At 35.5% G+C, this 72,089-nt stretch overlaps 1 protein-coding gene across 1 annotated transcript; it reads right to left on the bottom strand.

The window, feature by feature from the left end:
- Positions 1–27,432: 27,432 nt before the first annotated feature.
- On the bottom strand, positions 27,433–59,154 carry LOC108468450 (uncharacterized). The gene is given in 5 exon segments (XM_053022899.1): positions 27,433–27,678; positions 53,875–54,814; positions 54,816–56,046; positions 56,304–58,171; positions 58,304–59,154. Coding segments are annotated over 5 exon segments (5,136 nt in total).
- Between the last annotated feature and the right edge of the window lie 12,935 nt (positions 59,155–72,089).

Below are 72,089 nucleotides of genomic sequence, written 5' to 3'. Positions count from 1 at the left end.
TCGTTGGAATAGGGTTATAGAGCATTACTGGAATTTATAGAAAAATACAGATAATTTATGTCATTTACTATTCATATTCGAAACCAATTATATTGTCCCGTAATTGGACCCTCGAGGCCCAACTTATGAGTTATAAACAAGTCAAGAGTAAATCTGAACTAAAAGAATTTTTCAGGAGTAAATCGAAACTAAAAGAATTTTTCACAAAATTTCAATTTTTTTTCCTAGATGCAGGGGACACACGCTCGTGTGGGTAGGCTGTGTGGCTCACACGGCTAAATGACACGCCCATGTCCTAAGCAGCATGGGCATTCCATGTAAGGCACACGGCCATGTCCCAGCCCGTATTCATACCCTTAACTCTCTGACTTAGGTCATACAGGCAGCCACACACCCGTGTGCCAGGCCATGTGGAATATTTAATTTTCAAAAATTAAGTGCAGGATTCACACGACCAATACACACACCAATGTGTTAGGCCGTATGTTTCACATGGCTGACACAAATGCCCGTGTCTCTGCCCGTGTGACCAATTTTGAGCATTCTATTTCTCAATTTTTTAAGATGCAGGGGATATACGGCCAAAACACATGCCGTGCACATGATCATATATCACACACGGTTGAGACACACGCCCATGTGTCTACCTGTGTGGACAAAATAAGTCTATTTCCAAGCCTTATTTCTCACTCAAATTTTGCCTTGTACCTATATTAATACTTGCATACATATACCAACCAATTCAAGTCATTTGAATCAAGCCAAATATAAGTGTTGTGTCTAACATATTAGCACATATGTTCAAGTGATTAAACTTGCCAAGTTTGCACTTATGTTTATATGTAAATTTTTTCAATTATACTAATTCAAATCCATTCATCATAAGTTTTATATACCTTTCATCATAAAACCATTTTTAACACACATCAACCATGATAAGGCCTTATATAATTACATCAAAGTATATTTAACACTAGCCATTCCAATGGCTAATTACAACCAAAATATTTTATCATTTAATCTATTTAACCTATACATGCCATTATATAAAAAAATTAGCTTATTTCATATACCGAAAGATCCAAGGGATAGTGTGATGTGTCTCCGACCAATTCCAACCTTTACGAGCTTCTAAGCACTATAAAACAAGGTAAATAATACAAAGTAAGCATTTAATGCTTAGTGAGTTCGCATAATGAGAATTTAACTTACCATTCATTTACATTAAAGGTAACCATACAAAAATGCATCCAATCAATTTAGCTAATGACCTAAAATACACAACCTCACCAAACATGTTAGTCATTATTCCACATAAATTTCAAGAATCAAAGATGAGCTCATCATATAGTAACTTTCATATTAAATGTAAATTTCAATGACAGATCATTTCAAGTTCAATTTAGCCATGTCAAAACTTTACCTGTTGAATTTATTTGAAATATCGATGGATACACTCATGTAGTATACTTAAAGTGTACAAAACTGAAAATTCGTCAGTTCATATCCAGGGATACCCAATTAGGGCACATAATCAGGAAGCACTCTCTCGAGCCATATAACAGGATGCTCATGTGCGCCATGTAATAAGAAGCTTATCCAGGCTATAACAGGAAACTCATAAGAGTTTAAAATAGGAAGCTATTGAGCTTAACAGGTAACTCCGAAGAGTTATTTTCAGGGAGCTTCGATAGCCATATAACAGGAAGCTCAAGCAAGCCATATTAGGAAGCTCAAAAAGAGCCTATATTAGGACACTCATAAAGAGCTGCGTTTGTGTCCGCAATTTATGCATGATCACTACCGATCAGGATGCTCGCAGGAACCATGTAACGGGAAACTTGAGAGGGCTTATAAAATGATGCTCTTTCAAGTTATGGTGTGTTTGCAACATATACATGACCATAACCAATCAGGAAATCCTGTATCCATCAGATTCCATCTATTCAAACAGGACTTATACTTATCAAGCAATATCAGACATGTAATTAATTTTATACATTAAACATTTATACTATTCACACATATTCAACATTCAATTCCAAACATATTAATATACATAATCTAGTTACACGAACTTACCTCGATAAATGTTCGTATACAAAGACCTACTAATTCGATACTTTTTGTTTTCCTCAATCCAACTCCGTACTAGGTCTATTCGGGTCTATATAAATGAATTTAATGTCAATTTAATCCATTTTATACTCAATTTAATTAAATTCACATCCTAGGCAAAATTATTATTTTGTCCCTATACTTTTCATAAATGACGATTTCGTCCCTAGGCTGGCAAAATGAAATTTGTGTAATTTAATCTTTATTCCAAGCCTAACTGATTTTTACATATAACATTTACAGCATATATATTTCATAAAAATTAGAAATTTTCCATGAATTTTACATCATTACAATTTAGTCCCTAAATCACAATTTCATGAAAATTCACTTACAAAAGTTGTTTATCTATTAAAAACCTTCCAATTTCTACCATAAATTTCAAAATTTCAGCATATTCATCCATGGAAAAATTTTAATACTTTGATAACTTTACAATTGTTCCCAAAAATAGCTAGGTTAGATTATTTCGATCTCAAAAATATAAAAATTACTAAAAACGAGACAAGATTACTTACCCAATTAGGCTTGCTTGATTTTCTTTCTCTTTCTTACGGTTTCCATAGAATTTGGGAAAGAATATGATATAAAATGATGATATTAGATATTTATTTTATTTATCATCTTTTATTTATTTCAATTTCCAATTTAGTTCTTTTCTTTTTCTAATTTTTCATGGATGAATCATCAAAAATATCTACTAACTTCTCTTAATGGTCTAATTGCCATAAGGACCTCAAATTTTGAATTTCATAGCTATTTGATACTTATAGCTACTAGAACTCAACTTTTGCATTTTGGTCCTTTCTATAATTAAACATGAATTCAGAAAAATTTTCTTATTGAAATTTTCATACGTCTTTCTTATCATGATGCAGACCATGCAAAATAAATTTAAAATAAATTTTCTTTCTGACTCAGATTTGTGATCTCAAAACTACTATTCTGATTTCACTAAAAACGGGTTGTTACAATGTATTTTAGTGGATCCATTTTCAAGATGAGCCAAGTACAACATATATTGTCTCAACCTCCGGGTAGTCTAGATTAAGGCGCAGCACAACTTCTTGATTGATGAATATCTTGTCTCGCATTCAGTAAACTTCTTGTTGAGGTAATAGATTGCTATTTCTTTCCTCCTGACTCATCAGGTTGACCTAGTATGCATCCTATAGAATTTCCAAATACTGGCAAGTACAGTATTAGTAATTTATCTTGGCTAGGTGGCATCACCACTGGGGCTTGGACAAGTAATGTTTGACCTTGTCAAAGGTCTTCTGGCATTTCTCATCCCGTACACCTAGATCATGTTTCTTAAGGAGACGAAATATGGGATCACATTTCTCGATTAGTTGTGAAATGAACAGGGCAATGTAATTTAATCTTCTTGAGAAACCCCAAACCTCCTTTTGGGTACGTGGTGGTGGTAACTCCTGTATAGCCTTGACTTTATCTGGGTCAATCTTGATCCCTCTCGCTGACTATAAATCCTAGAAATTTACTCGATGTGGCCCCAAAAGTGCATTTTGCTAGATTCAGCTTTAGTTGGAACTTTTTTCAACCTCACAAATAGTTTCCTCAAGACTTTCACTTGCTCTTTTTCTGCTCAGGATTTTGCGATCATATCATCAACATAAACCTCAATTTCTTTGTACATCATATCATGAAACAAAGTTACCATGGCTCTTTGATATGTTGCTCCCACATTTTTCAGCCCAAATGGCATCACTTTATAACAAAATGTTCCCCACATTGTCACGAATGTGATTTTCTCCATACCTTCAGGATGCATCTTTATCTGGTTGTATCTGGAGAAACCATCCATGAAGGAGAACAATGGATGACCTACTATGTTGTCCACTAAGGTATCGATGTGAGGCAACAAAAAATTATCCTTTGAACTAGCCTTGTTTAAATCCCTGTAGTCTACACACATTCTCACTTTCCTATCTTTCTTAGGGACGAGGATTTTATTGGCTACTAATTCTGAATATTTGACCATTTGTAGGAAACCAGCTTCAAATTGTTTATTGACTTCTTTTTTTTATTTTCAACAGGACGTCGGGCCTCATCCATCGAAGTTTCTGTTGAACCATTTTGTATTCTTCCTTTATGGGAAGTCGGTGTACCACGATATTGGTACTTATACCAGGCATGTCTTGATACGACTATGCGAACACATCTTTGAATTCTTGGAGTAACTCAACGAGGTCTCACCTTGTCTCTGCAATGATGCATGTTTCAATTTTCAGTTCTTTTTTTCCTTGTCCATCCCCGAAGCTCACAATTTCCACTGACTTTTTATGAGGTAGGATCTGTTTCTCATCTTGCTCTACCATTCTTAACAAATTAGGAGATAAGTTACAATCTCTATCATCTTCAAATTCATGAGGTTCATCTAGACACATATTCTATTCAAAAGAAGACTCTGAATCAACAGCAGTGTCACTCGTATCATTGATATCCAGAGACCTGTTATAGGAATAAAAGAAGACCCAAAGAACAAATAAATTTAAGAATAATTATATGTGGTATGAGTATGAATGAAATGAAAAAAATAAAAGAATATTTGCTAAGTGGGACACAAAGATGCATTATTTTCATTGAAATAAAAATAGTGGACACGTGCCTTTTTCACAAAAGGATTCCTAATTGCTCCCAGGCTTAGAGCAATATGTTTGTTTTGAACATTACTCTGAAATAGTCCAAAAATTACATGGGGATATAAGGACAAATTCTCGATCAATTTCTTTCCCCAGTTCCTTCTTCGGATATTGCATTAATGCTCGTATTTCCCAACATTCCTCCCATAGTCTTGGTTAGCAGGTTCTCTTTTTCTATTAATTTTTTATGATAGATGATTTCTCTTGACACGAATGTTTCAAATATATGGGGAAAGATCACTGGTTCCCACTTGATCTCTCCCCCACTTAGTTGTGCTCTTCTTCTCTCTTTCTTCTTTTTCAGTTCCTTCTTCTTCTATCTTGTATCTGGCTTGTACCCTAAGCCAAAAAAATTCTTGATTATCCATCAACATTGGTTCATTAACCCTTCATTGGTGATATTTTTCGAGCCCTCTTCCAAGCAAGACTTCATTTTGAGTCTCTTCCAAGCAAGACTCCTTTCTTGACCATCAATTGTAGGTCTATCCTCGTGGTTATGGATACTTTTGGCACTGGGATCTTGCTTCTTTCAAGAATGAAAGTTGCATTGACAAACTCTAGTGATCGAAAGGAACATTCTATTTCCTCTTCATCTACTCCTATGTATGGTGCATCACTAGTTACGGATGCAATGATGTCCTCTTCAGTGTTTATCATGACCAGTCGACCCTCTGTTACCAACTTCAACTTTTAGTGTAGTAACGAAGGCACTGCCCCAGCTAAATGAATCCAACGCCTCCCCAATAAGCAATTATAGGTGGATTTGATATCCATTACCAAAAATTCCACCTCATATGTGTTCAGACCAATTAATAGTGGTATTTAAGTCCTCCCTATCACTTTCCTTTCTGTACCATCGAGTGTCCTCACTATGTTATGGCACGCCTTCTTGTGAGATCTATCAACTGGTAACCTATTTAGTGTGGACAGAGGTAAAATATTTAGCATAAACCCATTATCAATTAACACTCTCAGCAGTGTATATCTTACAACGAGTATTGATGTACAAAGCCTTCGTAGATCCTATGCCCCTTGGAGGTATTTCATCATCATTGAAGAAGATGAAATTTTCTGCACTTAGATTATTAACCAAATGATCTAGCTTATTCACAGAGATGTTATCAGCGACATAAGTCTCATTTAACACTTTCATCGATGTATTGCGATGTGTTTCTAAGCTCAAAAGCAAGGCTAACACTGATATGTGACCTGGTTGTTTGTGTAGTTGCTATACTACACTGTACTTGCTATGTTTCTAGAATTGCAAGAATTCCAAGAATTCCTTAGCCTCGTTCTCAGTTACTAGCTCATTGATAGGTGACTCAAGTCTAGTTTTTTTTCCTTTCTTAGGCTCAACTATTAGGGTTTTTTCATTAAGGGGCTCGATTCCCGCATTTGTAGGGTCATAAGGTTGCCCACTGCATGTGAAGAAACCAATATACTGGACCCCTTCTAAAGTGCCAATTGAGTTCTCTCCTCTTGGAATCATCACGTTTCAATCATAATTCCATGGAACCCTTTTGCTATCCTTGTAGGAAAAGTCGCGTGTTCTGAATTATGATTTTTGGCGTAGCTTGTGCTCCCACTTCATTGCCACTCAGGCAGGAAATAATCACCACCAGTTGGTTTACCTTGTAAATCTTCTCTAATGATCCCCCTTCGGAGGAACAAACATCTTCTCCCTTCAAGCTCTCAGCATCTTCCAAGAATTGCAATTTTTTATTATCCATCAAACTTTGTACTAGAGCCCTGAATCTAGTGCACTCTTGAATCTCATGACCTCCTATAGTGTGAAACTCACAATAGCTCTTTACCCCCTTGGGTACCTCCTTTGAATCTTGAATGATCAAGCCCACGTATATCATTTTTTTTCAAACTCATTTTAAAAAGGATTTCACCTCCATAACATCGGTATTAGTCCTCTTGCCCCCTCTCGATTATAACGTTTGCCCTTTGGTCGAGATGATCGAGTAGCGGATTTCCAGCCACATTAGGCCTTGAGGGATCATCAAACCTTACAATTCCTATCTTGATAAACCTTTCGACAAACTTCTTGATTCCAGAACAATTCTTAATCGAGTTTCCTGTAATTCCTGCGTAATACTCACATTGAGCATTCGCATCATACCACTTTGGGAATGGAGGTTGCATGGGCTTTAGGTAAAACGACAATACTACATGCACGTTGAACAGATTCTAATATAATTCTCCATATGCCATCAAGATAAGTGTGAGTTGGATTTTTTCTGTGTTTGGCCTTGATTTGGGTTCTTGCCTCGAAAGGCCCTGATGGTTGGTCGTCATGGTCCTTGATTGGGCCACTATGACCAGTTTTTAATAGTTCTTATTGTACACACTCGCGATATTTACTTCACACTCGCGATATTTACTTCATTCTCTTTCTTTCTCGGGGCAGACCTCTTAGCACTTTCCCTCACATCTATTTTTCCACTCCTTATTGCATTCTTAATCATTTCTTTAGACATAACTATATCTAAGAAGCTCTTGGTAGCACTAACCAGCATATGGTTGATGAACGGGGCTTTTAAGGTTTTGATAAAAATTATTGTTGTTTCCCTTTCTAAAAGAGGTGGTTGAACTTGTGTTGCCACCTCCCTCCACCTTTGAGTGTATTGTCTAAAGCTTTCATTTTGCTTCTTCTCCATTTTTTACAACGTAATTCTATCAGGTGTCATATCGGTCACATGATTGTATTGTTTCATGAAAGCTTGAGCCAAGTCTTTCCATGAATTGATCTTTGCATGGCTCAGCTGATTGTACCATTTGGCAGTCGACCCGGTCAAACTATCCTGGAAACAATGGATTAATAATTGGTCATTATTGACGTACCCCATCATTTTTTGATAGAACATTGTGATATGGGCCTCAGGGCAACTATTGGGAGCATTAGATCCGGGACCAAACTAAATTCTTTGGCACCGACTCTACAAAGGTATTCAACATTCTCCATAGCTCTAAATTTTTCCTCCAACCACTTGCAACGATCTTGCAATTTTTTTGGAAGTTCTGCTCTTGCTTTCTTCATTTTTGCCATGTCGTCCAAATTTGAAACAACAAGGTTGGTCGGATTATCTTAGGGGTTGGAACCTAAACCATTATGTAATTCACCGGTCTTGAGATGTCAGCCTAGAATTGTTGTGGTCTTATGGTGACAGGTACTCTTCATGGAATGTCTCTGGTTGAATTTGAATGTGCACTGGGTAAAGCTCGGGGGTATGTAGGGTCTTCATTATCGTCTCCAGAGTTTATCACAGTACTCTTCCTTTTTTCAATTCCGCTGGCCAGTAACTGAGTCAACTGGCTTATTATGCTTCTTTAGGACTCCTGTATTTGGTACTTCATGTCTTGTTGCACCTTAGCTAATTGGTCCAGCAACTGTGCTGGCAACTTGTCTTGTATGTCTTTCTGAATTTGTGTCAGTCTTTCTAACCTTTAATCCATGGCTTTGGTTTTACCGTGGGTACCGTAGCGATATTTGATTAGCAGGTTCTTGGTGGTTTCCAGGGTAACTGTCATAATTTTGATTAATTAGGATATTTTATGAAATTTAATGCATGTAATGAAACATAATGCTAATGAATGAATCATGAATACAAAAAAATGCATTGATTCTGGTTCAACTCCATTAGAACAACTTTACTAATATATACGGCCTTGCCCTAATAATCAAAGCTTTAACTTTCCTAAGAAGCCAAGCTAATTCTTGGCCCCGATCTGATTCTAATTCATATTTTAGGCTTAGTATGTTAGCTTGAACCGCTACAATTTGCAAATGGTCAGCTACTTCCGTACTTGAATCAAATCTTCGCTCATGGCATGATCTTTATCCCTGATCTAACCTTGAGAATGTTGGAGTTTCTCTTCCTAATGTTCATTGTTTGTTTCAAGAAGCTCAATTCAAAGTTCACATTTTTGTAGTGCGACCTCGAGCTCTTCTATCTTTCTCTTCAACTCCCCAACCTTAGATAGACTTGCTTTCAGCTCAGTCACAGAGTTGCGACTACAAAGTTGATGTAAAGACCTTTCTAACTCCGCTAATCGGGCTCTCAATCCAAATTTTTCATCTTGGCTTTCTAAGCATTCTATTGGACTTGAGCATCTTGGAATTTCCTTTCCCACTGGTTAGCTCTAATCTTTTCTTCTTAGATTTCTTATCGCCATTGTCTCGATGTTTTTCCCAATCCAACAGTCTTTATCAACAAGCAGAGTTTATAATATATTTTTAGACTATCCAAGTCTTCCTCAACGTTGTTCTTTCCTTTTCTCATCTTCTCGGCTTCCAAATTTTGGATGTCGACATCTAATCCTAGATGAACCTTTTCCTCTTCCAACTTTTCTATTCTTTTCCCCATCTCCAAACTCTTCTTTTTGAAGTCTTGCTTTACTATTTCTATTTCAGATGGTATCAATTGTAAGTGTTCCTTTATCGGTCGTGTACTTTCTTGGCTTGACGAAGGGACTTGTCCTTGATTCTTTTACCCTACCACTAATTGTACTCTGGGGTCGTCATAGGATTTATAGCAAATCTTTTCATTTTGTGAGTTTGATTCCATGCGTTCGAGATTTCATAGACTTTCTTTTTATAGTTGTCACATTTGTATGCAAACTCACATTGAGCCAACCCTTGCGTTGCTAGAATAAACTACCTCAACCTATACTACCTCAGTACAAGTAGAGGGGCATATTCGAAAACTCCCCATATCCCGAGTAAAGGGACCAGTCAAAGTCTCCACATCGATACAAAATTTCATCGGGAATCATCCAAGGGGCTCGCCATTCAACATCTTCGTCTCGAAGACTCTGGAGAATTGCCATCCATTTTTCTTTAGAAATGTTGTCTTTTCTTTGAATAGCCAAAAATTCTTTCAACGGAAAGTGGCCTTTGGAGAACGCTCGATAAGAGACTTTTTCCACCTTCTAGAAGTGGCTACGGGCACATTCATTAAATCTTCCTTCACCCGCTTTCGACATGCACTCTAAGCTCTAAAATTTTTAGCCAATATTGCCGGGACGAGAGTTACCCTTTTGTCAAGATAGTCAAACAGATCTAAAACTGCATCTTTTATATGTCCTAATGATTTGGGGATGATGACCAACCCATACATACTCAAGGCGAAGATGGAGACCTTTTTCCTTGTGTCTAAGTGTACCAAGATCAAATCCTGCAGACTTTTACAAGTGATGCAATTACTATCCCCTTTTATGTTTAATCCAAGCCATGACCCATTGCTCGCTCATCCCAGTTATGTTCATAATATTTTTAAGAAATACAGGACGTTGGTGGCTCTAGAGTAGGCTTTGTCGACCTATATCTTCAGGCAACGGAGCAGAGTGGTGTATTCTTCTACAATCAGCATCATGTCTACTCCCCCAAAAGTGAAGCAATTGTAAGTGGGATTCCAATACTGGGCGAGGGCTCGAACTAGGTACTTATCGACTTTGACATCGAGTAGGTAAGATAGATCACCATATTCACGATAGAATAGCTGCTTGATTTCATCATCCTATTGATACTATATTTCTTTCAACTCTTGCAGATTATTTTGGTCACACTAATCTGGGTGAAATCCCATAATTCTGACATGTACCCCTCCAATAGGCTGTCATCTTTCTCTTGTTGTCTTTTCTCAGCCCATATTCGCACGGCCGCGTTGTCTTCTACTTTATCAAGAAACCCTTTTTCCATTACAAGCTCTCTATTTAGAAACTAAGCCACCATTCTGTAATCCTAGGAGACAATTGAGGAAGAATATAGCAAATGATAAGGGGAAAACCCTATTGTTACGGGATCACGATTTGACATGATTGTAAATTCCATATTTGAAGAGGATGATTTAACTATGTTACCTGCTCCAAATATTAATAATGGGCCAATGGAGATCTTGGAATCGGTTGGGATTGAAAAAGAAGGTGGACTAATATAGTGTCTAGTGCGTTTAAGCCTAATAAGAGAAGTGGTTTTATTAGTAAAAGAGGTGTTGGGATGGCTAAAGTAGGCAAAGCTAGTTCTTGGGCTTTTAAAAGAGTACTGACCAGGGACTCAAACAAAAGACAATATAAGGGCACCGGTAAATATTCATATGCGCAACACGCTTGCCAACTGATAAGGGAAACAACGTGCTTGATAGAAAAAATAATTCAGTTGTGGTTATTGATGATACTTTTCATGTGCAAAAGGCAGTACGAATACTGGGTACAAAAGGAAGTATGGGAGAGCAACTCCTAATGAATGGGGCTTCTACTTCGATACCACTATACTTAGATGCTATGAGGATGGGAATTCATGATAAAGATATGATTTTAGTGCAAGAGGTAGTGAATGCAATGGTATTTTCCATTGATATAGCAATTGATGACCATGATAATGAAGAAAACATTGAAATTTTGGATGAAAGTGAAGATGCTAATTATATGTAGCTAAAAGATTGAAGGTAAGGTCATCCTCACATCCTAATTTTTCAATGAATAAATCATTTTTTGTTTGGAATTTCAAAGGATGTGCACATCCTAGGTTTTACCATATTTTAAATGAATATATAAAGGATTATAGCCTTAATTTGATTGTAGTATTGGAAACTCGCGTTAGTGGGTGGAAGGCGAATTTGGTGAGAAAACAAACGAGTTTCAAACATTCCCATCGAATTGAGGTAATGGGCTTTACCGAGGGAATCTGGATTCTAGGGAATGAATTGTATGAGGTGGAGATTATGTTAAACTATACACAATTGTTACATGTGAAAATCAAGACTGTGGACACAACTAATTCTTTCTTCTTAATAGTGATATGGAGTAGCCTTGGACACTACAGGAAAACAGACTTTTAGCGGCATTTTTTTTGCCTTTAGAAAGCGCCGCAAAAAACGTCGCTATATGCAGCGCCACAAAAATTAGCGGCGTTACCAGGACCTTTAACGGCATTTTTTATAAAAGCGCCGCTAAAGACCAGGACCTTTAGCGGCGCTCTTATAAAAATGCCGCCAAAGGCTAGGACCTTTAGCAGCGCTCTTATAAAAACGCCGCTAAAGACCAAGACCTTTAGCGGCGCTTTTTTAAAAAACGCCGCTAGAAACCAGGACCTTTAGCGGCGCTTTTATAAAAAACACTGCTATAGACCTGTACTTTTAGTGGCGCTTTTATAAAAAAACGCCGCTAAAGACCAGATCTTCAGCGCTTTTATAAAACGCCGCTATAGACTCAGATTTTTAGCGGCGCTTTTTAAAAACGCGCTAATTTGCCCAGCTTTTGCAATATGTATTTTACACCTATATCCAACCCTCCCGCAAGAAATTCAATAAAAAAACAGGAAATATACCATGAAATCCAACAAAACCAAGACACACAAATTTAAATAATACAAAATTATACGAAAAATATATTATATAAATTGTAAATGAATATTCAAAATATTCTTAAAATAATGTTAAAAGTTACAAGAAAATAAATGTCTATGATGGCGGATTTTGAAATTGGTGGAACATAGTCATCATAGACTGAAGCTGCTGCTAGAGTTCATTGTATTTCCTGTTCTGCTCCGCCTCCCTCGTTGCTGCCTCCGCTCTAAGTTGAGAAATTTGCTCATCTGTGCTAGCTTGTATTTGAACTATCGATCTTTTAACCTCTCGAACTTCACTTGACTTTGACTCCGGAAGGCATGTATTGGTGCGAGGTGGATCCAAAATATTGGTCGGGTTAACACCGATCCTTGAAATCTAACCCGACCATACCTTTCGGACCCAAAACTTCATTAATAATATCATTATCAATATCCTCAAAATTAACAGAACTATCAATCAAGCGATCGCTTCATACTCGCCTTCTTATCTTTTAGTTTCTCCTAATAAATCGCTTAAAGAGTTAGAAACGAAATATACAATAAAAGGAATACAACATAACATTATTTAAATTACACTAATAAAACGCATTTAATTAAAACATTATAATTAAATATTATAAATATTTATAATGAATCAATTTTATTAAGTAAATATACCATAATTTCGCAGCTCGATGACATCGGAGTTCCATCTTTTTCTCATGCATAATGTCAAAAAGTTGAAGGCGCCCAACTTTTGACCGCATTTAGGCTTCCTACAATATAGTAGTAAAATATTATTTAATAGTAAAAGTTATTAATACTTGATAGATTTAATAAATCCATAGTACCTCGGCCTGAGCTACACAAGCAAAACTTTTCGACCCTACCGTGTGCGTAAATTTTTGTTTTTGCCTGCTGCTTGTTCCAACTCGCTCACGGTCCTACATAATGAAATTATTATTACGTATATAGTAAATACTATAAACCGAAAATTTTATAAGAGTTTGCAAGTACATAATACCTCTCCTTTCTTCGAATTCCAAAATCGAATCGCATCTTCCCATTGGTACCTCAGCATTCCCGGTGGGACATTTTGTAATTTTTCTTCGAGGCTTATGGGTTTTTTAAAATATTCTTTTTTCAAAATTCTTTTATTGTCTCTCCATTTTTTACCCAATGCCTTCTTGATATAGGCATCAGAGACCTCTAAAACAAACCTATCCTAAAAAACACAAGTTTAGGAAGTAAATATAAATAAAACTTAAACAAAAGTATTATAATTACATTAACGTTTTGTTACCTTAATATTAGAGAGAGCTTGATTTTTATTGCTATCAGGCATGTTATGCCATGATTCGTAGTTGATGGGCAACATATTGGCATTTCGTGCTATAATGCCCAAATAGCCTGCTAAAAGTCGAGCTTTTTGTCCAACAGGCTGACCATGGCTGTTTCTAGTTACTTTGACACGCTCGACAGAATTTAAGTTATATAAATTTGTTAGGAGCGTATGTCCTCGACCTCTGCGCTTCCCACCATTTTCAGCTAAAAATTAATAAATTATTACTATATTGAAATTTAAAAATAAATCAGTAATAAAATTTAATACAATTTGTAAAATAAACTTAACATTACTTTGAAATTCCACAGACTCGTCAAGTGTCTCCGGCACGCTTGAAGATCCAACAACTGTCTGCTATTCAGTACTTCTTCCGAATTTGTAGTATTCTGTACAATACTAAGATCTCTTAATCTTCTTCTAGGCATTTTTCCTGCAACACATAAAATAGATAAAATTTTAGTAAGAAAAAACAACAATAGTAAATATAAAATAGTTAAATTATATAACATGACCAATGTTAATATTATAACATTACATATAAATAAAAAATCATAAAATCTTACTACATCATAAATCGTAAATATCTTCGTCCACATCCCAACGAACCCATTGAAATTGTGTACTAGTACTAGGGATATTTTCATTTAAGTTTTGCTCTGGAAAAGGCAAAGTTTCTGATCTTTCAACGATGTCATCTCTACTTCCATTCCCCATGTCAAATAAGTCTCTAGGGGTGTTTCGGAGTACAACGTACCAACCCTCATCAATTGGATCTTTTGAGTAAAAAACTTGTTTAACTTGAGAAGAAAATACATACGGCTCGTCTATCAAATGTTCTCCAGTGTGAATTAATCGAGAGAAATTCACCATTGTAAAACCAAACTGATCATTTTTAATTCCACGAGCAGTATTAGCATCAACCCAATCGCATCGAAATAAGACAACTTTCCATTTTCCATAGTAATCCAACTCAATAATGTCGGTTAGAAGTCCGTAATACTCCACATTTCCCTCCACAGGATTACTGTCCCTAGCACTAGCATAACTTGTAATAAAAGAATTAACAACTACTCCACAATTTTGAGTTCTCCTCAATCTCTCGCGATATTTGGTATGAAATCTGAATCCATTCATGATGAAGCCACTATATCTTTTTACTACTCGATTCGGACCTTGGGAAAGCCATTTAACTTCATCATTAACGATATTCCCACTCCAAACCTATTGAATCAAAAGTAAATTGAGTAATTGTAAATGTTATGAGAAAACATTATTATTTGTCAATAAAATATTGAGTTGCATACCGTTTGGCTTAACCATTCATGAAAAGATTCTGCGAATAACCTATTAATCTCGCGATGTTGTAATCTTCGTGAGCGTGAACAGATCTTAAGACTTGTTTGTACTCACTATGTTAAAAACATGTTTAATTTGTTAAAAAATAAACAAATCAAAAAAAGATGAATATTTATCATATTCTAGAACTTACTTGCGTAATTGTTCAAGTGTATCGTGGTGGAAAAGAACATATCTATGTGCTTGTATCCAAGATCGGTCATCTAATTCTGTAATTTCAACTTTGCCGATTGGTTCTCCATAACTTTGAAATAAATAAGTTTCGTCCAAGCTAGGATCATTGAGTCCGCATTTCTACTTGGTCTATTCAATCTTGTTTCAACATCTTCTAAATATCTAGAATGTAATGTCATACACTCCTTCGCTAAGTAGCCTTCAAAGAATCGATCCTTCCGGATAACGCTTGTTACGGCAATAAGACTTCAATTTGCTAAGGAACCTAAACACCATATACAACATTATCAAAACTGGTAACTATAGGTATAAAGGTGGAATGCCTTCGAAATAAATTAGCACCTTTCAATTGGATACATCCAACGATAGAAAACCGGCCCACCAATTATTGCTTCATGAGGGAGATGAATGACAAGGTGCACCATAATTGTGAAGAAGGAAGGTGGAAAGATCTTCTCCAAATTGCATAATGTCAAAGCGGCTCGATCTTGTACTTTTTCAAGTTCTTCAACATTCAAAACTTTGCCACAAATTGCTTTCATTATATTGGACAGTTCAATTATACAAGACGTTATCTTCTTTGACATACAGCACCGTAAAGCAACTGGAAGTAGATCTTGCATCAAGATGTGATAGTCATGTGATTTTAATGAATATAGTCTTCGATCTTTAAGACTTACACATCGAGATATATTTGATGCATACGCATCTGGAACCTTTATATCCTTCAACACCGTGCAGAACATTTCTTTCTCGTCCTTTGACATTGCAAAAATTGTAGGCGGCAACCAATATTTTCCATTAGGACGTACTTGGGGATGAAGATCACACCTAATTCCCATGTGAACTAAATCAAGTCGACTCTGAAGATTACCTTTTGATTTACCATCGATGTTCAAAATTGTCTGGATGATGTTCTCGCAGACATTCTTTTCAATATGCATCACATCAAGATTGTGCCGTAATATGTGATGCTCCCAATAAGGTAACTAAAAAAAAATACTTCTTTTCTTCCACAAGTCTACCTCATTAGGGTTATCCTCCTCGTCAGATTCATCATCAGATTCATCCCTCGATCGTCTATTTGTTTGCCTGTTAGATGGTTGATTCAGCTTCCCGTAACTGAAATCCATATCTTTTAACATGAATAAGATTTCAGATCCAATGGTCTACTCAGGAGCTTTTCTCAACTCTTCAGTACCGTCAAATAAAGCCCTCTGAAATCTATAGCTATGATTTTCATCTAACCATCGACGATGCCCTATATAGTAGAACTTCTTCCCATTATATAACCATTGTGAATACGTTTGAGCAGCACAACAAGGACAAGCATAACGTCCTCTGGTACTCCAACCAGATAAATTCGCATATGCCAGGAAATCATTAATTGTCCACAGCAAAGCAGCACGTAGGTAAAAATTCTCCTTTCTCGATACATCAGACGTCTCAACACCCGCCCATAATTATTTTAACTCTTCAATAAGTGGCTGCAGATATATGTCAATATCATTTCCGGGGCCTTTTTCTCCGGGGATAATCATAGATAATATCAAAGAAGATTGCTTCATGCAGAGCCATGGAGGCAAATTATAAGGAACAAGGACCACAGGGCAAGTACTGTACGAGGTGCTCATGATTTTAAAAGGATTAAATCCGTCAGATGGTAACCCGAGCCTTACACTCCGAGGATCACTTGCAAAGCTTGGAAATTTATTGTCAAATGATTTCCATCCTAAAGAATCAGCAGGATGCCTTAATAATCCATCATCCGTTCGTTGATCATGATGCCACGTCATAAACTCGACTGTCTTTGACGACATGAATTGCCTTTGAAGCCTTGGGATTAGCGGGAAATATCGCAAAATCTTGTTTGGCTTCCTTCTTGACTGTGGCCCATATTCATCCTTATTAACATCTTCTGCATCTCTATTCATCCAACGAGATTTACCGCAAACATGACAGATCGTTGATTTCTCCGATCACCCCAATACAACATGCAATCATTTAGGCAACTATGAATTTTGTTGTAATCAAGGCCCAAATCTTTTATCACTTTCTTCATGTCTTTACATGATTGAGGGATTTTGCAAACGGAACATTTCTCTCAAAAGCTCTAACAAAGATTGTCAAAGAGTTTCCGGTCCACCCTCCCAAACATTTTAAGTGGAAAAGGCGAATATAGAATGACATTTTCAAAATTTTGATCCCTCATAAAGTTCTTCATTCATTTCACCAAGTAACGTAGAACTTCACCGCTTCTTCATTCAGTTGTTCATCCGACACTTCTTCTCGTTTCCATAAAAGTATTCCCACCGATATTATAATCATCGATGCAACATAGTTTGGTGGAAATGATTGGAAACTTTCACTCCGCATATTAAATGCATCCCGCATCATACCTTCCATGTCATCTTCTCTAACATGTTGACGGTAACCACTATAAGGATAACCCGGATTAATCGTCGAAGAGGCTTCACTAAGTGTACACTCTCCATGGAAAATCCATTTTTTATACCCCTGAATGAAGCCATCAACAATTAGATGTTCGTAGACAACTTCACGATAATGCCAATAGATATTGCCACACTTCTTACACGGGCAATGAATCATATTCTCTTGGCTTGAATTGTGAAATGCAAAATCTAAAAAGGATTGCACTCCATTTTGATACTCGTTGCTTGCCCTTGAGAAATTCATCCAAGTCCTATCCATTTCGTAGTTGTTGAAGTCTAAAGTTGGCAATAAGTTACACGGTAAGTTGTTTATTATGTGAGTCTTGATATGATATATATTTATGTTTTATGTAAGTTATGTAGATTATGTAAGTTATGAAATTTGAACTTTTAAACTATATGCTTTTAAGGAAATTATTATATTAAACTACATGTATTAGTTAAGTTATGTAAGTTGTTATGTACGTTATGTGAGTTATGTAATTTATTTAAGTAATGATCAATATTAATACTATTTTGATAAAAATTAGTTATAATATATTTAAACAATGATCAATATTGTTATATTGATAAAATAATTTATAATTGGCCCTTCAATGTTGAAATTTTTAATTTTTTTTAAGGTCGATAGAATTATTTATAAGCTCCATAGAACATTTTTGGAAATATTTTTTTTATACAAATACATTTAAAAATATTAAATATTAAAATCACACATTATTAATATAACAAAATAGTAATTTGAATATAATAATATCAAGAAAGAATCGTAGTTTAATTTTTATAAGTAAATTGGAAATAAATTAAGGTTATATAAATATTCAATAGCGATAGAACTTTTTCAATTCTTCTTGAATTTTTAAGATTCATCATACGTGGCGTTGTTACACCTAGGGAGGATCCATTATATCTTACATACTCGATATAAGGCAACCCGTCAGGTTTTTAGCCTATATACTTTGAATCTTTAAAATATTTAAAATAAGGAATGGACAAGCAAGCTACATATATGGTAATAAAATTAATTCATACTTAAGTTGAATCAAATAATAATTAAGTTGAACCAAAATATAAAAACTTATTCATACTTATTCATACTTCAAATAATAATTAATACTATTTTGATAAAAATTATTTATAACTTTTAAAGACATTTAAAATATTAAATATTAAAATCAAACATTATTAATATAACAAAATAGTAATTCAATATAATAATATCAAGAAAGAATCGTAATTTAATTTTTATAAGTAAATTGGAAATAAATTAAGGTTATATAAATATTCAATAGTGATGGAACTTTTTCAATTCTTCTTAAATTTTTAAGATTCATCATACGTGGCGTTGTTACACCTAGGAGGATCCAAATATATTTCAGTTTAAGCAAATATAAAACTTTATCTATATCAGCACCAAATTTTAATTCAAGATTAAATGGCGACTTCAGTTGAACCAATACTTGCAGGAGGAGCAGAAGCAAGAAATGAAGTCAGTACACCTCAAAGAAAATCTGCAATATTGCAATCGTGTATAGAAAGCACACTTATCATCAATGGGACAAAGGAAACTTAAGGATGTGATGACAGAACTACTCAAGAAGACACCGATTATCACGTGTTCTTATTCATACTTATTCATACTTCAAATAATAATTAATACTATTTTGATAAAATTAGTTATAACTTTTAAAGACATTTAAAAATATTAAATATTAAATATTAAAATCAGTTGCTTCAACCCCAATCAACTGGAATTTGCCAATGACCATGAAAACATCATAATATATTGAGTCTTGCTGCAATTTACTATATCCAATATAAGCTTGTCATTCTAAATACCATTATCGCTGCCATTTTCTTCCTTCACCATAGCATTTATTACCTTCAATCGACATCTCATTTTATAATTAGAAATTGAAAAGCATTTTCAAACAAAATATAACAATTTTTTATATAAAACGTGAGCAACAAGACAACATTAAACTCTTAAATCAATCTAAGTCCACACTAAACACATAAGTTGGATAGAAACATGAAAACAGACCAAAAGAACATCTAAAAAACCAAAATGGAATCACCATTATTATGTAAACATGAAAATGCACAGCTTGAAACAAACCAACTTTGCATGTGTAGAATCATACTCCACAAAACTCATAAACATTAACTTCTCCTAACCAGAATACCAACTTTATGTTTACAGAGGCCTTGATGGAAACTAATATAACTGTTGATATATAACTTATCTAATAAGAATCACAGAATATGCAGAAAGTACCTGAGTATTTAGTATCAAGAGAAGCATGTATTCAAAGGAAAAGAGCCAGAAATTGATCAATGTATGCAAAACTTGGTCTATATTTCAAAACTGAATAAAGCTTTCATCTAGTACCAAATACATACATATATAGAGACACAAACACACGTGCATACATCTTCCATTACCTAAATCTATTTCTTGAAAATAAAAGATAAGTAAGCTTCTACAGAAACTTAACGAAGGAAGCCAAATCGAGACAAAACACAAAAAGAGTGGATGAAATAAGCTTAAAAATTTAGGAATGTAATTAAAATGTTAATTAAATGTTAGGAAAAACATTAAAAATTGAGGAATGTAATTAAATGTTAATTAAACATTGAAAACATAAAAGGAAAAACATGTTGAAAGAAACATAAATGTTAGGGAAGACAATGTTTACCTTGATTGAATTGGACATGTTTTCTTGAGGGTTTATTTAGAGATGCTTGGGATTGATCTCTAATAATGTCGAGAGACTTCCCTACTCATTGCATTTGAAGAACAAAAGTCTGTTTCTGGTCGACAAAACAATCAAATGAGTTCTAAAAATAAACAACATTTAATGATTGGTATAATATTAATTATATTGCATAATAATAGGTGGGAATAAACAAATAGAATAATTAAAAAAAAATAGCCAGCAATTTGGTATAACATTAACAGGAGAAATAGGACCAAGCTCAATACCATTAAAAGACAGTAAGTTACATTGTATACATATTATCATTGCAATTTGGTATAAATATTCCCGATTGTCCCAAAGAATGCTAACTATCACACCAAGATTAACATTAACCACGACAAAAATTCCTCTACTCGCTCAAGCTCATGCTCTCTTCTTGTCGACTTATCTTCAATGCAATTAGAGCAGGAACGTAAAACCTAAGGAAAAAGTTGTTGTTGCTCCAAAGAATTTGAAAGCTGTCCATATATTTGGGATCATAGTAGAACCAATATATATAAGCACTAACAATATTATCATAATGCCAAAGACCTTTTTACTCTCCGTGAGAGGAGCTGATCCTCAAACACCAAGTTATCCACAGCTTGTCAGAGGAAAAGTGAATAACAGGAAAACCAGAACCAAATGAAGAGCAAATATAATTCAAAATAGTACTAAAACGAATTCCCAGATTCCTATCAAAATTGGTCAAAACATCACCTTCGAGCTCATTGTATATAGGTTGAACATTGAAATGGCAAACATATGCATTAGTCATAATAGGGATAACTACTAGTAAATCCAAAATTGCCATTTTCGATCCAAAATCTAGGCTCCTCCTTGGAGCCTCATCTTCCTTCAATAAGCTTAATGAATGCAACAAAAAGCAAACCACAATGAAAATAACAATGACGACCACCAAAGCGTACCAAGTCATGCTCAATGAATCAATCCTATCTAACATGCAAAGTGGAGCAAGAAAAACAACCATAACAACCAAAACCAATAACTTCCTATGAACCCAAAACCAGTCCTAACCACCGATCGAGAACCCCAATATGACGAACCGAACCGGACATAACATCACCCATAATAATCAAATAAACTATCGGACACCAGTATTGTTGACAATTATGCAAATCTCGAGACAAAACCCTAGCAGTTCTCCCCATTGCAATTTGTACAACTTCCCATAAGATCTAGCTTTACAAGAAACCGCAAACCTAATCAACATCTCGAAAAACAAAGACCGTAAACACTGCACCTTAGATTGGGTTTACTTAAAACAAGGGTATAATCATCGAGATCAAACCCATTTCAAACCATTTCAAACAAAAAAAAAGGCAAGTAATACAGTAACTAAACACTAATCTGAAGGGGACTCAAAAACTAACCATTTCAAACCCATGAAGCGTATGACCGCGATTTAGAGGAAAGGCAAAATGTTAGCGATTCTGGGGATGGGGGAATAGAATAGGGGAAAAAAAGGGGACTTGGGTAAAATGTTAGGGATTTCGGGTTTAGGGAATTAGGGATGATTTGGGGAAAAAAGAGGAGGTGTTTTAGGGATTTAGGGAAGGAAGAGACGAAATGGGGAAAATTACTTAGCAAAAATGAAACCGATTTGGTAAAGGGCATAAACCTCAAGAGAGAAAAAAACGACGCCTGCTTCAAATATGGAAATTTTGTATGCGTTTTCAACGCTACGCAGAATCGACCTTTATGGCATTTTCAAAGAAAGCGCCACTAACGCCTCTTTTATCTACACTACAAAACGACGCCGTTCTAATACAAGTTGTATGCTTATTACGTAAACTCCGCTAAAGCCATTACTATTCGGAGGAAACGACGCCGCTTTTACTTGTAATGTATAATGAAATTTTATGGCGTTTTCTTGAAAATGCCGCTATTTTCGATCTTTAGCGGCGTTTTTGTATAAACGCCGCTAATACCTTAATATTTTATAAAATTGATCAAAATTTAAAACTATATATTTAGAATTTCTTTTAAATTATATCTAAATAATGTTATGTGATGAATGTTAGTGTAGTACAATATCTATATTTCATATATTTATCTTAGGTTTAGTACAAATTCCCAAGAATCTCATAAAATTCTAAATATTAAATATTCAATAATAATATTATACCTTAAACTTTAAACCTCAAACAATAAACTTACACTCTAAACCCTAACTATAGTTGAAACTTAATTTTGATTTAATACACATTTTAAAATACATATTATGTATGCATATAAATTAATTTAAAAATACATGATGCTATTTATTATATCAATAACGCGTAAATATTTTACAAAATCTACATCAAATTACAGAATTCATGTACACAATTGCACACTAAACCACTTTTCATATATATATTTATATATATTTTCAAATAATAATATATATATTTATCTTATATATATATACATTTATCTTCTAAATTAAAATCCAAAATTATACTCTAAATTTAAAACCCTAAACCCGATACTCTAAACCCTAAACCTTAAACCACAAACACAAAACCCTAACCCCAAACTTTAAACCCCAAAATCAATCGGTAGCCTTAAACCAACCATAACTCCTAGACCATAAAGCCCAAACTATAAATTAAGTACTTTAAAAACTGCTAACCTTAAACCATAATCGTATACATATTATTGGGAATTTGTGTGGGCAATGTTAGTGTAGTACAAATTAAAACACACACACAAATATATATATGTTTATATTCTTATATTAAATAATATGAGTATATACAAAATAGCATGAATCTTAAATGTTCTTCAGTTAATTTCTAGCTAATAGTTCAACAAATGCTAATTCCACATTCAAAATCACCCTTTCTTAATAGCATCCCATCTAAGAATCTGGAAAGAAAATTATCTCTTAAGAAGTTAATAATTGTCCCATTGTAAACTTCAACCCTAACCTTTAAACCATAAATCATAATCCCTAAACCCATAATTCATCATAAACCTTCAAATACTAGTTAACTCCTAAACCGTAAATCTTAAACCATATATAGTTAACTCATAAACCTACTTAAACCCTAAACCATATATCTTAAACTATAATGATAATTAATTTAATTAATATTTTAAATTCAATACTATATATCTCTTTTACGATTATATAAGAGAATATTTAATATATTGTATAACCATAAATTTTAATAATTATTGTTTTAAGGGTTATAAGATTAGTGTTTATGATTTTTGTTCGAGTTTAGGGGTTCTATGACTTTTAGCGGCGTTTTACCAAAAGCGCCGCTAATGCTCTGGGTTTTTAGCGGCGTTTTACCGAAAACGCCGCTAATGCTCTGGTTTTTAGCGGCGTTTTACCGAAGGCGCCGCTAATGCTCTGGTTTTTAGCGGTGTTTTACCCAAAGCGCCGCTAATGCTCTGGTTTTTAGCGGCGTTTTACCCAAAGCACCGCTAATGATCTGGTTTTTAGCGGCGTTTTACATAAAGCGCCGCTAATGATCTGGTTTTTAGCGGCGTTTTACATAAAGCATCGCTAATGATCTGGTTTTTAGCGGCGTTTTACCTAAAGCGCCGCTAATGATCTGGTTTTTAGCGGCGTTTTATCTAAAGCGCCGCTAATGATCGGTTTTTAGCTGCGTTTTAGTAAAAACGCCACTATTGCTCTGTATTTTAAATTTTTTGCGGCGTTTGTTGACAAAACACCGCTAAAAATGCCGCTACAGCCCTATTTTCCTGTAGTGGGATAATATTGGGTGACTGGAATATGATTTTATTTGATGATGAATATAAAGGACCAAGGAGGCATGTAAGTCATAGTTGTGGTAAGTTTCAAAAGTTCTTTAATTTTGTTTTGGTAGATATGGGATTTATTGGTCCAAAGTTTACGTGGCAACGTAGAGTCATTTCGGAGATGCTTAATAGGGCTGTTTGAAATGTACAATGGAATAACCTCTTTTCAAGCATTTATATTTTCTAAAGTCAGACCACAGACCTTTGTTGATCGAGTTAGAGGAAAGAACCCAACAACAACAATGAAAACTTTTCTATTTTTTTTAAAGATGTTTATCAAATGGAACTTTTTTGGAGTCATGGAGGGATAGCACATTTGTGGGTGAAAATATCAAAATTTTTACTACATCTTCCAAGGTGTAGAATAGAGAGGTGCTTTGGAACATTATGGAGAGAAAGTGAATATTGATTGCTCAACTAAAAGGGATACAAAGGGCAATGAATAGTGAAGCCACCAAAAATTTACGAAAATTGGAAGCAAGGGTTGGCAAAAAATTGGAACAAGTTCTTGATTTGGAGGAATTTATATGGAAACAAAAGTCGATGAGTGATTGGATAATAAATGGTGATTATAAAAAAAAATACTTTCACAATCATGCTTTAAAGTGGCAAAGGTATATTAGAATTGAAGGTTAAAATTAACTAATGACGACTGGCATTATGACGGCCAGTTAAAGAATGAGGCAATTTATTTTTTCCATGGCTTGTATTCAAATGATGAAGATGAAATTGATTTGCTACTTGACTATGGCTTATTTGAAGAGTTATCAATGTCTACTAAGGAGACTTCGATATCGAGGGTGATTAAAGTGGTAGTTAAAACAACTTTGGATTCTACACCTTTAAAAGAACCAGGTATTGATGGACTTCATGCCAAATTTTTTCAAAGCCAATGGAACATTATAGGAGAATCAGTGTATAAAATGGTGAATAAAGCTTTTGAAGGTAGACGTTGGATCTTATGATTAACAAAATTGTGCTCATCTTTCTTCCAAAGATGGATAGGCTAGAAACAAGGGCTCAATTTCAACCCATTATTTTGTATTCTGTAGCTTACAAAATCACAACAAAAATAGTGGTGCAACTTTCAAAATATATAATACCTTTGCTTGTGGCACCTAACCAGGTTAGCTTTGTGACTGGTTATTCCATTACAGATAATATTTTAGTGACCTAAGAAGTAATTCACTCAATATGAATGGACAAAAAGAGACCTCAGTGGATGGCTATAAAAGTTGATCTTGAGAATGCATACGACCAAATTTATTTGGTCTTCCTCGAGGAAACCTTGAGGTATGCAGGTTTACCAATCCAATTAATTACTTTGATTATGAATTATGTCACTTGGTCGACTACGAAGATTTTATAGAATAGAGAATATACGAGAGATTTTAGACCATCAAGAGGGGTCGGGCCACTGTATTCAACAGGCTATCGAGGATGGAACACGGGATCTAATTCGATTTTCGAAGGATGGTCCTATTATTTCTCACCTTTTTTTGTGGATGATCTAGTTCTTTTTTGCAAGGCAAACTTACAACAAGTCACCATGGTAAAAAGTGAATACATTGGTGACACATTTATGGAACATAGTGACTCCAAGATATCGTCCCAAATTTGCAACGTGCTCTATGCCAAGCCTATTTGTAATTTGATTGTCCAATTCATCCACCATCGTAATTGAGAAAAAAAACTTGGGATTTTGATTTATTCACTCTATGACCAGAACATCTCCCAAACTTATGTAGAATGCCATTCAAAATTCCTTTCTTACCTCATCATTACCCAAATTGATTAGATTTGTTCCCTCCAAGTGGGGTTCTATAAGCTTCTTTTCTTGTTCAACTAGCCTCAAAAACTCCTCTGGTACAACTTTATCCTCTTCCTTCTCATGATCATTATAGTGAACATAATTATGAGAATTTGATTAAATGATGTCATTTTGATCACTTATCAATGCATGATTTATATTCCTAAAATAATTATGAGTATGTATATTGGTATATGAATGAAAATGATTGAATGAATAAAAGTGACTAGGGATATGATCCAAATCTGATTTCATTAAAGAGAAAATAACTTTACATGGATTTTTGAAGGAAATTAAATTAACTGAATGATATTAAACTTTGATATAAAAAATCTTAAAAATGATTACATCTCAGAGGACTCAAGGATAATAGGTAACGATATGAGTTGCCAGTTTCCCAAGGTAGAAGAGTAGTAGTGAACCCAGTCTCTTGACATTGGCACCCTATTGCTAATCATGTTTAGATCCACTACATCTCTATTAATCATTAACTTGACCGGGATCCTTTCCTGGTGCTCTAATCCCACTTAGTAAAACATCTCAGATAGTGGAGGACAAATCAAAGGAGGTTCCACCACCTTCTTTCCAGCCATGCGGGCCAACCTCTTTGCTCTCCGCTCTTTACACATCCTCCTTTGTAGGCTTATATCTCAACCCTATTGTATCCTTCTGAGTGGGAACTAAAATGGGTACTAAGATACCTTTTTCCCAAACCTAAGTGGATTTGCCAACCCTTTCATACTGTCTAGGCAAATAACATGTTCGCTGTTCATGGCACATGAGGCTTAGGGGCTCGCATTCCCTTTGTCACGTAAGATGTAGTATCCACCTCAAAGTCTGGAAAGAACTCTCTATTGCATCATCATCCACTTCTACGAAAGGAGACTTTGGCAAGATAGCTACAAGCAGGTCCTCTTCGCATCGCACAATGCACAAATTTTGATTGACTACAAATTTCAATCTTTGGTGCAAGGACGATGGTATAAGAAGGTGTTATATCCATCACCTGGAAGCGAATAAGGAAATTAATGGCTTCTACCAACAAGGGAATCTCTATTTCGTGAATCACACTTCTTTTGGTGCCATCAAAACCTCATACCACCAAAAGGCTCGATACCATGTAAAAGGTGTTCATAAACAGCTTGGAAAATGTTGACAAAGGCAGGACGTTAATCGATGACCCATTTTTTATCAAGGCCCTAGCCATGAAATAGGCTTTACACTTTACTGATATGTGTAGTGCCTTGGTACTTTCTCTTCCATCCGGGGGTATTTCATCATCATTGAAATATATGTAATTTGGGGACAAAATGCTCCCTACTAAGTGACTAACATTGTCTACTGACACATTGTGAATGACATAAGCTTGGTTTAGAACTTGGACAAGAGCTTCCCTGTGTGGCTCCAAGTTTAAAACTAGTGACAGCAAAGAAATTCTTATTGGTGTTTTGTTCAAGTGCTCGACCACGCTATACTCGTTGTGCTTTACCAGACGCAAAAATTCGTTAACTTCATCATTCTCGACTTCTCCCTTTTAGTCCTCCCTCGTTTCCTTCTTGGCTTCTTTAACGTCAATTTCTGGTTGATTTTCTGAAATCACTTTCTTACCACGAAGTTCTTTCCCCACTATGTTTGGCTTGTAACAACGACTGCTTCGAGTTATGCCACTGAGTCCTGAGAAGTTGGAGGCATCAAGTCCAACCACATCATAATCATATCTCCAAGGAACTCATTGGGCATCTCCATACTTAACAAGGCTAAGAACCTTATTGACCAATAGATCATCCTGTATGGCCTTCGAGGTAGACTCTTTTCCAATTGGGTTATCTTTCCATAAATGATGGTGACAGGTTTCACATCTAACATGTTTATCTCATTGATCGTAACACCCTCTTGTATCTCTAGCTGGAAAAAAATCCAAGAGACATTATATATATTCCCTAAACGTTAGGGAAACTTGGATAGCGTGTCCATGAGCTCATTGGTGGAATTTTCAAATTTGATCCATATCAATTTCCTTTACAGATTTGAGTGGCTTGGCATGAATTATACTTTCTCAAGATGTCAAAGAGTCGTTCGAGAGGGGTTGTGACTTCTTCAAGTTTTCTCCTTTAAAGGCTCTTTTCTTCAGTTATAGCATTAATTGATCGATTGTAGTTTGGTAACAGATTCATGTTAACATCTGGTATATTCTCTCGCTGGAAATTTATCTTTCCCGCCCTTATAAGATTTTGCACCTTATATTTTAGTGCTAAGCAGTTTTCGATGGTATGACCTGGATTGCCAGAGTGATACTCACATTGAGCATTTGCATCATACCACTTTTGGAATGATGGTTGCATTGGTTCTTTGTGTTCGGGTACAAGGAGGTTGTAACACCCCTAACCTGTAGCCGTCGTCAGAACAATGTTACAGAGTATTACAGGAGTTTATAGAACAAATATAGATAATTCATATAATTTACTATTCATATCCGAAAATAATTATATTGTCCCTTGAATGGACCTTCGAGGCCCAATTTAAACATTAGAATCAAGTCGGCACTAAATCCGGATCTCAAAGAATTTTTCGTGAAATTTTTTAAAAAATTTTCTTTAATACAGGGGTTGCACACCCGTGTGAGTAGACTGTGTGGCTCATACAGCCAAGTGACATGCCCATGTCTCAGGCCATGTGGCCATATGATATGAGGCACACGGCCGTGTCCCAACCAGTGTCTGTACCCATGTAACTCTCTAACCTGTGCTACACGACCTGCCGCACGCCCGTGTGCTAGGCCGTGTGTTCAATTTAATTTTCACAAATTAGGTACAGGTTTCACACGGCCAAGTCACATGCCATGTATCTCACACGGTTGAGACACACGCCTGTGTCTTTGCCCATATGCCCAATTCTGAGCATTTTGTTTCTCAATTTTAGGATGTAGGGGACACACAGCCAAACCACTTACTCGTGTGCCAGTCCATGTGTCATACACGGTCAAGACACACACCTAGGTGTCTACCCATGTGGACAAAATAGGGCCATTTCTTAGCCTTATTTCTCACCCAAATTTTCCAATAACCTGCAACAATACTTGTAAATATATATATACCTTTTTGCAAGAATATATATTTTACTCTAATTCAATTTAACCATACTTTATACATGTATGTATTAAACATGATATAACTTTATATTATCATAGCAAATATACCATTACTAGTCATTCCAATGGCTAGATTACAAAAATTGATTTACATATCATCATTGGTAAATTTAGCTTATACATGTCATTATGACAAAGTAAGTTTTCTATTTATACCAAAATAAGCTAGAGGATAATGTGATGATATTCTTACCGATCTCCTACCTTTACGAGTTTTCGAGCATAAAAAAAATAGAGAAAGGAAAACTTAGAAAGCATTTAATGCTTAGTAAGTTCGTATAACAGAGATTGAACTTACCATATATTTACAATTAAGATATGCATACCAAGCAATTTGGCTTATAGTCTAAAACACAACTTCACCAATAATGTTAGTCAAGTAATTCACATAATACCAAGAACATGGATGAGCTCATCATTTAATGTCTCTCATATACATATTCTTTCCATAACAGTATTCCATATTATATGTACACTTTAATGACAAATCATTTCAAATTCAGTTTAGCCATGTTAGAACTTTACCCGTTGAATTTATTTGAAATATTGATGGATACGCTCATATAGTACACTTTAGTGTACACTAGTATAATTCGTCAATTCATTTCCAGGGGTACCCAATTAGAGTGCATAATCGGGAAGCACATCTCGAGCCTTATAACAAGAAGCTCACACAAAGCTATTTCGGGAAGCTCATAAAGAGCCTATCGGGAAGCTTATCTGAGTTATATAACAGGAAGCTTATAAGAGCCATAAGCAGGAAGTTCACAAAGAACAACATCAGGAAGGTCCAGATAGCCAATATCGGGAAGTTCAAGCGAGCATTATCAAAAAGCTCATAAATAGCCAATTTAACGAGAAGCCCACAAAGAGCCTTTAATCAGGATGTTCATAAGAGCTAAGGTGTGTCCACAACAAATGTAGGATCACAATATATCGGGATGCTCCAAAGAGCTATAACGGGAAGCCCGCTGAACCATATAATGGGAAGCTTGGAAGGGCTAATAATGGGCTGCTCTTTCAAGCTATGGTGTGTCCGCAACATATGTTGGATTACAACCAATATGGGAAATCCTGTATCCATCAACTTTCATTTATTCAAATAGGATTTGACATTTATCAGGCATTATCAGATATTCAATCAATTTCACATACATGACAATTATACAATTGACATATACAATATTTAATTCAAATATATAAATGTACACAATTTAGTTACACGAACTTACCTTGATACTTGTTCATATACGAAATCTACTAATTCGAAACTTTTTGTTTTCCTCGATCCAAATTAGTATTACCTCTTTTAGGATCTATATAAATAAATTTAACATCAATTTAATCCATTTCATACTCAATTTAATTCAATTCATATCCTAGGCAAAATTACTATTTTGCCCCTATACTTTTCACAAATGATGATTTCGTTCGTAGGATCGGAAAATGAAATCCATGCAATTTAATCCTATTCCAAGACTAACCAAAATTTTCATATAACTTTACAGCACATGCATTTCACAAAATTCAGAATTTTTTCATAACTTGTACATCTTTACAATTTAATCCCTAAATTATATTTTCATCAAAATTCACTTTGTAAAAGTTGTTTATCTATCAAAAACCTTTCATTTTCTACCATAAATTTCAAAATTTCAGCATTTTAATCCCTGGAAAATTTTCTATACTTTGATAAATTTACAAATTAATCCCCAAAATAGATAGATTAAGCTATTTCGATCTCAAAAATATAAAAATTACTAAAAACGGGACAAGAATACTTACTTAATTAAGCCAAGAAAGCTTGTTTTCTCTTTCCTAGGGTTTTCATAGAAATTTTAGGGAAGATGATGAAAATAAGATGATATTTTCTATTCAATTTCATTATCATCTTTTAATTTTTCCACTTTCCAATTTAATCCTTGCCTTTTTCTAATTTTCCATGGATGATTCATCAAAAATATCTACTAACTTTTATTTAATGGTCTAATTACCATATAAGGACCTCAAGTTTTGAATTCCATAGATATTTGGTACTTATAACTACTAGAACTCAACTTTTACATTTTATGCAATTTGGTCTTTTCCATAATTAAACACATAATCAGTAAAATTTTCTTATCAAAATTTTCATATGACATTTCTATCATAATGCAAACCATGCAATAATATTAAAATAAATTTTCTTTCTAGCTCGGATTTGTGGTCCGAAAGCACTGTTTCGATTTCACTGAAAATGGGTTGTTACAACTCTCCTCCCTAAAAAATTTTTGTCCTAAAAAATCTTACTAGTAAAAAGGTTCGAGTATTGCTTTCTCATGCTATCCTCCAATTCCCAAGTAGTTTCTTCAATCCCATGTCGTTGCCAAAGAAATTTTACTAAAGTTACTTTTTTATTTCTTAATTCTTTTGTTTCACATGCCAGGATTTTGATCAGTTCTTCATTGTAAGTCATATTAGGCTGGATCTCAATTTTTGTCGGAGAAATAACATGTGAAGGATCTGATCTATACCGCCATGACATGGACACATGGAAAACATTATGAATTTTCTCAAGTTCTGGTGGTAATGTAAATCGATAAGCAACAGGTCCAATTCTTTCAATAATCTCATTTAGTCCGATGAACCGTGGACTCAGTTTTCCTTTACGGCCAAACCGGAGAACTTTCTTCCAAGGTGATACTTTCAATAATACCTTGTCGCCGACCTGAAATTCTATTTTTTTTCATTTAAGATCGGCATAAGACTTTTGACAATCTGGTGCTGCTTTTAAACTATCTTGAAGTACTTTTACCTTTTCTTCAATTTCACAGACTAAGTCAACTCTATATATCTTTTTCTCACTGAGCTCTGTCCAATATAATGGAGTTCTACATTTACGACCATACAAAGCCTCATACGATGCCATTTTAATGTTGGACTGATAGCTATTATTATAAGCAAATTCAACTAAAGGCAGATACTGTAATGTCCCTACGCCCGAAACCGTCGCCGGAGTCGAGCTTGAGGGGTTACCGAACATAATTTATCAAATTAAGAACTTCAAATCATTTGTTTCTACATTCACATCTTTCTAGCTACCCGCACAGCTACAAGAAAAATCATATCTCGAGTTACTGAAACTCAAATCAAGATCCGTAAATTTTCCCTAAATCTAGACTCATATATCTATTTACTAATTGTTTTCTAGAATTTTTGGTTGGGCCAATTAGTACAGTTTATTAGTTAAAGTCTCCCCTGTTTCAAGGTTTGACTGCTCTAACATCTGTGTATTACGAATTAGATATCTCTCTATACAGAATTTCAATGACTACAAAGTTTGTTTCTATTAAAAATAGACTCAATAAGGAATCTTTACATATAAATAATGACTTCTAATTATTTTTTTACAATGTATTCTGAATTTTTAAAGTCGAATAGAGGATCCAGAATCACTCCGCCCTATTTCACAAGGTTTCAAATATCTCATAAAGTATAATTTATATGCCTGTTTTTTTATCCATATGAAAATAGACTCATTAAGCTTCAATTTTATAACTTGCTCATCATTTAATTCCATTTATACTATTTTTAGTGATTTTTCAAATTCATGTCATTGCTGCAGCAATATTCTATTTTAAGGCAAATTTCATCTTTTCATGAGTTGTTATGAACTAGATAACCTATTAAACTTCCATGATATCAAACATGATCTAAATTTAACCATCACCATGACTTATCAATATCAAACATTTTCTCAACCAATCATGGCCATATCATAAAATTATTTACACAAAATAAGTATATTGCTATACATGCCATACTTAAGTTTTACAAGCCATTTACCCAGATGAAAGTCCTTTGGATAGTGTGATCAAACCTTCAACCCGTCCCATTCCCGAAATGGCTTGTTCAAAAATACAGAAATAAAGAGGAGGGAGTAAGCATAAATGCTTAGTAAGTTTATATGTAAATAACAAGTAACATAACAATACAAATATACCAAACAACTTTAGCATGGTATCACCAAAACATATATCACATTTCTAAACATCATTCATCATCTTACCACCTTATCGTTGTTGTATCTATTTTCAACTCGAGGGTTAAGAACATACCTGTCCAAAGTGTCCATTTCACAACACTTACCAAAACGTCGCTTGCATCTTAAGTGTTCTTCCATTTGACTAGAAATTTCACCCGTTGAACACATCGGAATACAACTCGGATACACGGATAATTTGCACATAAGTGCCTCATATGTAATCAAGAAATCATGTAACCCGCCCCTAAGTGAACTCGGGCTCAACTCAACGAGTTCGGATGCCTAGTTACATTTCACGAACTCGGACTCAACTCAACGAGTTCGGATGCTCAACCATCCTAGTGACATGTCACTTGTATCCTAATCTATTCCTAAGGTTCAAACGGGATTTTCCTCGAACACATATCCTTGCCATCTTCCGTAAAATACCAAAACCAATACTCGGTAGTACTTTATATTTAACAATTAATACACATAATTTGCATTTTATTCGAAAATAACCACAAAGCATATATTTCATAATAAAAATCAGCATATCATATAATTAACATCAATAACTTAAAAATAACAATTATGCTACATTATTTACACATGAACTTACCTTGGTACCAAAATATAAGGATTTTGCAATTTAGTCCACAATCTTTTCTTTTCCTCGATCGCGACTTGAATCTCGTTTCTCTTGATCTATAATACCAAATTAATCTTATTTAATACATACATTCATCAAAACAACATTTAATACGAACTTTGGAAAAATTACACTTTTGCCCCTAGGCTCGGGAATTAAACTTTATTCCTTATTCTTATGTTTTATAACATGCTGATCATTTTTCCCTTCTATGGCAATATCAAATTCTTACTCTAACATATACTTGTGACTATTAGGTATTTTTGTCGATTAAGCCATTTTACTCGTTTTCACTCAAAACCGAGTAGCACAAGTTGTCTAACATAATTTAAAACCCCATATTCTTTCATAAAACATCAAAATACACAAATTTCACCTATGGTTATTTTTCCAAATATAAACCCTAGGTTGAATTATTGCTAACATAAGCTTAATCGAGCTACCGGGATTCCAAAAACGTAAAGAACATTAAAAATGGGGCTTGGAATCACTTACTATGGAGCTTGGAAGCTTGAAACAAACCCTAACTATGGAGAACCCTTGAAATTTTGGCCTAATAAAGAAGATGGACAAAAATTGGCTTTTAATTTTGTTTTTAATTCATTTTAATAACTAAATGACCAAAATGCCCTTACTACTAAACTTTCCAAAAATTCCATCCATGTCCAATTTTTGTCCATAGACATACAAATTGGTCAAATTGTTATTTAAGACCTCCTAATTAATATTTCAATGCAATTTCATACTAAAAACTTCTAGAATGCAAATTTTGCAACTTATTCGATTTAGTCCCTACTTTCAATTTAAGCACTTTAGGCATAGAATTTCATCGCGAAATTTTCACACAATCATGCAATCATATCATATTCATCAAAATAATTATAAAATAATTATTTCTATCTCGGATTTGTGGTCACGAAACCACTATTCCGATTAAACCCTAATTCAGGATATTATAGATACTTTTCCCAGTTACCTTCAAATTCAAGTACACAACACCGAAGCATGTCTTCTAAAATCTATATAACACGTTCGGATTGTCCATCAGTTTGAGGATAAAATGCAGTATTGAAATGTAATTGAGTACCCAATGCTTCTTCCAACTTATTCCAGAATCAAAATGCAAACTGAGGATCTCTATCAGAAATAATGGAAACCAACACTCCATACAGAAAATCTCAAAAATATATAATTTAGCCAATCTATCCAAGGAAAAATTCATACGTACCAGAACAAAATGTGCAAACTTTGTTAATCGATCAACAATTACCATCTTTCTTCTTCAGAGACAGGGTCCATGGTAATTATTTCCCGTTTTCATTCTAGTATTGTAACTGGCTGTAATAATCCTGAAGGCACCTGATGTTCAACTTTTACTTGCTAACATATCAAACATTTAGATACAAATTCAGAAATATCCCATTTCATTCCTGGCCACCAATACATCTTTTTCAGGTAATTGCACATTTTATTAATACTAGGATGAATAGTCATATTACCATTATGAGCTTTATGTAGAATCTTCTCTACCAATTCTGAATTCTTTGGAACACATATTCTGCCTCTAAATAACAAACACCTATCAGACCCAATCTAAAATTCTGAATCAGAATTTGACTTATCTTGTACCCGTTTAGCCTAAAATTCGTCGTCGCTTTTCTGAGCTTAAAAAATTTGTTGCAGAAATGTGGGTCTAGCTTTTAACTTAGCTATGATTGAGCTATCTTCTAATAATGACAACCGAGTATTCATTGCTCATAAAGGAAATAAAGACTTTCTAATTAGAGCATCAGCAACCACATTAGCTTTTCCGGATGATAGTCAATAACAAGATCATAATCTTTCAATAATTCAAGCCACCTGTGTGTCTTAATTTCAAGTCTTTCTGCGATATTAAATACTTCAAAATTTTATGATCAGTGAATATGTGACACTTTTCACCAAATAAGTAATGCCGCCAGATTTTCAGTGCAAATACAATGGCTGTCAATTTAAGATCATGTATCGGGTAATTCTTGTCATGCGGTTTTAGTTGTCTTGAAGCATAGGCTATTACTTTACCTTCTTGCATTAATACACAACCTAAACATTTAACGATGCATCACTGTAAATGATAAATTCTTTACCCGATTCAGGCTGAACTAACACTGGTGCTTCTATCAATAAGCCTTTTAATCTGTCAAAACTTTGCTGATATTTATTAGACAACTAGAATTTCACATCCTTCTGTAACAAGCAAGTCATCGGAGAAGCTATCATAGAAAATCCTTTAACAAATCTTCGATAATATTCAACTAGTCCCAGAAAACTTTTAACTTCTGACACATTCTTTGGTGGTTTCCAATTAACAATAGCTGAAATTTTATTCGGATCTACTCTGATACCCTCTGTAGATATTATATGTCCGAGAAAACCAACTTCCCTTAGCCAAAATTCACATTTACTAAATTTGGCATACAATTGTTTCTCACGTAGAGTTTGCAATACAATTCTCAAATGATTAGCATGTTCGTTTTCATTTTAGGAATAAACCAGAATATCATCAATAAATACGACTACAAACCTGTCTAAATATGGTCTAAAAATTTTATTCATTAAATCCATGAATACTGTAGGTGTATTTGTCAAACCAAACGGCATCACAAAAAACTCATAATGCCCGTACCTGGTTCTAAAAGTTGTCTTTGGAACATCTGATTCTTTCACCTGTAGCTAATAATAGCCAGAACGGAGATCAATCTTTGAAAATACAATGGAACCTTTCAACTGGTCAAATAGGTCATCAATACAAGGCAATGGATACCTGTTATTTATTGTGACTTTGTTCAATTGTCTATAATCAATAAACAGTCTCAATGATCTATCTTTCTTCTTTACAAACAAAACTGTTGCACCCCAAGGTGACAAACTGGGTCGAGCAAAGCCTCTGTAAGTCAATTCTTGCAACTATGCTTTCAACTCTTTCAATTCAGTAGGAGCCATTCTGTAGGGTGCTATGGATATCGGTGTTGTCCCCAAAACAAGGTCTATAGAGAACTCCACTTCTCTAACTGGTGGTAAACAGGGTAATTCTTCTAAAAATACATCAGGAAATTCACAAACAACTGACACTGACTGAATTTTCGATTCAGATACTTTAGTATCTAACACATATGCAAGATAAGCATCATATCCCTTTCTGATATATTTATGTGTCAGTATAGCTAAAATCACATTAGATACCCATCCAATTTATCAGATTCAACATGAAGTAATTCACCACTCTGACATTTCAACACAATGTATTTTTGTTTACAATTCACCACTGCATTATGTTGAGTTAGCCAATCCTTTCCCAAAATTACATCAAATTCATCAAAGGGCAGTAGCATCAAATCTGCTGAGAAATAATAACCCTTTACCATCAATGGACATTTTTTACAAACTTTATCAACCATAACATAATGGCCCAAGGGTTTGAAACTAATTTTTTTAATAGACACTAAATTCGTGCATATCTATGAATGTGTTGAACCAGAATCAATCAAAGCAGTAATATCAGTGTCAATAAGAGAAAATGTACCAGTAATAACATCAGGTACAGAAGCATCCTCTCTTGCACGTATAGCATATGTCCTTACCAGTGCTCTGGCTTTAGATTTGCCTATTGAATCTTTTGTCACACCTCGACTACCACTAACAGTGCCAGGGTATCGAGGTGGTCTGCCTCTCGAGACAGGATTGCTCGATCTAGAGGTCTAGGGTATCTTTTACAGGCTTTTCTAAGCAGTCTCTAAGATAGTGGTCAAAAGAACCACATCTAAAACAAGCTCCACTTCTTATGCAGCATTTACTGAAATACAATTTATTTCAATGTTTGCATCTTGGTTTAGGACTTCCAACACTCGCTACACTTGTAATGGATGGAGACGGAGATCTCGGATTAGTGTGTTGTGAGCCTTGTTCTTTTCCAGAATACCCCACAAATGCAGTAAAATGATCATGGTACTTCTTTGATTTCTTTGAAGTAGGTGATTGTGACTTGCCCATGAATCTCTTACTAGAAATCTGGGCTTCTTTCTCTACTTGCTTCTTTTCCTTACTTAATTCATCGGCTTTGTGTGCTCGATCAGCCAATACCAAAAATTCCCTTAATTCTAGGATTCCAATCAAAAACTCAAAATCTTTATTTAAACCCCCTTTGAAATGTTTACACATATCAACCTCAATCGGAACCTATTCTCTAGCATATTTGCTCAATCCAACAAATTCTCGTTCATATTTAGATACTGTCATACTTCACTGTTTAAGCTCTAGAAATTCTTTCTGTTTTTGATTTAAAAATCTCTGACTAATGTATTTTTTTCTGAATTCCGTTTGGAAAATCTCCCATGTAACATTTTCTCTCGGTACAACAGAAATCAGTGTATTCTATCAATGGTAGACTGTGTCTTTTAATAAAGAAACTACACATTTCAAACACTCAGTGGGTGTACATGATAATTCATCTAGAACCCTGGTGGTATTTTCCAACCAAAACTCAACCCTTTCCAGATCATCTTCAGTAGTAGCCCTAAATTCTTCTGCCCCATATTTATAGATTTTATCTACTGAAGGCTTACTAGTTCTAATAGGTTCAACACCTTGTGGCATATCAGGAACTGGTTGAGGAGCAGGAGGGGGAGGTTGTTGTATAGTAGGATTTGTTCTTATGAATTCTATGAACCACTTGTTCATCATTTGGAAGAAGGCTTTTTTTGCCTCCTCACCTCAGACCTCAGATTCGGGCCTTCTACTACTAGATGTAGCTCTTTGAACTAAAGCTGGAGCATTGCTCTCAACTTCTTTAGATTCAGCACTAGCGTGGTTGGATGACATTACTATATGAAAAATATATTTAAAATGATTAGGAGATATCACACTATCACAAATTATATAATGGCATGTTTAGCTAAACACGTACTAGCTACGTTAGTCCGAGAATCGACTAAATCGTAGCTCTGATACCAATAAATGTAACGCCTCTAACCTGTAATCGTCTCCGGAACAGGTTACAGAGCATTACCGAAGTTTACAGAACAAATACAAACAATTCATATCACTTACTATTCATATCCAAAAATAATCATAATATCCTTTGAACGGACCCTCGAAGCCAAATTTAAACATTAGAACCAAGTCGGGACTAAATCGAGACCTTAGAGAATTATTCGTGAAATTTAAAAAAATTCTTTAATACCAGTCTTAGGCCATGTGGGCATTCAATGTGAGTCAGACGGCTGTGTCCCAGCCCGTGTCCATACCCATGTAACTCTCTAGCTTGCGGCACACGACCTTCCACATGCCCGTGTGCTAGACTGTGTGCTTAATTTAATTTTCACAAATCAGACGCAGGTTTCTCACGGCCAAGACACGCGCCCGTATTCTAAGTTGTATATCTCACACAGCTGAGACACACGCCCGTGTCTCCACTCGTGTGCCCAATTCTGAGCATTCTGTTTCTCAATTTTAGGATGCAAGGGACACACGGCCAAACCACACATCCGTGTGCCAAGCCGTGTGTTACACACGGTTAAGACAAACCCCCGTGTGTCCACCCGTGTGGACAAAATAGGGTCATTTCCTAGACTTATTTCTCACCCAAATTTTCCAATAACCTACAGCAATACTTGTGCATATATTTATATATGCCAACCAATTTCAAGTAAGAAACTAAGTAAACATCATTAATATGTATAGTATAACATTTTATACATTCATATAGTCAAACTTACCTTTTTCAAGAATATATATATTTTACCCTAATTCAATTTAACCATACCTTATATACGTGTGTATTAAACATGATATAACTTTATATTATCATACCAAAATATACATTATTAGCCATTCAAATGGCTACATTACAAACATCCATTTACCTATCATCATTGGTAAAATTGTCTTATACATGATGTCAAAGTAAGTTTTCTATCTATACCAAAATAAGCTAGAGGATAGTGTGATGATACTCTGACCAATCTCCAACCTTTACGAGCTTTCGAGCACTAAAAAAAATAGAGAAAAGAAAACTTAGGAAGCATTTAATGCTTAGTAAGTTCGTATAATAGGAACTTAACTTACCATCTATTTACATTTAAGATAAGCATACAATAAAGCATCCAACCAATTTGGCTTATAGTCTAAAACACAACTTCACCAATTAGGTTAGTCAAGTAATTCACATAATACCAAGAACATGGATGAGCTCGTCATTTAATGTCTCTCATATACATATTCTTTCTATAACATTATTCCATATTACATGTACACTTTAATGACAAATCATTTCAAATTCAGTTTAGCCACGTCAGAACTTTACCCGTTGAATTTATTTCAAATATCGATGGATACGCTCATATAGTACACTTTAGTGTACACTACTATAATTCATCAATTCATTTCCAAGGGTACCCAATTACAGCACATAATCGGGAAGCTCACTCTCGAGTCTTTTAACGGGAAGCTCACATAGAGCTATTTTGAGAAGCACATAAAGAGCCTATCGGGAAGCTTATCCGGGCTATATAATGGGAAGCTCATAAGAGCCATAATTGGAAAGTTCACAAAGAACCATATCGGGAAGCTCTGGATAGCCAATATCGAGAAGTTCAAGTGAGTATTATCGGGAAGCTCATAAAGAGCCAATGTAATGGGAATATCACGAAGAGCCTTTAATTGGGATGCTCATAAGAGCTAAGGTGTGTCCACAACAAATGTAGGATCACAATCTATCAAGACGCTTCGAAGAGCTAAAACAGGAAGCTCACTGAACCATATAACAGGAAGCTCGCTAGAACATATAATAGGAAGCTCAAAACGACTAATAACAGGATGCTCTTTCGAGCTATGGTGTGTCCGCAACATATGCTGAACTACAACCAATACGGGAAATCCTTTATCCATTGACTTTCATTTAATCAAATGGGATTTGACATTTATCAAACATTATCGGATATTCAACCAACTTCACATACATGAAAATTATACAATTCACAAATACAACATTTAATTCAAAGATATAAATATACACAATTTAGTTACATGAACTTACCTCGATACTTATTCGTATACGAAATCTACTAATCCGAAACTTTTTGTTTTCCTCGATCCAACTCGGTATTATAGTCTTTCAAAATCTATATAAATGAATTTAACATCAATTTAATCCATTTTATACTCAATTTAATTCAATTCACATCCTAGGCAAAATTATTATTTTGCCCCTATACTTTTCACAAATGACGATTTCATCCGTAGGCTTGGAAAATGAAATTCACGCAATTTACTCCTTATTCCAAGCCTAACCAAAATCTTCATATAACTTTTACAGCACATGTATTTCACAAAATTTAGAATTTTTCCATAACTTTTACATGTTTACAATTTAATCCCTAAATCATATTTTCATCAAAATTAACTTTGTAAAAGTTGTTTATCTATCAACAACCTTTCATTTTATACCTTAAATTTTAAAATTTCATCATATTCATCCCTAGAAAAACTTCTATACTTTGATAACTTTTCAAATTAATCCCAAAAATAGATATATTAAGCTATTCTGATCTCAAAAAATATAAAAATTACTAAAAATGGGACAAGAATACTTACTCAATTAAGTGATGAAAGCTTGTTTTCTCTTTCCTAGGGTTTCCATAGAAATTTTGGGGAAGATGATGAAAATAAGATGATATTTTCTATTTAATTTCATTATCATCTTTTAATTTTTCCACTTTCCAATTTAGTCCTTGCCTTTTTCTACTTTTCCATGGATGATTCAGCAAAAATTTCTATTAACTTTTCTTTAATGGTCTAATTACCATTTAAGGACCTCAAGTTTTGCATTCCATAGCTATTTGGTACTTATAACTACTAGAACTTAACTTTTGCATTTTATACAATTTGGTCTTTTCCATAATTAAATACATAATCGCTAAAATTTTCTTATCAAAATTTTCATATGACATTTCTATCATAATGCAGACCATGCAATAATATTAAAATAAATGTTCTTTCGAGCTCGGATTTGTGGTCCCAAAACCACTGTTCCAATTTCACTAAAAATGGGTTGTTACAGAGGTGCTTCTCCACTAGAATCGAAAACGTTCTGCATAGGAGGTGGGAATTGGATCAAACAAAGGCCTCTCCCATGGTAACCTTACTAGAGCATGGGTCTGTGGAGATTGAGTTGGCATAGTTAACATGGGAGATTTGTAACAAGTACAGGTGGACGATACATAAACGGTGAAGTATTGGTAGCATTTACAGCCGAGTATTCAGGGCGTGGATGTATTGGGCTCGATTATTGAAAGTAAGAGTATGGGAATCCATTCAGTGTGATTGCTTGCATTTTTGCTTCCTTTTTCTTCCTAGCGACACCTTTCTTTGCACTTAAAGGATCATCTATTTTGCCCGACTTTGATGCATTCTCTATCATTTCTCCGAATAATACCATATTTGTAAAAGTCTTAGAGGAACTTCCCACCATCTTTTCGTAGTATTTGCCTTTTAATCTACCAAAAAACAGAATAATGGTCTCCTTTTCCATGAGCGGGGGATGTACTTGTGATGCCAAATCCCTCCACCGTTGTGCGTATTCCTTAAAACTCTCATTTAACTTCTTTTCCATGTTATACAAAGTTAGACGGTCTGGGTCATGTCTACAATATGTTTGTATTGAGCAATAAATGCCCGTGTGAGCTCTCCCAAGTTCAAATCCAGCTCCTGTCCAACTTTACATATCAGCGAAGCGCATATCCAGTCAGACTGTCTTGAAATATGTGCATTAAAAGTCTCATCTTTGGAGTAAGCAGTCATTTTCCTATAGTACATGGCGATGTGAGTAATGGGTCAACTGCTACCATTGAATTTTTCAAAGTTAGGAACTTTGAATTTTGGTGGGACAACCACATCGGGTACTGGACACAGGCCTTCTACTTCTACAAATTTAAAGGTGTCTAATCCGTGGATGGCTTTCAAATGTTCCTCAATTGGGCTGAATTTATGAGCTTTTACATCCATAATCGACTTTCCCTTGTCCACTTCTCTCGGCTCCTTGCTTGCAGGCAACTCATTTACTCTTAGGATTTGAGTGGTCACACCTGGCACTTGATGCTGTAAATCTTCGCGATATGCCCCTACATCACTTCAAAGTGGGATTGGATTGTCTAAAGTGTCACTTCCTTCTCCTACATTATCCTTACCTTTGACCATTGTAGTCATCTTTTCCATCATCTTTTCCATTTGTTCCTCTAGTTTGGCCATGCATGCTAATTCTTCTTCCGTCATCTTCTTGGATTTTGAGCGGGTGTTATACTTGTGAGCTATCCTTGGTCTTTTTTCAAATGGTATTTATTTCCAAAGTTTTAAAATTATTTGGATTTGTTATAAAAAATGTTTTTTTTTCAAATAATGTTTCTAAGTAAACAAATGAGTGAATGGATGGATGATTGATTGATTGATTGAAATTGGGACACATTGTCATAAATATACTTGAATATAAACATTTTCTTTCATGGAAGGTTCGAAAACTATTCAGCCTACAAAGTTTTTTTCTTTTTTCATTCACACTTAAAGAAAATCCTAATCAATCCTATTGCTATAGGGAAAATCTCTACTCGTCGTTCTTCTTCTTCCTCCTTATGAGCTTAATGAACTTTTGGTAATGTGCCTGCGCCACTTCTAGAAGTTTCATTGCTGGCTCGTTCCTAGTCGTAAAAGGGATAGATTCTTTTTTGATTTCTTCAATTTTTTCACGTATGCCTTTGGCTTGCTGAACGAAAACCTAACCTTCCCTGTGCATTGTTGCAAACACCTCCTGTCAACTTACTGTCATTTGTTCCACCGCGATAAAATGCTTTGTAAGCTTCGTATATTCTTTCATGACCTCTTTGTTTTGCTATTATTTTGTCTATAATTCTTTAGTCAGATGACAAATTTCCCCCTCTAGCACCTCTATTTTAGCAGTTTTCTCATTAGACACCCTCCTCCAAGTTCGCTCTTGTTCTCACGCTTTCTAGAGGTCATTAGCCCATAGACTTAGAGCTGCCTCCAACCTGTGAATCTAAGCAAACAAGATAGATATTTCTCATTGACGTCATTCTAACTTATTCTTAGTTCTTCCTCTCTTCCCTTCATGCCTGACCGGTTTTGTTGTTGTTGTCTCATGATTTCTTTCTTATTTTCCTTTACATATGCCTGATGCTACTCTTATTGTTGCCTAACCTTTTCATCTCTCCCCTTTAGATGCATCTTTAAATCGCATATCTTTTTTGTTAGCTCGGCTACATAATTTGGGACCTTCTTCTTTCCCTTGAGTTGCGCTGACACAGAGATTTTTCTTCTTTTTAGGTGCCACCGGATATAGGTTTCTAAGGGGAATGGTTGAAAAAGGTTCTTGATTGCAAGCTCAAGGTTTGACCCCACTTGATTTATATGTCTTCCAATTTCTTCCAAAATCCCGGGTCTTTCAACTAAGACTGTTGGAGCAGGATTCACCTGTTTTTCAATCTAAAATAAAAAAATCAACTAGCTCCACACTCACATATCCCAAAGCTTTTGGGAACACAATCAACCCATATACGACAAATGTGAACACTGCCAAATGTTTATCACCGCTGGCCTTTCCCATAGCATCCCTAATATTAGACCAGGAAATGCAGGACCATTTTTATCTTTTAGTCTTGCTTTCATCGTATCTACAAGTAATCCTATTAGATTGGCTAAGGGTCCCTAAAAATTGACATTCTACTTCCAATATATCCTGAGTGGATCTCTAAAGTCATAGTGGAGAAGGGTAGAATACCCTCGATAGTCGGTACTATATCCATTCTACTAAACATAAAACTCCTATAAGTGGGATCCCAAAAACGTACCATAGCCTTCAACAAGGCATCATCTGGTTTAACGAACAGAAGCTGTGCTACACCACTATACTTTTCCTGGAAGCGCATTTTCTTAGCCTTGTCCCATGGTTGTCATATTCCCTTTAACTTATCTTCGCGATTCCTCCTACAGTCCATGCGGACTATCTGAGGCAGGCTCGACTCAAAACTAGCAATCCAGTAATTGCCTTCTCTATTCTAAGTATCCTTTGACATTCTCGCTATTATCCCTATATTTTCTACCTCACACCGAACAACTAAATCTTCTCGAAGTGTGTTCATGTCAACTATAGATGCGACATTGTGCCCTAGGTATTTAAATGATGCATGAATTATGCCATAAAGAGATAAATGCATAAGAAAAACAAAGTTAGTAAAAAAAACAATAAAGTCAAATGAATCATAAAAAAAAGTAAAATTAAATCATAAAACATTGCGAACAAATTTAAACACAAAACATATGAATAAATGCTCATGAGGTCCTATAGGGTATTATTATGAGGGGTAAGGTACGACTCTTATGTCTAGACTTCATGTTTAAAATGGTCATTACATGTTGGCTTACGGCTGACTCTAATGCACGAGGAACCAAAGGCTTATATACGACATCCATAGGGATGTGTTCCCCTCTAAAAAGGTTTGGCCCTTTGGTGGTAAGACTTCCATAGTGTACACGGTAGCGTTTGCTACATGAACATCTATGTCCATCGTAACCGTAGAGTAGTTCTTAAACTTATGCAATGACATATTGCCACATGAAAGCCTAAGGCTTCTCCTCCTAAATGGGATGGGCCCGGGCGTAGGACCGAAAGCAAGATGCAACATGAATGATAATTATAGCCGCCCCACGATGGTAGAGTCAACATACAAATTAATCAATTTCATTGATAAAAGAATAAACAAACACATTGGCATACATATCAAAATAGGATAAGTAAATGACATGAGCAAATAAATCAATATTTAACACATATTCAACAATTGTTTAATGTCAACTCACTAACGTCCCTAGTGGAGTCTCCAAGTTGTCTTAACGTTGCCTACATAAGAGTACGAGAGCCTAGTAAGAAAAGCTAGACATGGAGGGCCTAAATTAACGTAGAGACGCCACTAACCAATTAAGCCTAAATTGGTTAGCCACCTATCGTCTAAAAGTATAGAATTAATACTATGGAAATATCCTAAAATTCTAGACTCAATCTCATCACCAAATTTCAAGTTCAGGAGTACAGTTACGTGTGGGGAAGGTTATAGCACCCCCACAATGCCTATCCGAGGATAGTCCTACAGGGTCTTAGGAGCTAGGATTTTTTTATTTAAACATTTTAATGTCTTAATCTAGGCTAAAATTTTATGGAAATCTTAAATAAAAACTCTAAAGAGTATGCCTCTGGTTTACTTGTAACTCGATTAAAATGCGTTCACCAAACTTATCTAATCTGAAACTTAAATTAAAGATTTTTACTTTTAACGGGAACCCTAAAGGATACCTAAATAATTCTAATAAAATACATTCAATTCCTAAAATTAATTCTATTTTAGAATTCTATAAAAAAAGACTAGAAATTACCAATGAATTAAGAGAAATATTAAAATCCATCTACAACTTATTCGATCTTTTATTATTATTATTTAAAAGATTTAATTAATAACATTGAACCTATAAAGATCTTATAAAAGTATCTTATGTCGGACTTATGATTTATCTTACTTTAAAATTATCGATCTAAGGTTTAAATTGTTAAAATCCTAAAATAATATATCTTAAATAACATTTATTAGCTTTCTTAAAAAGTTTCTAAAATAAAATACTTAGAAAGACCTACTCATGATTTACAATTCAACTACAAATATATTTAGTTTTAATCTTGAACAAAATCCTAAACAATATTTACTTATTAATTTAATATTCTAAAGAGGAATCCTATACGATATTTAAATTTAGTTTAAAACCCTAAAAAATCCTACATATTATTTATAATTTTTCTAGGGTAAATGGTAGATAAGATCTTAAAGACTAATCTAAATTCAAATGTAAAAACCTTATGGCTTCATTAAAATGTAACACCTACTTCACGTCAAAATTTATAGGATGGAAAAATGACTTAAAGTTCTCTTTTAAAATGAATAGTAATAAAATAGGAAAATTAATTAAATTGGCTAAAGTTAATAAAAGTTAAAACTGTTTCAAAAATGGCAATAATAAAAAGAAAACTTAAATAAATGAAATAAATAAGACTTGACATGATTAGGATACTAATAACAATAATACACCTTATTCATAATACAATAAAAGAATCAAAGTAACATAAACAAATAACATTAAAATGTATGTAAGGGAACATGTAAAAAAAACATAAATATAAATAGACATGACAACAAATAAAGACAAAATAAGAATAAATAAAAATTATACAAGTGTGAATAAATATAAAACATTAAAATAAAGTGCATAATTGACATTAAACATAAGATGAAATAAGAATAAATAAAAATTATACAAGTGTGAATAAATATAAAACATTAAAATAAAATGCATAATTGACATTAAACATAAGACTAAATAAGAACAAATAAAAATTATACAAGTGTGAATAAATATAAAACATTAAAATAAAGTGCATAATTGACATGAAACATATAAGGTATAAATGCAAATGAAAGGGAAGATATAAGTGTAAATAATTTATTAAAGATGCAAAATGACATAGCTTGATTTTGGGACTAAAAGATAAAAAATGTGGAAGACAGAGGACTGATGTAGCAATTAATTTGCTTTTAATTTTGAAATTTTGTATTAAATTGAAGGTTTGAATAAACAAAAGGGTTACAAGTATAAATAGGCCAGAGAGTGAGGGCGGCACTGTAAAAAAAATGAGGTATTTTCTGTAATTTTAAAAAGTAAGGGGTGGGAATAAATTATCCATTTTGGCTCCTATAAATAGGAGAAATCTATCCATTCTTTCATGTAACACCCCTAACCTGTATTGGTCGCCAAAATAGGGTTATGAGACATTACCGAAAAGGATACAACTTTCATACATTCACAAAATCACTCAAATCATATTCGAAAGCTTACCTTTGTAACTTCAATTAAACAATTCTTGAACCATTAATACACAAAGCACAAAACAATTTTACTGTATTCACATATAACCATTGTCGTAACCATTTTTTTTGTGGAAAACGGGAATCGACTTGGATTTTGAAAATAAAAACGAAAAAACGGGAGTCGCCACCGATCCTTTTTGACGAGGTGTGATCGGGTCATCTCATAACAAAGGGTTTCTTTTTAATAAATAGCTTGATTTATTTAAACAACAATTTTGGTCTACGCAAATCAAGAGAACAGTTCGGAGTCGGTTACATTTGAGGAAGGATTAGCACCCTCAGACGCCCAAAATTGGTACCTAGTTGATTAATTAGTGTCTTAGTGTCGAAAAAAACCTTAAAAGAATTTTAAAATACGATCCTTCTTTATAAAAGCTCCAGTGTTGAAGACTTTCGCCTCAAAATATGAAATGTCACACCCAGAAGTTAGGACACGACATCTTGAATTTTCGAGAGCGAGCTTGCCTTTTATAAAATCTGTATTTTATTAGAAGGGTGTTCGATTATTTAGAGTAAACGAGAGAAATCGAAACCCAGTAAGTTAGGCACGCTTTTCTCAATTCTCAAACACCGAATATTGCCTTTATCCCAAACAAATTCTTATTTCGAGATGACAAAATGTCATACCCGTAAGTTAGGGCACAACACTTCACATCTTCGAGAATAAGCATTTTCAAAACTCAGATAGTGATTTAAAAAGAATATATTCCGTTATTTAGGTTAAATGAGAAAAGTCAAAACCAAAGAAGTTAGGGCACGATTATCTCGAATTGCCTAATATAGGATATTACTTTTATGAAAGAATTGTTTGAATATATTGAGTGACAAAATATAACGTGATTTATAAAGGCAAATTTTGGGTATTAATAATAATGTATAATAATGAGTGTGACGATAACAAAAATAATAATGTGAGCAATTATATAAAATGAAATGATAGCAAGCCTAGTAATGTGTAAATATAAACAAATGCATGAAGAAAATAAAACCATCGAATACATGAAATAATAAAGATGCATAAAACATGACAAAAGAAAAATGGCGATGATGACGAAAATAATAATAATAGCAATAGTATAAAACGATAATAGTACACATGGTATTAAAATATGTATAATAATAGAAACAAAAACATATATGATATATTAAAATATACGGGATATATATGAAATGAGCACATAATAGTTATAAAAATATACATAATAGAATGTACGAACGATATGATATTTACAGATATATGTACATAATATATATGATATGCATTAATGTACCATGCATAATATGAAGTATGATATACAAATATATATTAAAAGTATGTATATATGACACAAATGTATTAACAAAACAATAAGGTCAAAACTAATAATAATAATATATTCACAGATATATATATGTGTATATATATTGAAGATGTAAATAAACATATATTGATATTAATAGTAGATATGAAGGAGGTAAAAGTAGATATAAAAAGTATATATAATGTGGTATTAATATATGTATAATATGGTATTTAAGTGTATATACATAAAACATACATTAGGAATAATAATATATATGTGAAAAGACAACAATAAGAATGTATATATAAAATGCATGCAGTATTTAAAAATGCCTAAATAATAGTAATATATGCTGATAATAATAATACTGAAAATGGTAAAAAAATAATGAATAATATTTAAAATATCAAAGGGAAAAAGAAATAATATGGAAACCACATTAAATTGAAAAGGACTAAATTTAAAACAAATATGAAGTTATGGGGCTGATTTAAAATTAATAGAGGAGAAAGGATTAATTTGAAAACGCTGCGATTGCAAGAGGACCGAAGGGAAATTTTCTCGGGCCCTTAAAACGACGTCATTGGGGGAGGATTCAATCACAAAACGTGATGAATTTTGAGGCTAATTTGAAAGAAATGAAAAGCTAATTGCAAAACGTGTGAAAAGCGGAAGGACTTCACAAGCAATTAGACCATGCTTGTAAAAAACACACGGATCCTCGATTAGTCGGGTCGGGTCGCTCGGGTCTGGCGTGAAACGGCGTCGTTTTGGCGCTGGGAGTTGAGGCCCAAAACGGCGTGCATCGGGGTGTATAAAACCAAATTTTTCGAGAAATTTCATTTGGTCCGAGAGTGAGGGAAAAAGAGAGAGAGGGGAGGGGCGATTTCCCCCTGGGCGGCCATTACCCGATCGCCGAATCGCTGCAAATATTGTCAGCCCACCGTGCACTGGGCGGAGTTTCAAAAGGTAATTTTTTTATATTTTTACTGTTTTTAATATATATGCATACATACATGTAAACAAAGAAGAAAAAAGTAAAGAAAAGAAAAGAAAAAAGAAAACCGATTCAAACTTAGAGGATTTTAGAAAACCTTTTGATTTCTGGTTATGATCTCCTCCTTGAGTTTCGTTTTCTGCTCTTGATATATTGATGATATCTGTTCTTTGCTTTGTATTTTCTTTTCAAATCTAATATTGTTTCTTATTTATCAAAAATGCCGATCCCTACAATGGTTTTGGATTCAGCCTCTTATAGGCATTTTTACAACTTGCTTCTTTGTTGTCTGCTCTTTTCCTTTATTGATGCAGTAAACGGTGGTGGAGCAGAGGCCACTTGCAAAGGCGGTGGTGGAGCAGAGGGAGCACATGTCATGGCTAGGGTTTCTTTCTTTGGTTTTGGTGTTTTAGGTTACTTGTTGGGCTTAGTGGGTTAGTAGATGGGTTTCTGCTAGGGATTTAGTGGTTTTAGTGTAGTGGGTATTTAGTGGGCTTGGGTTTGGGTCCAAAATTGGGCTTGTACAGCTGCCCCTCTTTTCTTGTTGTCGTGTAACGAGAACAGAGCAAAGACTTAAGAAAGACCAATTTTGCCCGGTTTCACTATGTCTGGACTTGTTTAGCGCTCCTTTTCTCCAGGTAGGTTTATTCCAATCTTGTTACTTCGCTTCGCTTTACTGCTTTACTGCAGCTTCAAGAAGGTAAGGTTTGTTTTGATCTGCTCCGCTGCAACTCTATGGAGCTAAGACATGTGACTTCAATCTACTCCATTGAAACTTCAAGGAGATCTGCTATGGCTTTGATCAATTCCACTGCTGTTTCAGAAAAAAGATATTTAATTTTTAGCCTGTTACCCTACTGCTTAAGGGATTAAGGCTTGTCATCTTTGATCTGTTTCCCTACTGCTTAGGGTTTTAGATCTGTATACTCAACCTGTTACCCTACTGCTTGGGGGTTTAAGGTTCTTCGTCTTCGATCTGCTCCACTACTGCTTAGGGAGATAAGATCTACAATTTAACCTGTTACCCTACTGCTTAGGGGTTTAAGGTTTTTCGTCTTCGATCTACTCCACTACTACTTAGGGAGATAAGATCTGCAATTTGGTCTGTTTCCCTACTGCTTAGGGGTTTAAGACCCTATGAACATCAGCTTGTTACCCTTCTGCTTAGGGGGTTAAAGCTTGATGGTTTGAATCTGCTTCACTGCATTCGAGGAGGCAAGATCTGTAATTTTCAACCTATTACCCTACTACCTAAGGGGTTAAGGTCTGTAAATCTGGCTTGTTACCCTATTGCTTAGGGGGTTAAAATCTGTAAATCTTTAGCCTATTACCCTACTGCTTAGGGGGTTAAAGCTTGTAAATTTGGCTTGTTACCCTACTGCTTAGGGGGTTAAAGCCCATCATCTTTGATCTGTTTCCCTACTGCTTAGGGGGTTAAGATATTCATCTTCGATCTGTTTCCCTACTGCTTAGGGAGATAGGATCTGCAATTCGGTTTGTTACCCTACCGATTAGGGGTTTAAGACCCTTCGTCTTCGATCTGTTTCCCTACTGCTTAGGGGGTTAAGATCTGTAAATCTTCAACTTTGTTACCCTCTTACCGCTTGGGGTTAAAGCTTGTAAATTTGGCTTGTTACCCTCTCGCTTAGGGGTTAAAGCCCATCATCTTTGATCTATTTCCCTCTTGCTTAGGGGTTAAGATCTTCATCTTCGATCTGCTTCCCTACCGCTTAGGAGATAAGATTTGCAATTGGGTCTCATTCTACCGATTAGGGGTTTAAGACCCTTCGTCTTCGATCTGCTTCCCTCTTGCTTAGGGGTTAAGATTTGTAAATCTTCACTGTTACCCTACCGCTTAGGGGTTAAGGCTTATGAATTCATCGATTCTAGGACATGACCAGAGAATCGGTTCCTCAGATTTATGCTTATGTCAAAGAATTAGGATGTTATGATCAAAATGAATCAAATTTTCCTAATTAGATGCACTTATGAATGATCTATGAATGTATGAGTGCAGCATGTTGTGAGCATGAATCCTGCTTAGGTTGCCATTGCTCTTTGTTCATCAAGGTTCCTTTATCGAAATGGTATCCTGCCTTCTTGTCCACTCAAATTTTGAATAGAAAACCAAAGAGGTAGTCCCAATTTAAACTCTTTCTTCTCGATGCTTCCAATCTTTGAGTTTGGTTAGTTCTAAATAATAGTCCTGTTTGGTCCTCGTACTATTTAGAAACTTGAGTAATGTGCGTAACTCTTTTTGAAAAATGGTTTTAGTCCATTAATCATCATTTCAATGCAAAATGCTTGAAAGAGATTATAACAACGACAAAAACTGAAATTTATCAGAAACAACATTTGAAGGGAATATATTAATCGCAGTCAACAAACATTGCTGGAATACAAAACGAATAAAAGGGAATAGGTGCCCTAGATACCGTAGCGTGAGTTTCTCTGTACTGACTTCTTGAGGGCTCCTTTTTGCCCAATATGTGTTTAGGGGATCTAGGGTACTCTTGCAGATGCCCCAAGATGTAACATCTCTCCTCCTTGTTAGTTTAGGCACCATAAGACCATCGCATGCCCCGCCTTTGATCAAAATTTGAATCGCCCTTTACGGGTTTTCAATTTAAAATCCCTTTGGTCTCAAGATGCTCTTTGCGAGTTTTCACCCTGGCCTCTCCCCTTTTTTTTTTTTTTTAGGCGAAGTATTTCTTAACCAAATCCGAATTCACGGGATTGGATAAGGTCTTGCCATCCATTTCACCAATACCAATGCTCCTTGAAAAGGCCTTCTTCACCACATAAGGCCCTTCCCAATTCGCATCCATTTTCCTCTCAAGTCTTTTTGTATGGGCGGGATCTTTTTCAAGACTAAGACTCCTCGTGGAACTTCTCGACGAACCTTTTGTCGTAAGCTCACATCATTCGCTTTTGGTACATCCGACCATGGCGAATAGCCCGTAACCTCTTTTCTTCAATCAAATTCAACTGATCGTATCGGATGGATCCATTCTCGCTTCATCCAACTTTACCTCGACAAGACTCTAAGGAAGGGATCTCAACCTCGATAGGTAAACCGCCTCCATTCCATAGACTAATGAGAAAGGCGTTGCCCAGTAGAAGTTCGATAGACGCTCGATAAGCATAGAGGGCAAATGGTAGCTTCTCATGCCAATCTTTATAAGTTTCGTCATCTTTCCTACAATCTTCTTGATGTTCTTATTGGTCGCTTGACCGCACTTCATCTTCTGAGCGTACGGTGACGAGTTGTGGTGTCGATCTTGAACCGACCAGACATCCGCTATCGTCTTGTTATTTAAATTCAATGCGTTGTCGATATGATCCTTTCTGGCATTCCATATCGACAGATGATTTCCTTTTTTAGGAACTTGCTAACTGCTGATTTAGTGACATTGGCGTATGAAGAGGCCTCCACCCATTTGGTGAAATAATCGATGACCACAAAGATGAAGCGATGCCCATTTGAAGCTTTTGGCAAAATTGGCCCAATCACATCCATGCCCCACATCGAGAAAGGCCATGGCAAGGTCAAGACATGCAGAGGTGAGGGAGGCACATTAATCTTGTCTCCATAGATTTGGCACTTATGACATCTTTTGGCGTAGTTAATGCAGTCTCCTTCCATGGTGGACCAATAATAACCGAACTTCATAATTTGTCTGGCCATTGTAAAACCATTAGCGTGTGTCCCGCAGATGCCCTCGTGGACTTCTTCCAAGATTTTCTTAGCCTCAATGGTGTCTACACATCTTAATAGTACCTGATCCTTCCTTCTTTTGTATAGGATCTCCCCATCTAAGACATAATCACTGGCCAATCTTCTTAACGTTCTCTTGTCGTTCTTAGTAGCTTGGTCAGGGTACTCACAATTCTTCACATATCGTAGGATATCGTGGTACCAAGGGTGATCATCATTTTCCTCTTCTTCTTCAAGGTTGTAACAATGAGCCGGGGCCTCGTAAATGCTCATTTGGATCGGTTTCACATCTTCTGGTTGGTTCACCCTAATCATAGAAGCCAAAGTTGCTAAGGCGTCGGCCATCTGATTTTCTTCTCGTGGAAGGTAGTAGAAGACAATATCATCAAACTCTTTAATTAACTCAAGGATCAGCCTTCGGTAATTGATCAATTTGGGGTCTCTTGTCTCCCATTCACCTTTGAGTTGATAAATCACTAGGGCAGAATCTTCGTATACTTCTAACACCTTAATTTTACGTTCCATGGCCGCGCGAATTCCCATGATGCATGCTTCGTACTCTGCCATATTGTTTGTGCAGTCAAAATCCAATCTACTAGTGAATGGATAATGATCTCTGTTCGGGGATATCAGGACTGCCCCGATTCTGTTACCCACGGCATTTGATGCTCCGTCAAAGTTTAGCTTCCAAGGGTGACCTTCTTGAGGGTCTTCTTCAGTGGTTGCTACGCACATTAGATCTTCGTTTGGGAAATCAAAGTTCAGAGGCTCATAGTCCTCTAGGGCTCTGCTGGCTAGGAAATCTTCTATCTCGCTCCCTTTTATTGCCTTCTGGTTCACATAGACTATATCGAACTCAGAAAGTAGAATCTGCCATCGGGCTATTCTCCCATTCAAGGCAGTCGACTCTATCAAGTATTTCAGGGGATCCATTTTAGAGATCAGCCAAGTCGTATGGTACAACATGTATTGTCTCAGTCTTCGGGTTGTCCAAATCAAAGCACAACATAACTTTTCGATGAACGAGTATCTCGTCTCACACTCAGTAAACTTTTTACTGAGGTAATATATCGCTCTTTCTTTCCTTCCTGATTCATCGTGTTGGCCAAGCACGCATCCCATAGAATTTTCAAACACCGTCAAATACAGTATCAATGGCTTATTTGGATTAGGTGGTGTCAACACTGGGGCATTAGACAAATATTGCTTAACCTTGTCGAAAGTCTTCGCATTCCTCGTCCCAACTACCGTGGTTGTGTTTCTTAAGGAGACGGAATATGGGGTCACATTTCTCGGTTAGTTGTGAAATAAACCGAGCGATGTAATTTAGTCTTCCTAGGAATCCTCGAACTTCCTTCTGAGTACGTGGTGGAGGTAACTCTTGTATGGCCTTGACTTTGTCTGGGTCGATCTCAATCCCTTTTCCACTGACCACGAATCCTAGCAGTTTTCCTGACCTGGCTCTGAAGGTACATTTTGCGGGATTGAGTTTCAACTGGAATTTTCTCAACCTCAAAAATAATTTTCTTAAGACTTGCACATGCTCTTCTTCAGTCCGAGATTTGGCGATCATGTCGTCGACATAAACTTCAATTTCTTTATGCATCATATCATGAAATAGGGTAACCATGGCTCTCTGATATGTTGCTCCCTCATTTTTCAATCCAAACGGCATTACTTTATAGCAAAAGGTTCCCCACATGGTCACAAATGTGGTTTTATTCATGTCTTCAGGATGCATCTTGATCTGATTGTACCCCGAGAAACCATCCATGAAGGAGAAGAGTGAGTAACCTGCCGTGTTATCCACCAAGGTGTCAATATGAGGCAACGGGAAATTATCCTTCGGGCTGGCTTTGTTTAAGTCTCTGTAGTCTACACACATCCGTACCTTTCCATCTTTTTTAGGGACGGGGACGATGTTTGCTACCCATTCCGAGTACTTGACTACTTGTAAGAAACCAGCATCAAATTGCTTCTTGACCTCCTCTTTTATTTTCAACAGAACATCGGGCCGCATCCTTCGAAGCTTTTGCTGAACTGGCTTGCATTCTTCTTTGATGGGGAGCCTGTGTACCATAATGTCAGTACTTAGCCCAGGCATATCCTGATATGGCCATGCAAAGACATCTTTGAACTCTTGGAGTAACTCAATAAGGTGCCGCTTTGTCTCTGTGGTGATGCAAGCTCCGATCTTTATTTCTCTCCTTTCTAGTTCATCTTCCAAGTTCACGATTTCTACTGACTCCTTGTGTGGTAAAATCTGGTTCTCATCTTGTTCTACCATTCTTAACAAATCGGGGGATAAGTTACAATCACTGTCATCTCCAAAATCCTCAGATCCCTCTAGACACATATCGCGCTCAAAAGGAGACTCCGAATTAATAGCAAGGTCACTCACATCGTTGATATCTGGAGACCTGTTTTGGGCAGAAAGGAAGATGCAAAGAACAAAAGAATCTAAGAACAATGGCATGTACGGTATGATTATGAATGAAAGAATAAAAGAATATTTGCACTGAATAAGACGAAAGGATGCATTTTATTGAAATAACGATTTCAAACATAGGCCTATTTCACAAAAAGACACTTATTACTCCTAGGCCTAGGGTAATAAGTGTGTTTTGGGCATTACTCTGTTTTAGTTTTAAAGACTACAGGAATCTCTTCCGCAGTCCAATTATTCAAAACACTTTCTGGCTCATAAGGGCGAATGCCCGCCCCATTCTCTTCTCCAGTTCCTCCTTCGAACGTGGCATTAATGCTTAAGCTTTCCCGCATTTCTTTAGTGGACTCTTGGCCTGCCAATCTTCCTTCGGCATAAATAGTTCCTCCCGACACAAACGTTCTGGATATATGGGGAAAGTTCATTGGCTTCCATTTAACCTCTTCCTCGTTCAAACGCGCTCTTCTCCTTTCTTGTTTCTTCTCTTGCTCCTCTTTCTTTTGTCTTGCATCTGGCTTGAATCCTAAGCTAAAGCGGTCCCGTTTGTCCGTGAGCATAGGTACTTTGACCCTTCCTTGTAGGCTTCTTCCAAGTCCTTTCCCTGGCAAGGCTCCCTTCCCAACCATCAGTTGTAGTCCCATTCTTGTGGTTTTGGAAAGTCTAGGTGTTGGGACTTTATTTCCTTCGACAAGAAAGGTCGCATTTACGAATTCCAACGATCGAAAAGAACATTCTATGGCTTCATCATCTGTCCTCACATATGGTGCATTGCTGGTAACAGATGCAATGATGTCTTCCTCCGCATTTATAGTCACCAATCGACCTTCCGTTATAAGTTTGAGCTTCTGATGTAATGATGACGGCACTGCCCCTGCCGAGTGGATCCATGGTCTTCTCAATAGGAAATTTTAAGAGGGTTTGATGTCCATTACTAAGAAATCTACCTCATACGTGCTAGGACCGATTTGAAGGGGTAATTCAATCCTCCCCATTACTTTCCTTTCAGTACCGTCAAATGCCCTTACTACATTTTGGCATGTCTTCATATGGGAACTATCCACAGGTAACCTATTCAGTGTGGATAGGGGTAAGACGTTTAGTGTTGATCCATTATCGATCAATACCCCCGGTAATGTGTATCCCTTGCAACGCGTGGTAATGTGCAGGGCCTTTGTAGACCCCATACCTCCTAGTGGTATTTTGTTGTCGTTAAAGAAAATAAAATTGTAGGCGCTGATATTGTTGACCAGGCGGTCCAGTTTGTTGATAGAGATGTCATACGCGACGTATGTCTCGTTCAGCACTTTCATTAACGCGCTCCGATGCATTTCTGAGCTCAAAAGTAAAGCTAGCACCGAAATGCGAGCCGGTTGCTTATGTAGCCGTTCCACGACGCTGTACTCACTGTGTTTTAAAAATTTTAAGAATTCCTTGGCTTCATTCTCGGTTACAGACTCATTGACTGGCGATTCGAACCCGACTGTCTTTTCTTTCCTTTGCTCAACTGTTGGGATTCTTTCTTCGGCAATTTTGGTTCCTGTACTCTCGGGAACATAATGTCTCCCACAGCGTGTAAAAAAACCTACATCTTGGTTTTGTTGTGAAGCACTGGCCGGGCTCTTCTTTCCTGGGATCGTCACATTGCAGCTGTAATTCCATGGTACCCTCTTGCTATCTTTATAAGGGAAAGCAACGGGCTTCTGGATCACGACTTTGGGTGTGACTTGTGTCCCGTCTTCATTAGTTCTTAAGCGTGATATGATAACTAATGGGTGGTTGATTTTACAAGCGTTTCTCGTCGACCCTTCCTTTGAAGCACACACGTCTGTTCTTTCTGGGCTCCTAGCATACTCGAAGAATTCCAGCTCCTTATTATCCATTAACCCTTGTACTAGAGCCCTGAATTCGCGGCATTTCTGAATCTCATGGTCCTCTTGATTATGGAACTCGCAATAACTTTTTGCTCCTTGGTGTCTGTCCCCTGAATTCTGTGTTGCCAACCCTTTTTCCACCATTTTCTTCCATACTTCTTTTAGTGGAGTATTCACTTCTGCAACATTCATCTTAATTTCCTTCCTTGAACTCTCGATTATGACATTTATACCCTTATCCCCATGATTAGGTAACGGGTTTTTTGCACTAGGTGTATCATCGAATTTCACGATGCCCATGTTGATGAGTCTTTCAACCAGCTTCTTGAAAGTGGTGCAGTTTTCTATTGAGTGCCCTGTGGCTCCTGCATGGTATTCGCATTGGGCGTTTGCGCCGTACCACTTGGGGAATGGGGGTTGCATTGGCTTTAGATAGAAGGGCGACACTACATGGGCATCGAATAAGCTCTGGTAGAATTCCTTGTAGGACATCGGGATAGGAGTAAACTGGACTCTTTCCATGTTAGGCCTTGGGTTGAAGTCCCGTCTTGCGGAGCCCTGATGGCTGGTAGTCACCACCTTTGGTTGGCTCATAGTGACTGGCTTATTGTACATACTCGTGTTGTTCACATCGTTCTCTTTCCTTCTCGGGGCTGATTTCTTGGCACTTTCCCCTGCTTCAATCCTTCCACATCTTATCGCGTTCTCTATCATTTCTCCAGACATTACTATGTCTGAGAAGCTTTTAGTAGCGCTCCCTAGCATGTGGTTAATGAATGGAGCCTTCAGCGTATTGATAAAGAGCATGGTCGTTTCTTTCTCCAGAAGAGGTGGTTAAACTTGTGTTGCTACCTCTCTCCATCTTTGGGCGTATTGCCTGAAACTCTCATTTTGTTTCTTCTCCATGTTCTGTAACGTGACTCTATCAGGAGCCATGTCTGTCACGTGACTGTATTGCTTCATGAAAGCCTGTGCTAAATCCCTCCATGAACTGATCTGGTTACGACTCAGTTGGTTGTACCATCTAGAAGCGGCCCCAACCAGACTTTCCTGGAAACAGTGGATCAATAGTTGGTCATTATTGACATAGCCTGCCATTCGTCTGCAGAACATAGTGATGTGAGCCTCGGGACAGCTAGTCCCGTTGTATTTCTCAAATTCTGGGGTTTTGAACTTGGGAGGGAGTACCAGGTCTGGAACCAAACTTAATTCCTTAGCGTTGATTCCATCACGATAGTCGGTGTTTTCCATTTCTTTAAATTTTTCTTTCAACCATCTACATCTTTCTTCAAGCTCTCTCGGGAATTCTACCCTTGTCTTTTCTGCTTCTATTACTTCATCGAGATTGAGGACCACAGGGTTGGTCGGATTGTCCCCAGGATTAGAGCCCGAACCAGTCTGATAATTCATCTGTGCCGAGACACCGGCTTGAAATGGTTGAGGCCTGATTGTGACTGATGGCCTTCTTGGGTACACATCAGGTTGTGTCTGAACGTCTGCTGGGACAAACCTCGGAGGGTAGACGGGATCTTCGTTGTCATCTTCATTATTGATTATGGGGCTTTTCCCTTTTTCTAATCCACTAGCCAATAGACGCATTAATTGATCCATCATACTTCTTTGGGACTCCAACATCTGGTCCCTTACATCTTGCTGGATTTTGGCCAGCTGTTCTTGCATACGTGTTTGTAGTTGATCCTGCATCTCTTTTTGCATTTGTTCCAATCTCTCTAACCTTTGATCCATTGCTTTTGTTTTCCCTCTTGTACCGTAACGATGTTCCAGGGTAACTGCCATGATTTTTAGGGTTTCTTGTGAGTTTTTAGTGCGTATGATGCAATGCTGATGCATGAATGCAATGAATGCGATGAATGCAAAAAGGCATTGATTCCAATTTGATTTCATTAGAGTAACTTTTCTAGAAAACAAGTTTCTTTACATAAAATAGATTACATATAAGGCTTGGCCCTGATACTTAAGGCCTTGACCTATCTAAGAAGCCAAGCTAGCTTTTGGCCTCGGTCCGACTCTGACTCGTATTTTAAACTCAGCACATCGGCTTGTACTGCTAACGTTTGCAAGTGGTCAGCCACTTCTCGTACTTGAGTCAAAGCCTCGCCCATGATGTAGTCCCTGCTCCTGACTTGGTCTTGGGATTGATGAAGTTGCTCCTTCCATCGCTCGTTATTTACCTCGAGGAGTTCTATCTGAAGTTCACGATTTTGCAGCGCTGTTTTGAGTTCTTCTATATTCTTTTTAATTCTTGATTACATTCGAATAGCTTTCAACTCGATTGCAGAGTTACGCGAGCGATACTGGTACAATAACCTCTCTAACTCTGATATCCGGATCTTTAACCCTTCTTTCTCATTCTGACTTTCTACAAAACTTCTTTTCAAAGCACCTTCTCGAGCTTGAGCATCGCGAAATTTTTCCTCCCACTGGTTGGCTTTGCTTTGTTCTTCTTTAACTTCATGTCTCCATTGTTCGGATGTTTTTCCTAACCCAGAGGTTCTCATTGATCTGCGCAGCTTCTTATAGTCCGTTTTCAAACTGTCTAAGACCTCTTGACCTTGTTTTCCCTTTTACGAGTCTTTCACTTCTAGTTTACGGGCATCGACGTCTTACCCTAACGCATCTTTTCTTCTTCCAAATGCTCGATCCTTTTTCTAGCTCAGGACTCTTTCTCTCAAATCTTGCTTGATGATTTCCAGCTCAGATGGGATTACTTTCAAGTGCTCTTCTATCGACTGAGGATTCCCTTGATCTGATGTAGGGATGTTGTCGTTAATCCTCTGATTCCACCATCGGTCGTACTCAGGAGTAGTCATAGGATTGGCAGCAAACTTCTTCATTTTACGAGTCTGGTTCCAGGCATTTGATATCTCGCGAACTTTCTTTTTGTAATTATTCCCTGTGAACGTGAACTCGCACTGGGCTAACCCGTATGTTGGTGGTGTAAACTGTCTGGATCTGTATTGTCGCAATGCAAGCAGGGGAGCATATCCGACGGCTCCCCATACTCCTAACAAGGGAACCCAATCAAAATCTCCGCATCGATATAATATTTCATCAGGGACCATCCACGGGGCTCTCCATTCAACATCTTCTTCTTGCAGATTTTGGAGAACCGTCATCCAATTTTCTTCTGTTACACCATCTCGCTTCGGTATAGCCACTAACTCTTTCAGCGGAGAGTAATTTTCAGAGAAGATACGATATGAGACCTTTTCCACTTTCCAAAAATGGTTGTGGAACCAGGATAGCAAGAGCTGTGCATATCCAATAAATCTCCCTTCACCTGCTCTTTTACAAGCATTTAATGATCTGAAAGTTTCCGCCAAGATTGCGGGTACATGTGTGGTTCCTTTACCAAGCCTATCAAAAAGGTCAACAACAGCCTCGTCTACATGCCCCAAAGCCTTGGGGAAGATGACCAGTCCATAGATGCTCAAGGCAAAGACATCTACCCTTTTCTTCACGTCGGGTGCGCTAAGATTAGATCCTCGGGTTCCTCCATGGGATGCATTTACAATCTCCTTTTGTTTGATCCGGTCGTCACCCATTGTTCGCTCATCCTGTGATGTTCATCAGTTTTTGAAAATCTTTGGGGCGTTGGCGGTCCGGTATAAATTCGTCTATCTCAATCTTTGGGCAGCGAGCAAGGTCGTGTATTCTTCTATAGTAGGTACCAAATCTACCTTCCCAAAAGTGAAGCAACCGTAGCGAAATTCCAATATTGGGCAAGGGCTCAAACAGTGCTCGTCTACCTTGACATCAAGCGGATAAGGTAAATCACCGTAATGACAATAGAATAACTGTTGACCTCGTCGTCCCACTAGTTCCATATTTCTTTCAACTCTTGGAGATTATTCGGGTTACGCTGATCCGAGTGAAATTCCATAGCTCGACACATACCCTTGGTAAGATGTCACCTTTCTCTTGTTGTGTTGTCTCATTTATATCCGGACAAACGCGTTGTCTTCTACTTTATCAAAAAACCCTTTTCCATGATAAGCTATCTATTTAGGAACCGAACACGAATCAACACATTTTATGATGAAAATGCCATGCAAATACAATGAAAGCAAAACAAAGCAAGTCGATGGTTTATGCACGTTCAAAGCAAACGAAGAATAATAAATATAGCACTTGCTCGGGTAACCACTAGGGTTTGAGTGGCTCTACCTAGGGTGGGTTCTTAAGGCTCGCTACATGGGGTTTGATTCTAGAATAAGGGTACTGAACCAGCAGATTCCTCGATCTTCACCCATTATAGGCTCATCTGATCGAGTTCGGTTCGAGGGAATACATTTCCCTATGGCTGCACGGAGATGAAAATCTCATGAAGACATAGGTGCGGATGTATCCCAAAGCAATCCACTATCCCGCACGGAGGTGAAAACCTCACGAAGGAATAGTTTCGCGCTCCCACTTAAGAGGGTGTGACCACAACGGTCATGCAATGCAATATGCAACACTATTTAAAGAATCGGACCAACGTAGCAGGTATTATTTAGACCACAAAAATAGCTGATGAAGTGCAATGAAAGGATCGTATTTCAAAACCAAATTTTTAATTTTCGATAAAAAGACAAGAGTTAATCAACTTGTGGCTTGACTCTCTCATTCGTGTCCCCAGCGAAGTCGCCAAGCTGTCGTAACCATTTTTTTTTTGTGGAAAACGGGAATCGACTTGGATTTTGAAAATAAAAACGAAAAAACGGGAGTCGCCACCGATCCTTTTTGACAAGGTGTGATCGGGTCACCTCATAACAGTGGTTTTTTTTTTTAATAAATAGCTTGATTTATTTAAACAACAATTTTGGTCTACGCAAATCAAGAGAACAGGTTCGGGAGTCGATTACGCACGAGGAAGGATTAGCACCCTCGGTACGCCCAAAATTGGTACCTAGTTGATTAATTAGTGTCTTAGTGTCGAAAAAAAAACCTTGAAAGAATTTTAAAATACGATCCTTCTTTATAAAAAGCTCCAGTGTTGAAGACTTTCTCGTCTCAAAATATGAAATGTCACACCCAGTAAGTTAGGACACGACATCTTGAATTTTCGAGAGCGAGCTTGCCTTTTATAAAATCTGTGTATTTTATTAGAAGGGTGTTCAATTATTTAGAGTAAACGAGAGAAATCGAAACCCAGTAAGTTAGGGCACGTTTTCTCGAATTCTCAAACACCGAATATTGCCTTTATCCCAAACAAATTCTTATTTCGAGATGACAAAAATGTCATACCCGGTAAGTTAGGGCACAACACTTCACATCTTGAGAATAAGCATTTTCAAAACTCGTATAGTGATTTAAAAGAATATATTCATTATTTAGGTTAAATGAGAAAAGTCGAAACCCAGTAAGTTAGGGCACGATTATCTCGAATTGCCTAATATAGGATATTACTTTTATGAAAGAATTGTTTGAATATATTGAGTGACAAAATATAACGTGATTTATAAAGGCAAATTTTGGGTATTAATAATAATGTATAATAATGAGTGTGACGATAACAAAAATAATAATGTGAGCAATTATATAAAATGAAATGATAGCAAGCCTAGTAATGTGTAAATATAAACAAATGCATGAAGAAAATAAAACCATCGAATACATGAAATAATAAAGATGCATAAAACATGACAAAAGAAAAATGGCGATGATGACGAAAATAATAATAATAGCAATAGTATAAAATGATAATAGTAGACATGGTATTAAAATATGTATAATAATAGAAACAAAAATATATATGATATATTAAAAATATACGGGATATATATGAAATGAGCACATAATAGTTATAAAATATACATAATAGAATGTACGAACGATATGATATTTACAAGATATATACATAATATATATGATATGCATTAATGTACTGTGCATAATATGAAGTATGATATACAAATATATATTAAAAGTATGTATATATGACACAAATGTATTAACAAAACAATAAGGTCAAAAACTAATAATAATAATATATTCACGTATATATATATATATGTGTATATATATTGAAGATGTAAATAAACATATATTGATATTAATAGTAGATATGATGGAGGTAAAAGTAGATATAAAAAGTATATATAATGTGGTATTAATATATGTATAATATGGTATTTAAGTGTATATACATAAAACATACATTAGGAATAATAATATATATGTGAAAAGACAACAATAAGAATGTATATATAAAATGCATGCAGTATTTAAAAAATGCCTAAATAATAGTAATATATGCTGATAATAATAATACAAAATGGTAAATAAAATAATGAATAATATTTAAAATATCAAAGGGGAAAAAGAAATAATATGGAAACCACATTAAACTGAAAAATGACTAAATTTAAAACAAATATGAAGTTATGGGGCTGATTTAAAAATTAATAGAGGAGAAAGGGATTAATTTGAAAACGCGCGCGATTGCAGAGGACCAGAAGGGAAATTTTCTCGGGACCTTAAAACGACGTCGCTGGGAGGATTCAATCACAAAACGTGATGAATTTTGAGGCTAATTTGAAAGAAATGAAAAGCTAATTGCAAAACGTGTGAAAAGCGGAAGGACTTCGCAAGCAATTAGACCATGCTTGTAAAAAACACGCGGATCCTCGATCAGTCGGGTCGGGTCGCTCGGTGCAGCGTGAAACAAATGTCGTTTGGCACTTGGGAGTTGAGGCCCAAAACGGCGTGCATTACGGGTGTATAAAAACAAAATTTTTCTGAGAAATTTCATTTGGTCTGAGAGTGAGGGAAAAAAGAGAGAGAGAGGGGAAGTGGGGCGATTTAGGCCCAGGGCGATCCTGGCCACCCATTGCTCACGGACTGATGTGCCATTGATTCATTGACCACCGTGCACGATGGCGGAGTTCAAAAGGTAATTTTTTTATATTTTTTTACTGTTTTTAATATATATGCATACATACATGTAAACAAAGAAGAAAAAAAGTAAAGAAAAAGAAAAGAAAAAAAAGAAAACCGATTCGAAACTTAGAGGATTTTAGAAAACCTTTTGATTTCTGGTTATGATCTCCTCCTTAAGTTTCGTTTTCTGCTCTTGATATATTGATGATATCTATTCTTTGCTTTGTATTTTCTTTTCAAATCTAATATTGTTTCTTATTTATCAAAAATGCCGATCCCTACAATGGTTTTGGATTCAGCCTCTTATAGGCATTTTTTACAACTTGCTTCTTTGTTGTCTGTCTCTTTTTCCTTTATTGATGCAGGTAAACGGTGGTGGAGCAGAGGCCACTTCCAAGCGTCGGTGGTGGAGCAGAGGGAGCACATGTCTTTGGGCTAGGGTTTCTTTCTTTGGTTTTGGTGTTTTTAGGTTACTGTTGGGCTTAGTGGGTTAGTAGATGGGTTTTGGGCTAGGGATTTAGTGGTTTTTAGTGTAGTGGGTATTTAGTGGGCTTGGGTTTGGGTCCAAAATTGGGCTTGTACAACCATTTTTTTATCTTATAGCATAAATTACTATTCATATGGTCAAATATACTTCTTTTACATTGAAAATTCATGCGCAAATTATCATATCAATATGAACCATTTTAAAACACAAATGTTAAGTCATATCACCTAATTCGCAAGCTAAGTAACATGTCTAACCATCATATATTCAAACAACTTATGAACCATTTCTAAGCATAATTACCAAGTCAAAACATACCTAAATTTATATGCTAGCATAGTAACAAAATTACTAATACACAACCAATTCATTTGGTCACCTATTCAACTGTCAAAATTAACCCTTTTAGTCATACCAATTCCACATTCAATTTTAAATTAAATTTACTATTTAATAACTGAATACAAATGTCAACTCGTCACTTTAAATATCAAACCACAAACAAACATGTCATTTGCATACGTATCTAATTTATCTATCATTAGTCGAATATGCATGCACATCATTTACCAATTCCAAGAAAATTTTACAAGACAAAGTATATATCAAATTTTATGTCAATAATGAACCACACCAAATAACCAAAATCACAATATAGCAAAGTCATCACATAGCTTAACAAAACATGTACCACATTTCACATAATAATCCATTTTCAATCTTCATTGTCGAATACATCCATTCATGATATCATGCATATCTCACACATATCTTATATCATTAAAATACACATTACCTTTGAACATGATCAAGCTAAAACCAATCATTAGGCATATTACTCAATCATATATATTTCCAACTATAATTTCACCTATATGCCATAACCAAATATTCTTTAAAACCAAATCACATAATAACACCTTAACTAAACATAACAACCAAGTTCACATACATTTTTATCTATGCATGAACCATAGCCGAATCAACCAAACGCACATCCAAAATCACCAACCATTTTCAATGTGTATAACACATATAAACTTGACTAAAGTTTCATATACTCACATAACATATTAGCCATTTTCGCATGGCTTAATATATACATAACTTCAAACTTAACCAAATATAATCTAGCCTATACATGCCATAGGTTCAAGTTCAAACTTATAAAGTACCAAAAATAGTTGACAGTGTGATAGACTTTGCTAACGATCCCCGAGCTCGTAACTAGTCTCCAAAATCTATAAAACAGAGGCAAACATAGACACACACAGTAAGCTATTATAGCTTAGTAAGTCATAAGCAAATAAATAACTCAATGACAATATCAACTCAACTTAACCAAACTAATTTGTGCTATCATGATCACATTTATTTTCAAGCTCACAATTTCATATATAACATATACTTCCATATACAAATTTTACCTTGGCCGAATATACATGTATCTACTATCAAAGTAACATTAAATTTCAAAACCATAGTACCATTATATAACCAAATATACATAACTCATATACATATATTCATGAATCATTTCATGAATATTCACATTTTATATTCATAAGGCGAATATAATCATTCTTATATGTTTACACATAGATCACCATTATGATTTCACTATACATAACCTTTGGCCGAATGAACTTTTCATATACACATATAATTTTTCATTTACATCATACACATATCAAGTAACCAACGTACCTTATTTCAAATAAGTAATAAGCTATTACATACCTGATCACTTTAGCTCATTTTACACATTCAATCACAACTTATCATTGCTCGTTGAACCATTCGGAATTGAATAAGATACTTGGATAATCACACATATATCGTACAATGCCAACGTCTCAGACATGGTCTTACATGCTATCACATATCGATGCCACTATCACAGATAGGGTCTTACACGAATTAAATACGATGTCGATGTCCCAAACATGGTCTTACATGTAATCACATATCGATGCCAACATCCCAGACGTGGTCTTACACAAGAACACATATTGTGTAACACCCCTAACCCGTATCCATCGCTGGATTAGGGTCATGAGGTATTACCAAACTGTACATAGCTTAAGAGATCCTAGCATTACTATTCATGTTTAAGGTTGTAACGCCCCGTACCCGAGACTGTTGCCGGAGTCGAACACGAGGTGTTAACGGACTTAATTCATTTACTTACACAGTTCATTTTAAAATTTCCAGACAAGCTGGCTAACTGCATCACAGTTACTTTAAAAATCATATCTCGAGTTCCAAAATTCGAAAACCGATTCCGTAAATTTTTCCTGAAACTAGACTCATATGTCCATCTAAAATTTTTTTTCTAGAATTCTTGGTCCAGCCAATTAGTACAGTTTATTAGTTAAAGTCTCCCCTGTTTCAGGGTTCAACTACTCTGACCTTCATGCATTACGACTTAGATATCTCCCTGTACAGAGCTTCAATACTTATGCTGTTTGTTTCTAATGAAACTAGACTCAAAATGGAATCTATACATATAAAGTATGACTTCTAATTGTCTCTGGTTAATTTATGGTAAATTTTCAAAATCAGAACAGGGGATCCAGAAAATGCTCCGGCCCTGTTTCACGAAAACTTAAACATCTCATAAAATACGTCTCATATGGTCGTTTCGTTTCTTTCATGTGAAAATAAACTCATTAAGATTCGATTACATAATTTATTCACTATTTAATTCCATTCCTACTATTTTTAGTGATTTTTGCAACTTACATCACTGCTGCTGTCAGCATCTATTTTAAGGTAAATTTTACCTATTTCATAATTTTCCGTGAATCGAATAGCAAATTGACATACATTATTATTAAGGGTAATCTCGATTAGCCATGACGTACGTAGCGCCAATAGGACCATGATTGGCCATTCCAATGGCTAGTCATTACCAAACATTTCCACACCACTTAATAACCATATCACAAGACAATAATGTTATACTTCAAAATATACGAGCCATTTTCGCATGGCTATACGAATACACATTACCAAAGGGTACTTAATTAACAACAAGGGTCATCCCTATACATGCCATTTTCAAAATTGAACTAAAAGAGTACCAAAAAGTGGCTTAGATAGTGTGGATGACTTCGACTTTGACACTCCCGAGTCCGATAGCTGACGAACAAAATCTATAAAACAGAGAATCAAAGTAACAGAGTAAGCATTTTAATGCTTAGTAAGTTCAAGTAATGAAATTATTTACGACTAAAGTATAGCGTTCATATGACTAAATGAATAGTTGCATATACGCATATTCCCAAAATCATACTTACTTGACACCTCAACCAGTATATTCATACACCGGGGATCAAACCTAACTAAAGGCCGAAAGTTGTTAATCAATAGAGCGCTTACTATCTAAAAAGGAATTAACTTTTCCGATGCATATACGAAACATACCTTATCGTTTGGATTTTATGAGCGTATTAATTGAAATTATTACAGCAAGATCGCTCATTTCCAAACCCAAGTACCTTCGGGATTTAGCCGGATATAGCAACTCGCACAAATGCCTTCGGGTCTTAGCCCGGATATAGTCAATAGCACAAAAGCCTTCGGGACTTAGCCCGGATATAGTCACTAGCACAAATGCCTTCGGGACTTAGCCCGGATATAGTCAATAGCACAAATGCCTTCGGGACTTAGCCCGGATATAGTCAATAGCACAAATGCCTTCGGGACTTAGCCCGGATATCATTCGAATAATCATGCACATATATCAATAAATCATGACACATCCATATTTCATTTTCATTACTAAAGCTCAAACACAAGACACTTATCAAACCTTACCAATTTCGGCTCAATAGCCACATACAAAGAGCATGATTTTGATTGGCTTTATAACATGATCTCTATACACATTCGGCTACCCGTCATAGGTATAAACTAATCACCTCAATATATCATTCAAGTAGAATCATTATATCACCGTTTATTTGTTATGCTTATATGTCATGACTTAATCAAATCATAAACTAAGTTTCATTACTTGAAGACTTACCTCGGACGTTGTCGAACGACTTCAACGGCTATTCAATTACTTTTTCCTTTCCCCTATCCAACGTTGATCCTCTAAGCTCTTGAGCTAAATCAAACAATCTACCTCCCAATCAAACACGATCATACGGCATTCATATACATTTTAGAACCAATTTATTTGAATCAATTACCACTTAAGTCTATCACCTTCTCGCTTTCAAATTTGTGCACTTGGTAAATCACATTAAACTACTACAAATATAACTTTAATACATATTTATTTTCGAATGTCTCAATATCATCTTAATTAATTTCTACTTACACATCAAAATTTCCAATACAAAGTATTTGGCACCTAAACCGGATTAGTAAACTCCCATAGACCATGAACGAATGCCATTTAAACACAAGTCAACAAGATCTCATGATTTCAAATCAAACTCTTAACAAGAATGCACAATGCCGAACCTTTAGATGATTAAACATCTAATTTAGACAATTTTAGAACAACTAAACGGCACTTGTTCACAACATTAAACAACTACATGTTCGGCTAGAACATGGTACTTAACTACATCGATTTTAAGCATAATAATTACTCAAACCTAATCAAATTCACATTCGGTCTTGGTACCTAATAAGGTAGCTGATTCCTTTCCCTTAGCACCTAATGCTCTCATATGATTATTTGTATAGTTCAAACACTCATCTACCCTTGTTCATCTAAATTTAACAAGAAACAAAAACCTTATTTCTCCATAGCTACAATGGCCGAAAGTTCTAGACATCTCAATACCGAAATTTCTAACATGGGTTGTCTAAAGAATTTGGTAGGGAGTTCAAATTTATCTAACATTTCAAGTAACTTAACACATCCATATAGCTAACATCCTAGTAGTATCAAGGCATCAACTAAAATTTTTAAGCCTCTTAGCCGAATCCTAACTCTCCAACAACCCCAATTCCATCCATGAGATAGATAGAATTAGGCTAATCATCCAAAGGATGTATAGACCTCCAAAAGCAACATTGAACATACCTTTAATCTAAAGAACCACCTTGGCCAAACTTCCCCTCTTCTTCTTCCTCTAGTTACGGCAATGGAGGAGCAACCTAGCTAACTCTTTTTTTTTTTTTTTTTCTTCTCCTACTAACCACTATTATTTTATTATCCATGCTCTTTATTTTATTATTTTTAACACAAATGTTAACATAACATATTTATAATATGTTTTAACCCATAGCATGGCCAGCCACCATCTAGACTTTTGGCTAATTTGACATGCAAGTACAAGTATTTTCTAACATGCTTTAATATGCCACTATAACATTTGCCTAGCACATTTCTAAATTTCCTCACATAAGTCCTATTTAATAATTTCACATACTAATGACAAAATTGGAGCATGAAACTTTCACACATGCCTATTTCACATACAATAAACACAAAACTTAATGGTTAATTATTTTTACGACCCAGTTTTGTGGTCCCGAAACCACTTTCCGACTAGGGTCAAATTAGGGCTGTCACAAAGGTAATACAAACTCGATTATACGAATCGTACGTACATTTCCTTTATAGCCTTTAATTGATTTTATTTTATCAAATTTTAATACACAGCAAATTTCATACGCATACCTTAAAACATTCAAAAACAAATATCAAATACATGCTATTATAACTATTTAACTTAATAAATTTCAAACATATTATTTAAATAACTTTACACGTGTGCATGGTAAAAGCCAAACATACTATTACACGCCAATTCAAGTCCAAACATATATTCAACCTCAATATTATTACTATATGGCTGAACCCAACTTTAAAGCAATATATATATTGCATATTTTAGCATACCACTACGAACCATTAAATAAACATAGAATACGACCCATAGTACACCCCACTAGCATGCAAATTATTATACACCATTAATAATCACATAACCAAGTACACATGCTCATACCATTAGTGGAAACACTTATTTTACTTGTGACTATCCAATGATAGATATTTATTTAGTATTTCTTTTTACTATTCAAATGATCATGATTTCAATCATCAAATATATTTACACAGGAATCATACTAATCCATCACATAAAATATGCCATAAAAGCACTTCTAAAATAATTTAGTAACATAGCCGAATGCACAACATACTTAACATTACTTTTTCACCGAATCGTATAACATCATCACAAACATATATACTTCATCTTAAGATTATTAACTTAGACTATTCATGATACAAATTATATATTTCTAATATGCTAATGTTTAATCACAACTAAAGTAAAACATATCAGTTTGTCCAACTTACCATAATGAATATTCACAAACTGTAAACATATACCAAACACACCATATATATGTGACTTGCATTTTACTTATCTAATATATTACATATCATAACTCAATAAGCATCTGTTATTTATATATGCAAATGTCAAATCATCAATCAAATATATTCATTATCTAAATTCAACATTTAGCCAAATATACTCGTTAACCTACTTTATCCAATATTATTAAATACAAGACACAATCGAATCATTACATTACGACTTAACCTTTAAATACCAAACCACAAACAAGTCTATCACAGGCGTATGAATGAATTTCATCTATCACAAACCGAATATAAAAGCTACTCCCAACCGATTGGCAAGGCAAACCACACATCCTAAATAAGTTAATAATAAACGACGACCAAAACACATTCATCACTTATATATTAATTTTAACTTGCACATATATATATATATACATAACCTATGATCAAAGTTACTTAAACTTT

Source organism: Gossypium arboreum, chromosome 12, assembly GCF_025698485.1.
Source record: "Gossypium arboreum isolate Shixiya-1 chromosome 12, ASM2569848v2, whole genome shotgun sequence".
NCBI lineage: Eukaryota > Viridiplantae > Streptophyta > Magnoliopsida > Malvales > Malvaceae > Gossypium > Gossypium arboreum.
The sequence above is the reverse complement of the archived record's forward strand: the minus strand, read 5'-3'. Positions and strand labels throughout refer to the sequence as shown.